Here is a 71743-nt window from a genome sequence, read left to right as displayed (position 1 = left end):
TTAAATAATGTGATGGACAGTTATGTTTAATTATAGTCCGGTCAGGCACTCATAACAAATGTTAATGTATCCAATTGAATGGTCAATTAAACAACACGAAAAAGTAAATTTAACAACAATTAACTTTAATCAATAAAATGACTATTCATAGAGACATACTGTGCCCACTATACTGTATATACCGGTATAACAAAGTTATGATAAGACTAAGCTATTGACTACAATGTCTTTTATTGATAGTATAGTAGTTAAGGGTTAAATAAACTAAACAAAAATAGGTTTTAGTGGCAAAAATAAATGTGTAATTTAATAGTTTGAGGGCATTATTATATAATATACCACATTTATCTAATTTAATATCCTAATATACACTTTTTTGGGGATTAGTATAAAAGTTAAAGTGATTTTTATGTTTCAATTGGCAATTAAAATATTTATTGGTTTCAATTTATTTAAATTTTATTTTAATATATACCAATATAATGTATTTTACTATATTAAATATTATCTAATTATTATTATTATTTAAATGCAAAATTTCTTAATAAAAAAAACATTACCTATACTTGACTGTTAAAGTTTGCAAAAACACAAAACTTTGAAAGAAAAACATACTTAAAATATTTAATAAAAACCATACTTACAAAGTATAAAGTAAAGCATATGCGTTACATATATATTACCTAACATACATAAGTAATGTCGTTATTATTATACATAACGTAACGTTATTTTTGGATGGCACAAAGCATTGAAAAAAATTATTTTCATTTAAAAGTTTAAAAATAGATAGTTAAATTTTAATTATGTTGTTTTAAATTATTATTTTTCTTTATCAATAATAAATTATAAACAATTGTTTACGAGATATCAGATCAATATTTGAAAATGAAACTTTTTTATTCAATAAAATCATTGATATCGCCCGCTGAAAATTGCAATGATGCTTATCATGAAGCTATTGTATAGTAAAATTTTTAAAAATTGATTAAAATTTTCAAAAGTGCTAATTATTACTTAGAATACAAGTTATATTCAAAGGTCTTAAAACAAAATTCTGACATATTTAGTTTTTAAAATCCAAAACTACTTAGTCAACCTAATATTGATAATTTTATGTTATTTTAATACACTAAAATAAATGTCATTCTATTTGCCGTTTAAAAATAATACTAGTTTTTGTACTTTTGAAACGACATTACTTATGTATGTTAGGTAATATATAATATTTATTAAAATATTTGAAATTTTTTTATTAATATTTTGTCTCAATTTAAATATCAAAATCTAACTAATTAGAAAAAAATTATAATAAAATTACTAATTATAAAAGTAATGCTAAATTATTATATATCTTAATGAAAACTATTTTATACTTTATTTCAAGAGAAATGCATTAGAAGATAATCTTTATAAAAATAAAGTAACAATTAATAACACTTTTATAATAAAAACATTTCAGATTTTATCTTAAAAATTAGCCGGATACGATAATACATAAATAAATAAAAACATTTAATCATTTTAAATATTTACTTAGTTTAGTTAATGTATATAAAATTATTAATAATAATAATAATATTAAATAGTATACTAATTTAGTAGAATATTTATTGACGACATTTTTAGTGTTTTATATTAATAATATTTGCATAAATATTTATAATACATGAATAAGATATACTGTATTATATAAAATTTATGTTCAAATATAGTGTACATTATTTGTTTAAGTTTAAAAATAATTTAGATTTTTATTATCTTAATCACGACATACTATAAAACACTGATTTCAAATTTTTATTTAATTTATAATTCAATGTATCTTTAATTATCACTGAAATAGTGTTTGCACTATAATATTAATTGTCAAAATATTTCACTTAAACTGTAAATTATTTTATTGATAGATTAAATTTCTATTACTATAGTATTTTCTTTATTAGTAATAAATTATTACTACTAATAATTTTTATGTTATTTAAGACATATTTCTTGATAAATCTTTTTTTTTATATGAATTAGTAACTTATAAATGAGTTAAAGTTATCTTATTTTTTCTTGTAAATTATAAATCATAATCTATAACATTACGATATTTATTTGATAAAAATATTTTGTAAAAATGATTTTTTTAAAAAAAGTGTAATTAGGAAAATTGGAAAATTTTTATAGTTAATGGGGTTTAATAATAATCATTTGTAAAAGTTTGAATCAATTTTGAATATATTTTTTATTTTGTTGATATCATTACATAAACAACAAGCATGTAGTGGTTGGCAGCACTTGGATATCATCATAAAACTTGTTATGAATGACTGATTTATTATTTTTACAATGTATTGTATATTATACTGTATTATTCAACTTTATTTGTTTTGCAACAGGCATTTATAAACTATGTATTTTTTTGGTTGTATTATTATTATTATTATTATCATTATTCTATCATTATTATTGTATTATAAATATTATGAATGATGTTTTTGAAGACATGTTATTCATTTAACTCGAATCCATACTTCATTCATATATATATATAATATTGTATTTATAATTTATATTTATATACAAATATAAATATATTAAATATAATGTATATATTGATTATATTTTTACTATTATATATTATAAATATAAATTCTAATAATGATTCTCATTCAATGTCTCATTACTTTATATCAGAATAATAATAATTATTATTATTATATTATTTGTAGGAAAATAACATAATAAGAATATTCTGTATGCAAACAAACTAATTTTGCTCTAATTTATAATTTAATATAAATTGAAAAAATAATAATTTATATTTAATTTTGTTTATCTTTTTTTCTTAGATATTAATGGGATTAAAATGTAATTCAATCATCAATGAAACATTGTTAGCTTTTCCAATACAATTGTTTGCCACAAATTATTAATAATAAAAAAATTGTTTTAAAAAATGGTGATAAACTTAAATAAATGTGATTCAAGTATTTAACCAAAAAAAAGTAAATAATATATAAATAAATATATGAAGCAAAACATATACTACTACTACTACTTATACTATACTACTATAATAATTGCTTATTGCAATAATAATTGTGTAATATTTACAACCATAAAAAAGATATAGTGTAAGTATATATGTTTTTTTGAAAAAGACATTTTCACACATTGTTTTTATATATCTATAGTATTTGATATTTTATAATATTGTATTTTACAAATATAAACTTGAGAGAACAACAACAATAATACTACAGTAATAATAATAATAATAATAATAATAATAATAATAATAATAATAATAATAATAATAATAATGTTTGTATGAATGCGTACAGCATTTATAAAGTATGAATTTTTATAACAATACTAAAGTAGATAACAATTGAAAAATATATTGTAATAACTGTCAAATTCAATGGATAGGTTTAGTTGAAGAAATTTTTATGTATATTTATGTTGTGTCGAAAAGTTCAGAAAAATTTATAATTTTCAAAAAAATATTTTTTATTTAAAGAGTTTGTTTATACTCTAGAATCTAGATTTATTATAAGTAAACAAACAATGTTTGATAAATGGATATTATTAAACCAAAAAAGACTACAAAATTTTTTAAATAAATATAATTATTTATAAAATATATAATTAATAGAAATTAAAAATTACATTAAAAACAAACAAAATAAATATAGAAATATTTAATTTTATTAGAATTTAAGTTATTGTAAAACTTGATATTTATGAATACAATATTTTATTTTTAGTCAAATATAAATTTTTATTTAATTGACTCAATTTAATATTTACTGTTTTATATTATTTAGGGTTATTATTATTATGTATATTTAGGTTTAATAATCAATATTTTCCATTACCTCGAGTTTTAAAAATAGCATTTAAAGTTTTATATATCAAACAATAAAATAATTATCTTTAAGGTAGAGTAGTATGAAACCCACTTTTATATTATTATCTTATATATCATTTATTTATTATAATATAATTTAAATATTAATTATAAATTTTAGTTGTTTTCTAATTATATAATTTTATTTTCAGAGTGTAACTACTATATAGTAAAATAATTTAATATCAAATATGCAATTAAACTACAAATTAACTCTACAGAAATTATTTTGTTATTATTATTATTTTAGAAAATATTCTATAGCTATTTTAACAATAAGATATATTTTATTTTTTTAGTATTTATTTTTTACTATTTCAGATAATATCAATATTTGTGTTCAAAATATTTAAAATTTAATGTGTAATGCATTTTTCAAATGGTGTCTTCAAAACGTAAAGTATGTAACACATAAAAGATACTTTAGATATTATTTTATAAATTGTTAATAAATAATTTTTTAGATTTATACTGTAGTATATACAGTATATAATATAAATAATTTACTTTATCTTTAAATTGGTTTGAATTTTTAAAAGCTCTTTTAATTTTCAGATATATATATATTTTAAAGTCGGTTTAATTTTATATTTTATGACTTATAACATGAAATTTTAATAAACATTAGATGAATTTTATTTAGTTTATGTTTATCATATATGATTTTATTGGTTTTATGTTTTGTTTTATTATATATAAATATATATATGAAATCTATTACTTTATATCAAATATAAATATAAAAAATATATTGTGTGTACTTAAAGCTATGTAACATAAGTACTTTCTTATAATATTGAATTCATATAAATTTTATGCATTTATTTATACAAGTTGTATCATATATAGTTACATTTGCATAAATTATTATTTATATATATTATAAACTATATAAAATTTATATACATTTATTTTTATTTAATACAGAATTGGCATCAATAACACGTATACATAAAAAAATATATATTTTACGACATTAAGTCATCTATGGTTTAGTGAATATAACACACATATAATTTATATAAACTAAAACTAAATATTATATTATTATACTGAACGGCAAATAATAATAATAATAATACTGAAAAACAAACTATTTATGCCATACATTGTCCTAATGAAAGCAAATGGAGTCGGCATTGGATTCATTGGTTAATAATAGCAAAAACCAATCGCTGAATCCGACTCCAGTCGGTGGTGGTGTCGGTGCCGCCAATGTTGGTGACGATTGCGGCAGTATATCGTCAAAGTTTAACGACGCCACTGTCATAGTGTCGGTAGTCATACTCGGACTCATCAATGTTATCGTTATTGCCGGCAATATACTAGTCATTGTCAGTGTGTTTGTGTCGGCAAAACTTCGAACAGTTACCAACTTTTTTATCGGTATTTATAAGTGATATATATATATATATAATTGATTTTTCTATATTGCCATTCAATTTAAATAATATAATATAAATTCTTATATATTCTTTAAAAACTCATTTTTCAATTTATAGTATCACTAGCAGTGGCCGATCTTTTAGTAGGCATTGCTGTTATACCGTACTCACTATCCTTAGAGGTTAGTAATAGTAGTTTTCATATTATAGATCTATTACGATAAATATCAATATACTGTATATTATACATACATATATATAAAGAATATATATATATATGTCAAGTAAATCATTTTAAATTAATAGTATTGACAGTATTCTTATTACGGGAAGTTATAAAAAATATATATATATAATTTAATATATTTGCCTATATATAGAGTATATTTATATTATATTTATTTATTTATATTTATGTCAATTGTATGTATACATTATGTATAATATATAATATAATAAACTATTGACAGTATATGAAAATAATTACTGTAATACATACTTAATTTATAGGTCATTCATTTGGATAATTAGAAAATAAGATCTAATTTAATTGATATAACAATAGAGTGTATACAAATATAATGTATATATAATAGTACTGTAGTAGTATTAGTTGTGTGTATGTATGTATGTGTGTGTGTGTGTGTGTGTGTAATGCACAGTAAATATTGTGGTATTGATTTTAAGGCAAACATCTATTTTTTCATTGTTAAACTATTGTCAAATAAAATGCAATAATGATAGGACTGAAAATAATAATAATAGACAAATAAATAAATATATATATATATAAATTCAATTGAAACAAATAAAATTAAATGAGTATATTATTAATTCAATAGATATACTGTATATGTAATGTTATACACAAAAAAAGTTATAAAAATAATTTATTATTAATCTTACTGAAGCTTTGATTGAATTTAATATTTACTTAAAATATTAGACAAATATCTTACTTGAGATTGTTTTCTTTATATATATGTATAAATTATAGATTAAATATATCTGTATATAACTTTAATATGAAAGTACTAGACATTATAGAGTATATTATATAAATATAAATATATATTATATTTATATAAGTATAATATTATCTAATACAACACTATAATAGATAAGTTTTAATTTAATTAATTAAACGTCATATCTATAATTTATTTATAATATGTAAATATTTATCATATACAAAATTTTATCATAGATTAAAATATATTAGATTTTAAAAATCTGTAGACACTGTATAAATCAAATCTCAAAATAAATTATTTACTGAAATCTTACCAAAAAAAAACTAACATATTGTTCATTAATGTCTAATGTTTTTTTTTGTAATTTAAGTAATTGGGAAAAATATGAAAAAAACTAATTTGCATATACTAATAATATAGATATTATTTACTATTTGTATGTTTGTTATTATTTATGTAAATCTTTATTTAATAATTTGTATGTATATATAAATTTATATCAAACATTTTTTTTATCATACAAAATAATTTAATGTTTTTATCTTTTATTGAAAATTGTTTTATAATTTTGTGTAAAAGCTTTTTTATACATTAATATGATATTACAAAATAGATTTGTTTGAAACTTCAAGCATTATATGAAATATATATATTTATATAAATTTATATTATTTTTTAAAAATGTGTTCAAATATATATTATATTTTGTTTGATGCCATTATATTTGCATATTTTATTTTTCTTTACAAATAATAAATTTCCCATTTATTTCAAATAATATATACTACTACTATAAAATAAAATATATGACAATAAACTATATCACAACCTATCATAAAAAAGTGGTCAACATTTTTGGTGTTGTTGTATACAATAATAACTATACAATTGCATCTCTAAACGCATACACCAATAATTTTCAAAGCAATTGATTGTAAGTTTTCTTTTGGTTTATCAATTTTTCAGTTAAATAAAAAACAATTTATATATATATATATATATATATATATATATATATATATATATATGCTGTATATAGAAAAGAGTTATATTTTTAGTTTCTTTATATTTCAAATACTAATATTTTTTTGTTGTTGAATTAAATTTACTGCAAACACATAGACACACTAGAGTTGATAATAAAAAAACATAAATTTCTAGAATGTTTCTAAAAGAAATTTTTATATCAATGGGATCCCCATATTATTTTCGTTTTTTTGTATATTTGTTATACTAAAAAATATATTACTATTTTAATTAATATTTAATATAAAAAATAATTCATTTAGTTAAATTTAACTAATAATATAATTAAATTATTTAAAAAAATTATACAGAAATTATAAGTATAATTTTATAAGTATATTAATAATATATATATATATATATATATATATATATATATATATATATATATGGATCCAATTTGTTTAGCAGTGTAGAGTATAATTAATGTTTTATTGTATATTATTTATGATTAATACAATATTACAATAGATATAGATATGTGGATCCCATAGTACTGTATAATAATAAAGAAAAGTTTTTATAGAAATTTATTTCTGAGAAACTTTCTAGAAATTTTCTATGGGGAATATTTATTAGAAATTTCTATTTGCCCATCTCTAAGACACACATATATACAGTATATATATATATAAAATGATGTTCACAACAATTGAAAATTATGGCCGTATGAGCAAAATATAGATAACTTATTATATAGTTTTACTTATTTTTTCTCCTTTTTTTTTGCTGAAATTTTGTCAATCGATTTATTGGTTCTCATTTTTGTATTTTATTTTTCTCTATACTCTCTCTCTCTCTCTCTCTCTCTCTCTCTCTCTCTCTCTCTCTCTCTCTCTCTCTCTCTCTCTCTTTCTCTCCACTCTTTACTTTTAGGATTAAAGAGATTGTGATATTCAGCAGTTTTTATTTGTGTATGCATTTACTGTATATTGTTGTTGTTGTATATGATATGAAAACAATTGAATTGATATCCATTTAGTTTATTATTTTTTATGGGCATACATAATACTGTACATAACAGACAATTTATACAAAGTTTATATAAATACTGTTTGTATTTTAAGCATACGAAAGCATATATAATTTATTATATTATTTATAATTGAATTGAATTGATTGCTGTAGACATATTTCTGTATTATTATTTGCTTATTAATCTCATTTATCTTTAGTATTATTATTTTTGTTATAACAAAAACAAGAATAACAATATCAATAAAAAAAATTATAAAAAAACTTATTTTAAATACATTAATATTTATATGCAATACAACAATTATATTGAAAAACTTTTAATTAGTTTTTATATTGCATTATAACTATTATAGTATAATAAATAATATTACAAATAGAAATTAAAATTACATTAAGCAAATTGTGTTGTTATTATAATAAGATAATACTATAAAATATATAATTAAACAAAACAAAAACAAAATCCTATATTAATATAAATGTATTTAAATTTATATACGTTAACTGTAAAATATAATATTAAATTTTGATATATTTTTAATAAAATTTACTGATAATTTATAAAATCAAAATTCTAGTAAAGTAAAGTTATTTATTATTTAATCACTATATTAGCTGAAAATATTTGTTCATATTTTATTTTTTAAAACAAATATTTATTTTATTTGCTATTAAGTTATATAAGCTTTTTAAATTATATCTCATGATATTAATATATTCATTAAATTTCATTGTTACAAAGTTTTCATAAAATACAAATATTTTAAACTTTTATTAGTATTTTGCAACAAATTTTATTTTATTTTTTTAGAAAACGTATCACGTTTTTATGGATTTATTTTTTTCACATTTTGCTTTATAAGTCAAATAGCATTTTCCTTTTTTAAATATTAAACAATATATATATATATAGTATATTGTTGTTATAAAAAACTAGTATATATATAGATAGATATATAATTTTGTTGAATAATAATCATAACAATAGATTTTGTTTGCGTTGATAAAAGTATGCATAAAATATTTTGACAACAAAATCAAATTCTTTAATACATTTTAAGAGATGAAAAAAATAAATAAATATAAGATTTCTTATTTTAAAATTCTGTGTCTAATAATATTAATACCAAAAAGTTTTTTTTCAATATTTACAATGAAACTGACATAAATATGAAATAAATTTGAATGGATATAATATGTCTATTAAATCAAATAAAAAATATATAATAAAAGTAATAATACTTGAATGACAAAATAACCATAATAAACAAAATATAATATTCAAATTTGATAAGTATATTGAAATAATTTTCAATAGATAATAGAGTATTTAAATAACAAAAAAAAATAAATTGTTTTAAATAATATGTCGCTAATTGTTTAGCTGTATAATAGTTGTCATTTTAAAACAATTTATTTTTTGCTTAAATATTTTGGATTTAGACATAAGATCAGCTGTTAAATGGTTAGTCTAACTCTCAAAAAAGTAATTATATAAACGGATAAATATATAACAAAAAAAAAAATCAAAGACACAGTATATACTTTATAAATACAGTAATGTATAGCACAGTTAGCATAAAGATCTCCTGTGGATATCAACTATTTTTTGTACCCAAAAAAACTTTTGTGTGTATGTTATATATGTTGTCTTTGATTTCATTGTTAATATTTTGTTTTTGTTTGCCATCACACACTTGACATTACATGAAAATATACAGATGATATTCAATACTTACTCTATTGACACGATTGTACTGTACTACTACTGTATAAAGTATTTAATCGCACTGGTAGTTTTCTATTTAATAATAATAACTATGGTTTATATATATATAAAGAATATACATGTATGATACTTATATACAGTATGTTTTTATATGATGTCCAATACCAATGAGATATCAAGTGTTTTAAGGGTCTCATTAAATGAGTAACAACACACTGGTCTACTAAATATAATAGCTATGTGTGTGTGTGTGTGTGTGTGTGTGTGTATGTGTGGGTTAGTGTGTAAGTGTATGTTTCTAATATTATTGTATGGACATAAACTTATTGCTATACTACCACTAACTTACTTTATTGCTGCCTATAAATGCTATACTATTATATCATATTATAGTTGTTTGACAATCAGTTCATAATATCAACTATTTTTCTCCCCTTTATTTTCGATGTCTTTCCTCTCTCTCTCTCTCTCTCTCTTTCTGTTTTTTATCTACTGTTCCCCTCCACTCTTCCACATCTTCCACACATCCATTCATAGCCATTATGAATGAAACCAACCATTAATTATATAGACTTAAATGAATGTTACGGTTTTCTCTCTTTCTCTCTATACTAACGATTTTGACAAAACTTTTTTTGTTATCATTTTGTTTTCAGATTCTTGATGTTTGGATTTTCGGTGAACTCTGGTGTCAGGGCTGGTATGATATTGATTTTGTTTGTGTGTTGTGTATGTGTGTGTGAACACACACTTTACATGTTGTTGTCTAATGATATCTATTTTATATATATATATATATATATATATATATATATATATATATTATCATCCAACAGGTTAGTAACTGACGTATGGTTGTGCACAGCCAGCAGTAAGTGTTTTGATTCTCATTAGCGAAAAAAACTATACATTTATTTAAACATTTTTCTAACTCCCACTTAAACATATATACAATGTATATACTATGCATACAACTAACTAACCGATTACAGTATGTTTTTTAAAAAAAATAATACTAACCAATGATTTGGTTTTAAATTTCAGTCCTAAATTTATGTGCCATTTCTATTGACCGATATTTGGCGGTCACCCGACCAGTTCGGTACCGAAGTATGATGACAAGCAAAAGAGCTAAGATAGTGATAGCCTGTGTATGGGTCGTGTCTTTTATTATTTGCTTTCCTCCGGTAAGTCTCCTATATTTCATCGATTTTATTATTAGATGATAATAATAATAATAATAATTAAATATAAATTAAATTATAAACATTTATTTTTTTTTGTTAATCATTTGGGAACAACCTATAGCTGGTCGGTTGGAATGATAGTAATACATCATTCCTTCAGCTAAGTAAACCCGACAACACCAACAATAATAATAATAATAATAATCCCGGTATTCATTTACCAACTGTTGTAACCCAAACATATGTAAACACATTTGACAAACCACTGTTAACAACGACAACCACCGCCACCGTCACCGCTGCCGCCATCACAACCTATTCATCAGATTTTGTGTCCAACAGTTTTCATCAGCATTTAGATCTAATGAACACGTCTTCCATTATCACAACAACACCAACAACAACAACAACAACATCCACTTCAACAATCACTTCTCGGTCAATGTCCAACATTACAAACAATCATGACATCAATGCCAACACAAATCACATCAACAGTTTAGCAGACATTTTAAACTATACGTCCCAACAGACGCCTCACAGTTCACGGGACTGTTCGCCTTCACGAATAAAGTGCGAAATTTTCCAAAACAAGGGTTATGTCATATACTCGGCTTTGGGATCATTTTATATACCAATGTTTGTGATGGCATTCTTCTATTGGCGCATATATTTAGTGGCCAGTAGGACGTCCCGTGCGCTCAGCAGAGGCTATAAGACGACCAAATGTAACGGTTCTCATGACGAACGACTCACACTTCGGATACATAGGGGTTACGGTGAAGACGTCCAAAGTGGCGGCCAAAACACTTATTTGTCGACACAAAACGAGACCAATACATTAAACACATCATTTTCGGGATCCAGATCCCGATCATCTAATCTTCGGCTAAGTAGTCATAATAATGATAACACCGACCAATCGGTGATGACAGCCATGAGAAGTGGCAAAAAAGGTGCTCAAAGTAAAGACTTTGGTCCAGTGATTACAGTGACCAGCAATGCCAACATCAACAACAATACTGGTGCCGGTGGTAGCGGCGGTGGAGGCAAAAAACATATGCCAATAACATTGTATCGGTCGTCCAAATTAACGGCCAGCCTTTCGCCAAATAATTATGAACAAAACGGCCAAAACAGGCGAATGTCTCCAAGCAATCAGTCGACTCTATCGCTTCCGTCGTCAAGCAGTCCGTGCTCTTCACGTGAGGGCAGTGCCCGAAGCGGCAAATTAGTGATTAATAGGTTTAGCAAAAGGACGTCCAAATATCAGGCCAAACGATTTCACGCCGAAACAAAAGCGGCCAAAACTGTCGGCATAATTGTCGGCGGATTTATACTCTGTTGGTATGTATTTGTGAATATATTTCCAAAATGAATATATCATTACATTAATGATTCTGTAACTAACATATCGTTACAGTATTAGTACTTTACTTATAATATACTGTATATACTGTACATCTCTATTGTTAACTTGAATACTAACACACATTATTATCATTATTATAATAATAATTGCTATCATTATTTTTACTAATATATTGTTTGATCTCTCTTTTTATTTTTGTATATTTATATATATATATATAGGTTACCATTTTTTACTGTATATTTAGCAAGGGCATTTTGTATGGATGAAGATTGTATACCCAATCTATTGTTATCCATATTTATTTGGTTGGGTTATTGTAATTCAATGATCAATCCATGTAAGTCATTATTACAATTTAATATTAATAATAATAATATCATAAATATTGTATATATTATATAATTTATTGTGAATTTTACTATCGTTTCTTTGCGTTACTATTATTAAATTTGTTTGTTGTAAAAAATATTTATAAATTTTTCTCTTATTTAATTTAAGTTCAATGATTTGTAAGATTTTGTTTGCCATGTTTTCCAATATATGGTAATATGTTTTGTTTATGTGGTTTAGTACTTAAATAAAATACAAAATATATTTATACATTTATTTAAATTTGAAAATTTATAAAATATAAGATTGTAATGTAATTTTTTTAAATTTGAATTAATTTACATAGCGTTTAATATAAGGAAATTATAGGAAATTCAATTTTTAATAATAGTATTAATTTATATATATATATATTAATGATATAGACATCTTAAAAATTCATAGCAAATAATATTTTGTCAAAATTAATATTTCATTTTTTAAAATTTAATTTTATTAAATATATATATCACATATAAATTTAATTTATATTTTCTATAAAGACAGTAGTTTAAAATAGGGGGTGGGTTTAGAGGGGGGAGAAATGACAATTTTTAACCTAACAATTCAGATTGAATTGTATGTTAATATCAATTGATTTTTGTTTTGTTTTGTTTTTTATGTTCACAATTTTATTTTATTTATTTATTTTCTGTATATTTTTGTAGGCATTTATGGATTGTTTAGTAAAGATTTTCGACGAGCCTTTAGGAACATTATATGCAGATGTAAATTCAGGGAAGAAACTGTTAGTTCATTGATACGACAGATCCATATGCCAACCTTTTTTGAGGACATGCCTGAAGACATGGTTAAACCTGATTCACAGGAAGACTAGGACTGTGAGGAATATATTGAGATATATATATATATAAAACATTTGGTGTCAGACACTCATTGACTTAAAGACAATTACTTAACAAATAAACAAAAAACAACCATAACTTCTAATATGATGTGGTTTTTTCAAAAAGCTCTGTCATATTAATAACACACAATCTCTCTCTCTCTCTCTCTCTCTCTCTCTCTCTCTCTCTCTCTCTCTCTCTCTCTCTCTCTCTCTCTCTCTCTCTCTCTCTCTCTGTTCAGTTCAGTAACTGCTGCTTGTAATGCCAATTGTGTAACCAATGATATAGATGATGACTTGCCATTCAATAAGGGCTGTATTATACGATAAATTTATAGTATTTTTATATATATATATATAACTTATTATATGATATATTTAGACAACTGTGCGTTTTGGTCATTGCATTAGCCTCTAAGTTATAGCCGATATGGGGAAAGAGTGAGTGAGTGAAGAGCGACTGATAGCCCAAGTTTTCCCCAGTAATGATCACTTGGTTTGAATGCAAAATAAAACTAAAATACATTACAAAAGATTGAGAGATTTTTTTTTCATTATATATACTATATATATAAAAGACATGGCTTTAAATTTGATCTCAAGATTTATTTCAACAACAAAAATAAGAGAAGAGAAGATCTAATTTATAATTGAGAAGAAAAAGAAAAAAATACTTGAAATTTATATACTATTTATTTATTTTTTTTGTTAAAATAAAAATCTTTAAAAAGAGTATATTGTATTGAGAGTGAGTGAGTGATGAGAGAGAGAGAGAGAGAGAGAGAGAGAGAGAGAGAGAGAGAGAGACCAGTGACCAATAATGCACAGAAACCATCATTTGGATGGCTAGACAACAATAACATAACACACATCTAACGGTAACTGTTCAACATTTTAGGACTGTGTTGGAGAAAAACCGTATGATATGTCACACAATAGACTTGTATGTCGTGACAAAAATACCGATTTTATAAATTTGCCCGATAATAATAATAATAATAATAATAATATATTATTATATATATATATGTAATGCCCGCACCAAAGCCGTCTCAATCTCATATATTAAAATATATATATATATACACAACTGTCCCCTCAGTCATCACTGTTATTATATACTGTATATATAAATATTTATTTATATCTATTCAATAAAATCCATCTCTAATTGTTGTTTAAAACGACGGGTATTACTATTGATAGTTATAATAAATTTAATATAATTAAGAATATAATATTCTGACCAAAGTTGCCTCACTGTGTGATTGAACATAGATGTCATATACTGTATGTACAGTATGTATGTATATATGTCTGTTAAATATTGGACTATCTGTCCACTATTACGACTACTACTGCTACACAACAACAACTACTACTACTACTACTACTGTATGATACAAATAAAAATTAATTTAAATCATACTTATATTGTTTAAATAGCGTTTAAACTACCATTACTTACCCCACCACACGAACTCAACTTATCAGCTCAATTCACAATACAAACAAAAACACAACCATACCATACCATACCATACCATACCATACCATACCATACCATACCATACCATACCATACCATACCATACCATACCATACCATACTAAACAGTCCATACCATACCAAACCATACCATTTGACTTTAACTCCCTTTTTTCCAAATGATCTTTTGCTCTGTCATTATATTTCATATTAATCACTATTTATAGCACAATCATCGCAATTTCACTCTCGATTAAATGTAATAAATATATAACTGTTGACCATTTAGTTGACTATAATTTGTAACGATATTGTAAAGTATTGTAAAAATAAATAATTTTAAGCTGTAAAAAATAAATAAATAAAAGTAATTTTTATAAATTATTAATATGCGTTCAATTATTTTTTTGTATCTATTATTTTTTTGCAATTGTTTGATAATCTTGAACTATAATTACTGAAAATTGTATTTGACGTGTATATTGTCAGGAAAACTATTTGTTATTTACAAATAAAAATATCAATAGTTTATTATTTAGGGAAAAACCTTGACTTTGCTTTACTAATGTAATTAATTTAATAAATTATATTACATTTGATAAAACAAAGATCTATATATTGTGTTAACAAAATAAACTAATTTTGAATTCACAAAACACTATGAATACATACACATAATTATATATTTATATATCATATACTGTATATATATATATGTTTGTTTGTGTGTGTGTGTGTGTGTGTGTGTGTGTGTGTGTGTGTGTGTGTGTGTGTGTGTGTGTTTGTTTGTTTGTCTAATATACTGTAGAATAATCAATAAAAATAATTTTCTTTTATTTATTTGCCATTTGATTTAACCAACAAAATTTAGTGAATCTTAGTTTTGCAGCTAATTATATCAATAAATTCAATTTATATCAATATTTATTGTTTATGATTTTTTCAAATTTGGTTTTATTATTTATATAAATAAAAGATATTTAATTTAATCGTAATAAATAAATAATTTAAGTAAATAATATTTATTTATAGTATATACAGATATATTTATATAATATATTGTAAAATTAGATGATAAAAATATTTTTGTTATAAATATATAACTAATGTGTCAAATTGTAAGTAATAATAATAATAAAAAAATTTAAAATCGTTTTTTAAATTTACAAACGAACTGAAGAGATAAGAGATGAGGTAAACATATATTATTTTGACAAATAATATATAAAGAAAATAATATATTGATCTCAAAGTATATACAATATATCAGTATATATTTGTGGATTGAATGTATTTTTTATATATTGATTTATATTGTATTCGTATAACATATAACTTATATACTGTATATATATTTTATGTTTATAATAGACAAAAATGTTTTGCTTTTTTTTTGGAAATTATATTCGCGTTTTTTAATATATTGTAGTTTTCATATACACTATAATAAGATTTTGACTTTCAAGTCAAATATCAAGTTGTTGTTATTGTTGGTGATGTTGGTTATTAGTTAGTGTATGTGTGTATGTGTTTGCCATCAATAGCTAATCACTTCAAAATATTGTTAAACTTTGTGTATACAATATACAGTGTATACAATATATTGCAGTGTAATAATTTATATTTTATTTTTTTTAAAGTTAATAAAAATATTTATATAAAATTATTTATTTATTTTTTTTACTTTATACTATAGTATTTTAAACAATAAATTTTCTTTGTTAAAATTTTATACTTTAGAATATTCTAACATTGTGTTTATTTATAAATAAGATATTGTATTTATATATTTATATATAGATATTTGTTATTAAATAACTACTGTTAGAATCAATTCAATTTGTATTTTTCTATATTGACTTTACTGTATATTTGATATTACTGTAGATGTATTCAGTTTGCCATTGCATTTATAGTTTAATACATTGAATAGTTTAATATTAAAATTCCTATCATTCCTCTACAAAAAAAATCAGTCAATTTTATCAATAAAAGGTATGTCCACTATTTGGATATATTGTATATACTGGTGTATATATACCACAGACTATTTTTACAATATTGATATTAATAATATAAAAGTAATTTTTCTATATATAATATATATATACTGTAGTACTGTAAACATTGATTTGTTTAGCTATTTTTTTTTTATTATTTTTTGTAAGGTTGAAAAAAACAGTACAAACTATTTTAACTTTTATAAAACTTGTGTATTGTATTGTACAGTGTATTAATTTGATGTGCTTTTTAGACTTAAAATGATAAAAATATAAATAAAAGTTTCAATTTTTCTTTAAATTTTATTTTTTTAAATTTATATTGTATTGTACATGTATATTTTATATACAATAAATTATATATACTATATATTGTTTAGAAATATACCCAATTTAACTAACAAAATAAACGGTAAAATAACTCTACTGTACTATCATATTGTATGTATGTCTGTATAACTGTCTTTCTATCTGTAAGTCCTCTAACTTCATATATTTACTCATAAATCAATTTACAAATCTTTTAGTCTCTCTCTCTCTCTCTCTCTCTCTCTCTCTCTCATTCAAAATAGCAAAGTTTATCCTTATTTTTCAATGGGATTTATAGCACATGTAGTATAACATATATTATACCGTACATCTAAAAAAATACTATACTGTATATACCGGTATACTGTATAAGCATTTAAGTAATGCTGTAATATAATTTTTATCCTAGACTAAACAACATTAGTTTTCAACGACACACACACACAAATAAATAATAAATTTATGAGAAATATTTGTTAGATCAACAACAAAAAATGTTGCTTTAAATTTAGTATACAATCATATATGTTATACTTGTATAATAAATTTAAATTATTTATACAGAATTTTATATCAAACATAAAGTAAATATTGTTTTTTAAAAAAAAGAAAAATAGTAATGAGTATTATGATAATCTTATTTAATTAAAAAAATATATTGTATATTTAAACTAATTTTTATATTTTTGTATTACCAATACTTTACTTTAAAGTAAAATATACAGTAATTTTTGTATTTGTTGATTAAATATTTTTGATTGATGTAAAATTTTATTAGATATAATTTTATTTATTATTAAATTACAAAGTTTAAAATCCAATATAATAAAATTGTTATTCAATTTCGTCAATAAATAATTATAATGCAATAAATTAATATTATACTAATATAATATAATCGAGTTATGAGTTTTCAAAAAAAAATATTTTAATAAATTGATACAATTTTTAAATATAGCCTGTTTCATCAATTTTTATTATAACATATATTTACTGTATTATATGTAAGCATAATAATAAATTTTATAGAATTAATAATTAATAATATCATAATATTCATTTACACAATTCTGTTAAAATATTAATAAATGTTAGCAACAAAAATAAAAGATAAATGCAGTAAAAATTGTCAAATTATTTTTACATATCTATCTTATTTATACAAGTTTTTTTAAATAATATATACTAATAATAATAGCCTCTAGGCGTCAAAACTAACATAAATATACTATAGTTACGCATCATTAATCAAGTGTTAACATTATATTTTTTTGTTATTGTTATGTACAGAATATTCTTAATAATATATAACAAAATAGTAACAATATATATATATTATATATATATAACTTTTTATTGGATATATATATACAATATATTTCTAGCTATAAAGAATTAAAACATTGAATTTATTATTTGTTTCATAAACTTTTATATATATCGTTGTGTGTGTGTGTGTTTGTGTGTCCGTAAAATAATACCATAAATGTAGTCCAGAAAAAATGATAATCTTGAAATATATATATAATGAGGAAAAAATATAAGATTATTACAAGAGAAGCAAAAATATAAGTTATTTATCATAACTACATATAAATTTATATATATCATAGTATTGTATAGTTTATATAATAGTATTGTACAGTTACATACAGTGTATACTATTTATATAACTGAGTATATGACACACAAGTAGAGTGAATATACTGTATATACTAGTATATATATATATATATAGAGAGAGAGAGAGAGAGAGAGAGAGAGAGAGTATATACTATAGTAATACGTTTGTATGATATCTTGTTTTTCATTAATTTCATTTACTAAACTATAGAAATGCTTTCAATGAAATTGCGAAAAACAGATATCCAATTTTATGTCACTTTATTTTGTGCACAAAAATAGATAATTTTCATTTTGATTAAAGTTTTCCTCTTCTTTTTCAAAGCGATTAATATTTATTTTTATTTTTTTCATTTATATCTTTTTATATTTATTTGACAATTAGTATTATATAACGTTTTTATACTCAAATTTATATTTATATATATATTGTATATATTTTTGGTAGTATTTCATCAACAACAAAAAAAATTGCTGTTAATAAATCTATAAATTTAAATGTATTTTTTACTCACATTTTTTTAGTTTTTAAAATTTTTGTGTAATGCTAAATCGATTTCATTTATTATAAATATTTATATTTTTTTTGTTACTCAAAAAATCCATATTACTATATAAATAATACAGTACTTGATATTACTCTGTATATTCAATTTATTTATTTTTATAAGTGCAATGTTTATACTGTAATTTTATAAATCTTAATATTATAACTAAATATTAATAAAATATTTTATTACTATTTCATATAAAAATATATGTAACCGTCAACTAACAGATATTTACATTAAATTAAATATCTTATAATTTTTATGTTTTCGTTATGATAAGAGTAAATTAATCTTTATATACATTACTACTATTTTTCTTTTTCTTTGAATTATATGTCTGCCTATAATATGATAACATTTTATAAGCATAAATCAAAAATTGTCATTTAATATATATATATATATATTATTATATGAATATTGCGTAATTGAAATAATAATATTTAATATACAGTACATACAGTAGTATATACTGTATATAGTACTGAACAAACAATATTTTGCTGTGATTTTATTGTTGGTATTCAATCTAAATATTGTTTATATACAGTCATGTATTAATATTAAGTCGTCAAATAATATACAATCTGTATGTATTGATATTTATTATAAATGCCATATAAATACAATGTATATATATATTGTCAATGTATTGTACAAAAGCAGATTTGCTCTAAATTTAGTCTCTTTTTATCAATATATTCAATATATATAATAATGAATTGTCTTTCTTGTGGTCCGAGATATCATCTTTGAATGCCATTCATACTAAACCCTATATACTGTACAGTAAATACATTCATATTATTATTATTATTGTCTTTCTCGAAAAAGCTACTTTCAATTGACTCTCTCTCTCTCTCTCTCTCTCTCTCTCTCTCTCTCTCTCTCTCTGTTCAATAATCTATTTCTTATTGAACCAAAAAAAAGATTATATAAGATATTATAAGAAATGCTACAAACATAATATAAGACAACGACTATTGAATTGCATTGAACGCATAAAAACACATTAAGTTATATATCTATGTGTTGTATATGTGTTATATGCCATTTACTGACGTTTTGCCATCCGATGACACATTGAATATATACATATACTATATATATATATGGATATAGATGTATATACCATTATATTGATCTCCAATCCATATCACACATCATATGCCTAACCGATTCATTCATACCAGTGCTTATAGTTTTAATATTGTTGGACAGATTGGTTGCATAACAAAATTGATAACAACGAGTCAATACATATTTATTATTATATAAGAAGATTTAGTCTTAGAAATAAACCCAATACTTATGGCAAATATTGTAGTGAACGCAATGAATCGGTAACTTAACATAAAAGATAATATATATATATATAACAATATTTAATAGTAATATAGAAAATCGTTTTTTTGACAGACAAACAAAATTTTAGTTTAAATCTTTAAGAGAGAGAGAGAGAGAGAGAGAGAAAGAGAGAGAGAGAGAGAGAGAGAGAGAGAGAGAGAGAGAGAGAGAGCTGACAGTGATATAAATGAAAGGTTTTGTCTAATTTGTAATTAAGTTTATAATTATAAAGAGCTTTCAATGTATCCAATAAACAAACAATCAATCAATTTAATTAATTAGTAATTAAAAAAATATTTTTAATTGCTAAACATTGTTTAATTTGACTTTCATTATTATTATAAAATGTAAAAGTCATTTATGCAAAAAGGATATATTGACTATATATATATATATATATAACTATTTATTGCATTTAACAAATGTATATCAAATACTTTCAAATTAAAAAAATGTTTTAAACAAAATTTGTTATTTAATGATTGACATTCAACTACAACAATAGTCGTGTATTTGTTGTGTCCAAACAAATGGCATTTCATAGTCATTGATAGTTGTCTGAGGACAGAGACTACCGACAGATTTATTTATATATTATTATTATTATAAATCAATAGCTAAAGACATAAGTGTTGTATTGTTTTGTGTGTTTGTCTGTACTTCTAATTTAACATCACTTCTCTAACACATTAATCAAAGATCAAAAGCTGATGGACAGTACTATTAGACTGTATTCACTGACTCTCTCTCTCTCTCTCTCTCTCTCTCTCTCTCTCTCTCTCTCTCTCTCTCTCTCTCTCTCTCTCTCTCTTTCATTCATTCATTCACTCATTTCCTTTACACTTCATCTGTACTCTCTATTTGATGCAATGTCTCAGACATTTGTATTGATTTTGTTTATTATGTGATTTGGATTTAACCCGTTTGGCTAACGATTCAATCTGTGGTATAATCCAAACTCATTTATCTTTTCTAATCAAAGACATTATATAATTTTTAATTTATTAAATTTTTTATTTAGTTTTTTAATACAATTAATATTATATAATATATAAATAAATTAATTAATTATTGGAAAGCTAAAGTTAGTTTAAATTAAATTAATTTTGGATAAAATTTCTTTTTTTACTTAATAAGGTTTTTATTTAAAAACTAAAAGCACATTTATAGTTTTGTATTATTAATATGATTATACAGTATTTATTATACTGTATATTTAGTAAGTAATTTGTATATAGAGTATTATTATTATTATTATTATAGATAGTTTATTGTATATTATTATTATTATTATCTAATATTATATTATTTTATATTTTTCATTTACAATATATGTGATTAATATTTTTTAAATTATTAATTTTAAAAAATATTTTTTGTTTGTTTTTATGCTTTACTAATGTTTAACAAGAAACTCAATTTTTCTTATATTTGTCTCAAATTATATTATAACTTTAGGCTATTAGTTTAAAAATACAAATAAAAGCATAGATTTCATAAACATTTTGTTTACATTTAAATAAAAAATTATATTATATTTTTCAGTATATTTCCATACATTGTCTTTAAATATGTTTTAGTTAATAATTTATTAGTTTATAAGTCATGTCTAAAAAAAATTTTATGTTTCGTATGTGAAGATTCATTATTTAATAAACTTGTATTTTTATCATTAATATTTGTTAAAGTCATAACATAAACTTAATTATCTATTATTTTATTTTTTTCTATTTTGTGACAAATTGCTTGTTAAGTGTTTTGTTTTATTTTATATATATATTTTGGTACAAAAATATTTTTTTTTAATTTGTTTTGAGTTTATATGTGTATTAACTTTATTGAGAAAATAATGAAATTGAATGTTAAAAATTATATTATCAGTTATAAATGATGAGCAAAATAATACTAAATATAAAATTAAAAAATGAAACAAAATGAAAATTACAATTCATTTAATATATTGTAAAAAATTATCTAAATTATTTATTTAAATTTGTATTATAAAACTTATTAATATTTATTTATTTAAATAACATACATTGAAACATTTTACAGTAGTTGAGATAAAAAAACTATAAATATTTAATATAATGCAACAGTATTTTTACTGTTACTTACATTTTATTAAAGTGTAAATATATGAATAAATGAGAAATTTTGTATAATAGTGTGCTAAACACATATACAGTAAAGACACACACAATTGAATAGACAAAATAAAAACGAGTTCAACAAAATATATAAAAAAAATTGAGTTTTACAAGAAAAAAATATTGTTAAAGTGTTGTCATTTGTAACAATGCTATAATAGGTTAAACGATAGATAAAATAATATATATAAAGATAAAAGATGAACGGAGAGAGAGAGAGAGAGATAGATAGATAGATAGATAGATAGAGAGAGAGAGAGAGAGAGAGAGAGAGAGAATAGCAGAATATTCTGTATTTTATATAATTTTGTCTTTTATTTTTGGTTGAATAATCAATTTTGTGAGGAATTACTCTTATTTTTGGTACAATTGTCTGGTATTAGTATTGCACTCACGATTATCTTACATGAAAAACCAATTTTATATATGACTCTCTCTCTCTTTCCCTCTCTTTCTCTCTCTCTCTCTCTCTCTCTCTATTTTTTCATGTATGTGTTTTAACAACAACTGCCGCTCCCTTTCATCAATACTTTACGAAAAATAAAACAAATTATTTGCAATTATTGTATGTCTTAATATCAATTGTATTGGCATTGTTTTGTCAATCATAGAAATACAGTATTATTATAAATACAGTACAATAACACTAGTAATAGTTGTTATTTCTGGTTTTGTTGTTGTTGTCTACATATATATATAATTTATATAAATGAATGACTGTTTGATTTTAATGGGTATTATATTTGTGATGTAATGCCAATACTTGTCAGTCAGTCAGTCAGTAATCTTTGAATCAACCATTTAATCGAGTGATCAGTTAGACATCAATGAGATAATTGTGTCTTATATTTAGTGACACAAATCTCTTGAAGAATAATATAAATGAATGAAACGTACAGTTAGTGACACTTCCCTTGAAATACAAGTCGCGCGAAGTCTTCATTTCCAATGCTTTTAATATTTTTTGGATTAAATTTACTATTTTTCGACATTTAGTTACACTTATTAGACATCAATATCACAGTTAATAAAATTTACATTTTTTTTATTTAAAAAAAAACAAAAATTATTATATATTTATTATTTTTAAAAAAACAAATCAACCTAACAATAATTGTTGTGAACCCCCCCCCCTATTGGGGAGACGATACTACATTACGACTAATGTTTATTTTGTTTGTTTAGAAACTTTCTACTGTAGCTGTACAGTCATTTAGTTTTACATATATACTAATTAATATACTATATATACAGTATATATATACACACACAAGTATATGATATATATATATATATATATATGTATATTTATTAATTTGATATATGATATTAGAATATTGCAAAAACAATTAGATGTTTATAACTAATATAATTTTATAATTAAATAAAAATTAATTTATTAGCCATTTTTTTATTTAGTTAAAATAATCTAAATATGAAGAATAAACAATTTTCAATTGTATTATTGAGTTTGATTGTATTGATTTTAATAGGTTTGTTCAATTATAAATTTTATCATATGTATATATATATATATATATATTATTTTTAATACTTTATTATAATAATATAAAATTTATATTATTTTTTTCGTAAACAAAAATTTATATCTCAACAAAAACTAAAAATAATTAATTAATTAAAGATCAAAGTCGAGTGATTGAGTCTAAGCCAAAGCCATTGATTGAAATAGCTGTAGTGGCCGGTGGTGTGGTTGCTTATAAACATTATGAAAATGTTAAAAAATTTAATAAAGATTTGAAAATATTGAAACGTATTTATGGAGATCACTTCAATGGCACACAAGACACTGGCAAAGTCATCATAAAAGATCCGACTTTCTTTAAAAAAACTAATAAAAAATCTAAATCATTGACCACTACTACTACTACTACTCCAACTACTACTACTACTAGCAAATAATTCAACTGACGATTAATTTACTAATATATTTTTTTTTTTAAATATAATTTCATTATTATTTATAGCATTTAATTGTAATTTATTGAATAAATATATGAATAAATAGATTAGCCAGGAAACATAGTGTTTACATAAGTTTAAAAACAAGTTTACATTTTTTTTAAATAATAATATATATAATAAAGTATATTAATTTACATTATTTTTATTAATTTCACTTATTAATAAGTTTAAATATTTTTATTAATTTTTTTTTGATTAGTTACAATATTACATTAAGTAAAAGTGAAAAATTTGAATTTAATAAATTTAGTGATACAGTTTAGTATAAAATTTATTTTTAAATTTTATAATAAAATTTGTTGTTTACGGTTCAATAGGTTGTAACTCAAAGAAAATAGATATCCTGAGAATTGCCAGTGAATGGGGAAATATATAAACAATTTTTGGAAAATAAAACGAGTCAGGGATTTGATACAACCCTAAGTATATATTAGATTATTGCAAATAGAAACAGATGTTTATAACTAATATAATTTTTTATAATTATAAAAAAGTGAAGTTAAAATAAATTATTAAAAATTTATGTATTTATTAGCCATTTTTATTAATATAATAATTTAAATAGCAAATATGAAGAATAAACAATTTTCAATTGTATTATTCACTTTGATTGCATTGATTTTAATAGGTTTGTTATATATTTAATATAGAGTATACAGTTTATGCCAATTAAAAGTTATCAAATCAGAGTAATATTATGTAATGATGCTTTTAGCAAGGTACTTACTGTGTATAGCTTAAATAATCTATATATATATGGTAACTGTATATTAAGTTACCTTGCTTAGCGTAAAGTTAACTGTATTAACGATATTACTTGAAAATTTAAACATTTAAATGGCATTATCTGTATTATTGTTAATACTATAATAATATTAATTAATCATATTTTATACAAACAAAATTTTTTTATATACATTAAAGATAAAACTCAAGTGATTGTGTCGAAGCCAAAGCCATTTATGCCATCATTAGCTGCGGCCGCCGGTATGGCTGCCGTTGGTGCCGGTAGTGTGGCTGCTTATAAACATATAACAAATGTTAAACAATATAAGCAACAATTGACAAAATTGCAACTAATATATGGACAACAATTCAATGGCACACTTGCCAATGGCACAGTCATCCTAAAAAATCCGGCATTGTTTAAGTTACCCAATAAAAAACTTAAAGTTTTGACTACAACTACTAAAACAACAGTTAAAACAACAGTTAAAACAACAGATAAAACAACAGTTAAAACAACAGTTAAAACAACAATTAAACCAAAGTCTACCACTACTACTACCAGAATATCTTCAACTAAACGAAAGTAATATATTTTACAACAACAAAAAAAATACAATTTCATAATTATTATAGCATTTAATTGTAATTTATTATATATATATATATATATAGATAAACAGTAATCTAGTGTTTACATAAGTTTAAAAACTTAAACGACTTATTATTATTTTTAATAACATTTTAATAAAGTATATTAATTTACATTTTTTCCATTTGACTTATTTATAAGTTTAAATATTTTTTTTGCTAAATATTCTTTAATTACATTTAACTTTTATATTAAATTTTAAAAAATTGAATTTTTTTAGGATAAAAATTAAATAACTCATTATTATTTTTTTTAACTTGATTTTGTGAACAACAATTTTTTTCCTAATATGATTTTTTTTGTAAAAAAAATTTTGCACTACATTAGTTATTTAATTTTAAAATAATTTTTACATTGCACGTACGTATAGCACATACAGTATATATTTACACAATTATTATTATGATAGCAAGTAGTTTAAAAATAAATTTTCATAGTAATTCAAGCAAACTATTTTTTAATGAATATATGATTATTAAATTAGTATATAATATAATATACAGATACAGTACACATAAATGATTTTTAAAATATATACTTAAATTATTGCAACAACAATAACAACAGTATATACTGTATAAACAAACTTTAAATTTATATTATTAGATACAAGTGTTGTTAACGTTTATCACATTTATTGTTAAATCATCCAAAATATCTCTCTTAACAACAAATCGTCTAACTATGTAAACACTTATCTGTTTATTATTATTATTATTTTTGATTTTTATAGAAAATCGTTATAAAACTAATTTTAAAATCAAATATCCTTTTTTTAGAAAAGTTTATTTTTCAAATATTACACTGATTTTTATACAAAATATTTGTTTTGAAAAACAATGTTAATTAATAGATTTAACAAATTAATTAAAACGAACTAATTAATTAAGTTAATATTATTTTATGTCTTTATAAATATTTTTAAACACTAATAAACTATTTGTTAAAATTCTTGATTTAATAGATATATAAAATAGGTAAGCATTAGTTTTATAAAAACATAACTTTTATTTTAGTTATAATATATGCCAATAAAAATATAAATAAATAAATATTATTTAATATATTTATTAAATATATTGAAATATTTCTATTAAATATATATATATATATATTTATAATTGCTATTATTTTTATTTTAGTTTATTGTTTGTATGTCGCAAACAACCATTTAAATTTTTTAAAAAATAAATTGAAAAATTGTTTAAATTTTAGTTGACTCAAATATATGTTGCTGTATTAATATTGATTATTTAGCTTTACACCAATTTTTATCAATTTAACAATAAATATTAAAATATTTTTTTATAATTAATTATGGTTAATCATATTTTTTACATATAAAAAGTATAAAGTTTTTCAAAACAACAATAATTATCGTTAAAGTCTAATCACAAGAAAAATAATAATTAGTTTTATATACTATTGTATTGAATATTATGAATAGTGCTATCATTTACCTACTGGTCTAACAAATAGTATAATTTATAGCATACATAATAACCTGTATTTTATTTAACACAAAAAATTAATATTTTTAGACACAGGAATGACATACAAATTTTTATTGAAATTTTTTGTTATTGTTGTTGACATTCAACAAAAAAGTTAGTACTTTATGAAACAAATATCATAAGATATTTAAATGCCTGTATATGTATGTGGGATGATATCATTATATACCGGTGCTTAACAGTGTACTTCCCATTTGAATTACTCGGTAAAAACATACAGTAGATAATAATAATAATAATAATAATAATAATAATAATAATAATAATAATAATAATAATAATAATAATAATAATAATAATAATAATAATAATAATAATAATAATAATAATAATAATAATAATAATAATAATAATAATAATAATAATAATAATAATAATAATAATAATAATAATAATAATAATAATAATAATAATAATAATAATAATAATAATAATAATAATAATAATAATAATAATAATAATAATAATAATAATAATAATAATAATAATAATAATAATAATAATAATAATAATAATAATAATAATAATAATATACATTGTATACTAGTTTTGATATTTATTTTTCAATAGAGAAACAGAGTATTTAATTGTATTTTCTATCTATTGTTGCGACAATAAATGATATTCATATGACATTTAAATATCAATGTAATTTAATATTAGAAAAATTAGATTATTATTAATATTATTTTGATTATATAATGAAAACATTGTATGCATTATTTATTTTTTTGAAAAACTAATTAAACTAATTAAAAATTTTTGACCACAAACAATACCAGTACTTTAAACAAATTATGTAAAATACTGTACATTTGTTAATATAATAGTAAACTTTAATTGTTTATGATTTTCAACAAAATTTATATTCATCAACATTGTTCATGTAATTTATCACATATCTATTATTATTATTATCAAAATTAACAGTGTATTATATCAATTTTTGCCACTAAATACATTTTAATTTAATTATAATTAAGTTGTAAGCTTTTTTTATTTTGGTAAGTTTTACAGTAAAGTTATATTTTGAGTAATTTGATAACCTATTGTATTTAAATATTTAAAAAATTTGATGAAACAAATTAAGTATAAACCGATTCAATTGGTCATAATATCTTAATTTTCAATAATTAATTTCTATTTAATAAAATTTAAAAACAAATTTAATGTTTTTTGTAAAGTTTATAACTAATGTTTACATAAAATTTTAAAATTTCATTTTGAATCGTTGAAAATGAATATCATATATGAAAAAATAGAAATTTCAAGAAAGTTTTAAAAATAAATTTTTATTTTTTGTAATAATAAATCTTCTTTTTATTTTAAGTTTCCTGTAATACATTAATTTTTATTACCAATAAAAAAGTCGATAAAATCAATAGTTTTTTTTCTCAACATAAAAATCAATACGACTTTAGTTTAACAATTATTTGGACATCAGTTAAAACAATTGATGTCAATGATATCATCAGTGATAATAATTTTCAACTAATGATTAATAAATTGAATGATATTTTATATAAAAATTTCTAAGAATCTATCGCTAAAAATCTATTAGTAATTAGTTTATGTCATTTAATTTATTATGGAGTAATCATAGCATAATAATCATAATATGATTTCATTTATATAATACACTAATTGATTTACAAAATTATATAATTATATCAAGATCTAGTTATATAAATAATATATATGATAATTATTACAGTATATTATTAAATTACAATTATACTAAACTATTTATTTAAATAATAAATAGTTTATAGTTTATAGGTTTACTTTTACAATAACTTGTACATGAAAACAATGAATTCAGTATATAATTAGTTGAAATTATTTTTATTTATTTTTTTCAGGAAAAAATACAAAAAGAAATAAAACCATTTGATTTTTTTATTCAAAAATTTCTTTTAATGTTATTTTTTTGTAACTCAAATACATACATAAATCTCTTTTTTCCAGTTAAGTAAATGTTTTACTATAAATAATATACATATTAACTGAATAATCAATCAAATTGTGAGTCAAACGCAAAGACATTTAATGGAAATTTCATTTAATGTAAATGCAGTGGAGATTCTTATATACAGAATATTCAGTTATTATATTTAACATTTCCCAGAATATTCTGTGTGTTTATGTATCTATATGTGTGTGTTATTGTTTAAATTATTTTATTCATGTAAATATATAAATATATACTTATGTCTAAATTTAGTTTTATTTTTCATGTGAATATTATTTGAATCATTTTTAAAAAACATTACTTGTTATAGATTAAATTATTTATATATATATATATATATATATATATATATATATATATATATATATATATATATATATATATATGAGATCTCAATTTTATAGGTTTGTATTCATTGATGATATCAGTTTGGAAAAAAAGAGTTATGTTTTGATATACATTGAGTGAGTGAGTGAGTGAGTGAGTGAGTGAGTGAGTGAGTGAGTGAGTGAGTGAGTGAGTGAGTGAGTGAGTGAGTGAGTGAGTGAGTCCATTAAGTGATCACTTGAGGGATCAATTTTAATCATTAGCTCTGTGTTTGTATTGGTTGTTGTGTTCACAGAGTAAGCGAAAAATTGTTTTGAATGAATCCCTCAAAAAGCCATTTCGCGGATCTAATCGATTGTAGACTTCTTTTGAATACTTTGATGACTTAACTAAAACTTTTCAACACTACATACCATATGTTTACCATCAAAGCTCTCTCTCTCTCTCTCTCTCTCTCTCTCTCTCTCTCTCTCTCTCTCTCTCTCTTTCTCTCTCTTTAGACTTACTTTGATATTCAATGTGTTCCTGATATTGATTTTTGAGTACATGTTATATATATTTCCTATTTTTTATTGAATACAATTGATGGCTAAAGTCATCGGATAAATTTTTTTATCAACATTACTACTAACCTGTAATAGAGTATACAATATAATACTTTATTTATATATAGAAATGTTTATTTGTGAGATACTATTGATATTACAGTATAATGAATATTTTACTTATATTGTTGCATGTTATTGGCTATTAAGTACAGCCCACATATAGTATATACTGTATACCCTACCAGCCTATATAAAAGCCTACTGTTCCCAACTCAGGGACTGACACTCACAGATCAGAGATATAAGAGTCTGACTCTGAGAGTACTGGGACTCTCTCAGTATTTTGTGTTAGTTTTTAGTTGAGTCTCAGACTCTACACATATATTCACTAATGTATTATTAGACTAGTTTTAGATAACCACTTGAATAAAACTTATAAATAGTTAATTCACTTTAAATTGTGTCAACTTAATCAACAACTACAACCGTACGCGTGCTAGCGGTAGGGTAGCGCCCGAGCCCTGAAGGGCTCAATTTCGGACCAAAAGGTGTCCGAAAACCAACTGGTCATCGGCGGTCGTCCCGCGAGTTGCTCTACGTTAATGATTGGTTGGACAGCCCGGACGGACTCAAGAGCCGCTCACCCGAGTCGATTCACGCGCGCGTATTATATTGTATATGGTGGAGGTCGCAAAGGTAACGATTTCAAAAGTACTTAACTCATAAGTCTAAATAAGGTATGTCCCAAAATTTTAATGAATATTTTGATAATTTTGTTTAATTAAATTGATGTTTTGTGTTATATTTCCTTTATATTAATTTTTGCTCTAACTATACTTAATTTAATTAATGAATGCTATTGTCTTAAAAGTAAAAAATAACAGTATCCTTACAAGTAATGAAATCAATTTTTTTAAAGAATAATTTGGGCCTAAAAATTAGAAACAAATAATAATTTAATCTCTATAAGTTGAATATTACAAAACTATATTAAACCTTTTTTATGCTATATTCTATTTAATACTATATTTAGATTTTTAAAAAAAATATTTCTATAATAGTATCACAATTGAATAAGTATTACAAATTTTAGTCCCTAATAGTTAATCCCACATATGGTACAGTTGAGTTAAATAAGCATGTAAAAAAGCAATAAAATATTTCTTAATTCACAAAAAGCAATTAAATCTATATATTACTGTACTTCAAACCCATTTCAACAAAACTCTTTCAAAAGCAATAAAAATGCAAAAGCGTAAAAACAGATCCCGAAATACTTCAAAAGCCCGTAACTTAACTATTACAGACCTAAGTGTTGTAAATGACACTCAAACTGAAAATAACTTAGATTATACTAATGTAACAAATTTAACACTTGTTAATGACCCAATGCTTACAAATACTAATGTAATATCATTAGAACAAGTAATAAATAATACCCAAAATATTTCAAATGACATTTGCACTTTAACTAATATAACTGCTAATCCCATTTTGCAAGCAAATTCCAAAACTAATGCTCTAAATAATTGCACTAATAATGTCCCAAATAACTCATTGCATGGAAGTAACACTCAAAATAACCCAAAAATTATTTCAAATATTACATGTGATTGTGTAACTAACGCAGCTAATACCCTTACTAACAATAACCAGATGTTTGAAAGTAACGGCAAACATGAATTTAAGTCTATAATCACAGTCGGCTCAGTAACTCCTCAAAATTTTGATGGGAGTGGTGATATAGATGATTGGATTGATCATTACACTTACATTGCTAAATGTAATAAATGGAGCAATAATATGAAAAAGTTGAGACTCCCAGTACACTTAAAAGGCATGGCTGAGATGTGGTATAGGAATTTTGTTAAACTTAAAACAGATGCCACATATGAAAATAAATTGTCATTAGATGACATTTATGAGGGTCTTAAAAGCGCTTTTAGTCCAAAAAATTACAGATCATTTCAGCAATTAAAATTAATTACCAGATACCAACAGCTCAATGAGTCAGTCAGTAACTATTATTATGATATAATTAGATTATGTGAGAAACTTAATCCCCTTATGGATGAACAAGAAAAACTGACACATATTATGCGAGGGCTGAGATCTGGAATGTTAGAAAAAGTAGTTATATTTGAGCCCAAAGATTGTATTGATTTATTAAGTAAACTTAAGTCAATAGAAGAGTCCGAATTCTTATCTCAGATAAGACAATCTCATAATTACCTATTTATAAATAGTGTTGAGCATAATGAACAGTCTCTAAATAAGTTTCAAAAACAAAATGAGTCCCAAATTAATAGCACTGAGTCCCAAAATGATATTTCTAAATTATGTTCAATGTTTGAACAGTTTATGAATAAATACCGTAATTATGATAGTTACAGATATCAATATAGACAAACTGTTGAAGGTAGACCTGTTTGTGATTTTTGTCACAAACCTGGTCATCTTGCCCGTTCGTGCTATCACAAACGAAGCACTACGATAAAATCAGCTACAAGAGCTATTCTTCAGTCACCTGGATCTGCATCAGCAGATCAGGTAAATTAGTAAGAGTTAGTCTCTACATATGCCGTTGTCTATGTTCCCTTTTTATTTATTGACAAAAATAATAATTTTATTGACGGCTTAACTTCTTTTTCAGCAATAATCTCTGCTTAATTTATAGTTAATGAAAATAGTGTGTCTGAAAATAATGTGTCTAATAATAGTGTCTCTGAAAATAGTCTGTATGAAAATAGTGTCTGAAAATAGTATGTATGAAAATAGTGTGTCTGAATATAGTGTCTGAAAATAGTGAGAATGAAATAATTATTGTCTGAATATACAGGAAACTAAAATAAATAAAATGTTAATAACAAGTACATTTTATGACCTATTAATTATGTATTTAAGTAAAATTATATAAACTTTAAATTGTAAGATTTAAAAAAGTAAAGTTCGATATTTGTTAAAATTTTGATTTGATAATTGATTAATTAAGTATGAAATAAATTTATAAAAATATTTTAAATAATTGTAGATTTACATTAAAGTACCTATTGTATGAAATTAAGCCCTAGAAGTAAATATTTAAGTTTTTGTTTAAAATAAATTTTAATGGCCTGAAAAAATGGTCGGTCTCAATTAGTGATTAGTATGTAAATTAATAAGGTACCTATTACTTACATATAATATATGAAATATAAACAGTTGCGCATAAAATGTTTAAAATTAGACTTAAATTAGAAAATAATTTAAGGAATGAAATAATTGAAGATTAAATTAGACTCAAAATATAATTTGAGGTTTGAAATAAATGTTAAATATAATAGACTTAAATTAAGAAATTAATTTAAGGAATGAGAAAATTTGAATAAAATTGAGACTTGTTTTGAATAATTAAATATAAAATAAATAAATGTTTATAATGGGTTAAATAATTAGTTGATTCAAAATAATTAAGTATGATTATTAAATTTATGTCCTCATTAATGGCCAAAATGATTTACACTGAATTTAGTGATCCTTTTTTTCGTTTTGAATTGATAATTATTAGGATACATTTAAAATAAAATTAATAAAAAAATGGTATAAATAAATAAATTAAATTTATTGAATTAAAGAAATTAATTACAGTAAAACAAAAAGTGTATAAATTAAGTGTAAACAAAAATAGTAAAAAAAAATTGAAAAAAATAAGAATAAATAATATAAAAAACAAAAATTAAATTAAATATCTAATATAACCATTATTTTATCTTTATTAAGTATATTTAAATTATGTACACACTACATACAAATACATAAGAAAAAGATGCAATAATTATAAATGTAATGTAATTTAATATAAATAATTATTTTTTACTATTTTTTGGACATTTTCTTCAATCCGAAGGAAAAAATATTATAATTTAATATTTTTGAACTAATGTTTGAAAATTATTTGAATAATTTAAAAATAAGGTTATAAAATAATAATTAATTTTATCTAATTTAGTTTAATTAAAAAATGTTTTTTATCTTAAATATTTATATATACTTTTGTCTGAAATTTTAGACAGTAAATCGAGACATAACTATCAGTATTTAAGACTAATGTCTCAAATATTCATAATTATTTTATAACTATATATAATAAATATTTATTTAAAGTATAGAAAATTGTCTTAAATATTATTATATAATGTTATCTAAAATTAAATTGAGACAAATCTATTCTATAATATTAATAATTATATACTTTTTAATATATTCTAAAATATTTTTACTTTAACATTTATATTAAATATTGTTTTTTACTGAACAATTGTTTTATAAAATATTATAATCCTTTATTATTATAAAAATTATTTAATCACAAAAATGTAATAATAATTTTAATTGTAAAAAAGTTTATTTAAAACATCTAACTCAATCATAACAACAACAAAATGTATTATCATTGACATATTTTGGTACTACAATACAATATTGGTGGTATCATAGTATCAATTGCAACAACACAATATCACTTTAAGAAGCACAGTAACTACTGCCGGTATTGATAACATTGACCTAATCGACGACACTTTAAATAGTTATCATCGGTATCAACAATTGGATCTGTTAATTCAACTATACTGTCAATACTACGCGTCTCAAGAGATAAACCAATGATCAACATTTTATTGGATTTAATGTCAATGTTATGTACATTAACGATAAACTGAAATATACTTAGTATACTTAAATACAATTTAATTAAATTATATATAATATATTTCATATTTTAATTATTTTAAAACCTTTTAATATTTTAATACGAATAATTATTTAAACAATAATTTTATATTATAATTAATTTTAAACTTTATGTAACTATATATTTTTATGGGACAACAATAGCACTTGTATTGTATAAACAAGTGTTTGCATTAATATATAATTTGTCCGAAAATTAGAATAGGTTTTAATTTAACTAAGTTAGTGTCCCAAATTTGGGACAATAGAAGTTTTTATACCAATTATACATTATTGCAATCTGAGACCGCTTCAGCTATTGTTGTCAATAGGTTTTCTCCTGGATCTCGGGTTTCCCCTATTAATTAAAAGCGGAAATTTATTGTTAATATTTAATCTTATATAATTTTATCTTTTGTTAAACGGGGGGCTTTTATTAAGGTGTGGTGGGGTACAGTATAATGAATATTTTACTTATATTGTTGCATGTTATTGGCTATTAAGTACAGCCCACATATAGTATATACTGTATACCCTACCAGCCTATATAAAAGCCTACTGTTCCCAACTCAGGGACTGACACTCACAGATCAGAGATATAAGAGTCTGACTCTGAGAGTACTGGGACTCTCTCAGTATTTTGTGTTAGTTTTTAGTTGAGTCTCAGACTCTACACATATATTCACTAATGTATTATTAGACTAGTTTTAGATAACCACTTGAATAAAACTTATAAATAGTTAATTCACTTTAAATTGTGTCAACTTAATCAACAACTACAACCGTACGCGTGCTAGCGGTAGGGTAGCGCCCGAGCCCTGAAGGGCTCAATTTCGGACCAAAAGGTGTCCGAAAACCAACTGGTCATCGGCGGTCGTCCCGCGAGTTGCTCTACGTTAATGATTGGTTGGACAGCCCGGACGGACTCAAGAGCCGCTCACCCGAGTCGATTCACGCGCGCGTATTATATTGTAATATTAAAGTGTACCATAGAGTGTAAATTATTTTTATACGCTATGGTAATCGTCAAACATTAAACTATCAAGTTTATTAAATATTTATCCATTTAAAATTGATAAATAAATAAATTTTCAATATAAATTTAATAAAAAAAATATTTGACGTATAAATATAATGTACTATAAAATTAATAAATTAAATAAATCAATAGAAAACTTTTTATTTAGTTATATTTTTATTTATATTTAACTTTCCAAGTTTAATTTTAATTTTATGATTAATTATCAATAGATATATAAATTATTAAATAGTGATTTCTTATAATATATCAGAAAATGAAAAAAAACATTAAATAATACTGTAATAATATTACCGAAACTGTATTATATATATATATATATATGATATATTACATATAGGATTTATAAAGTTAATTGAATTAATTAAATATCTTAAATCAAATAAAAGTAGAACAAAATGTTAAATTTTTTAGATGATTTCAATTTAAATATACTGTATGTCATAATTTATATATAATGACTAAAAATGGGGATTAAATTTTTAAATTTATATACAGTATAATGTTATTATATATGTAACGCGTGGATCTGCTACACGTGCGTGTGCTAGCATGCGTGTCCACGCGTAGGTAAGTGCTCCGACTATACCTGCTATCGACTGGTCCACCAACTGCCGGGTGACCACTGCGCTCAGGGGTGTGCGCAACGCTTATATACGGCTAAATGGGAAGCGAGGGCTGACGCCACGTGTCCTGACTTACAGCTCTATTCACGGCTCTGATCTCGGCTTTACTATCTTCTGAGGCTTCCGTCTATGGCTTCCGTCGGTGTCTTCGCGATCTTTACTTTCCTCTCATGACTCAGACAGCAATCAAACGATTAAATAGTTTATTAATAATATGTGAATAAATGTATTACAAAAATATAAAAGTTATTAAATGATAAAATAGTATTAAATATAAAAGACTGCTTCCGGTGCTGTCCTCACGAGTCACGGCTTACTGATCGCTGACCTGATCTTAAGGTCTATTAAACAACCGCTCACTTCAACGACTAACACACGACTGACTCTTCATGGAGTCTCACTTCAACACTACGCTTCAATCACGTGACCCCTGGTGTCAGCTCCTGTAGCTTAAGGTTAACATATAAAACGTAACTATAATAGTATTGCTTTTCGGGACGGGACGTTTCATACTCCAACACTTCGACTTACGCCCTCGTAAGTTTCGGTTAACTTCTCTCCTGTGTTGCTGTCCATATTGACTTCGGGTGGCTTCTGTGCTGCCAAATGCTTCCGAAAACTTGAGCGACACTCCAGTTTGAGCCGCGATCGCGCAGCTGATCCCAACCGCATGTCCTCCAAAGTTATCCTGGATCTCACCAATTCCTCCGTGAGTATCCACTTATGCGCGTCTCCGATATCGGCTCCTGAATGGCGTCGGATACCTCCACGACTGCCACGCCATCGGTCTCGCTATTGTCGGATTGAACACCAACAATGCCCTCGAAACGATTGCGATTGCTTCGTGAGATTTAGAGGGACCACATCAGGACGCGGTCGATGACGTTACTGAGGTCAACATCGGAGGACCGGCGGGCGCTGATGGTGGACAATCCGACGGAAATGACGTCAACCATGAGTCCGATGGCGTGGCAGACGAGAAGGCACCCGATGCCATACTAGAGCCGATATCTGAAACCCAAATAATAATAACACTTACGGAGCAGTTGGCGGTTATAAACGAAGACAACGCGCAATGGCAGGGTCTTAACAGATATCTGACCCGACAAAATGATGTCCTGAAGGCCGAAGTCGCCGAAATACGGGGACGCGCAGGAGACCTCGCGGCAAATCGTTGGTCCCCACATGGAGCCGAAAACGATGCCAAAGAGAGGTCTATCGCTTGGAATCGCAGGTCAAAAGACTCAACGAAAAGATCGCGCAATTGGAGGCCAAAAAGGCCGTTGGATTTAATAACGCCGAATGGGCCGAAAAGGAGAGGTGGATAAACACGTGCTCGACTTGGCGTACAAAGAGCGTCGAAAGCCGCGCAGCGTTAGATGAGGCCCGCAATACTATCAGTGAGCTAAGCAAAGCTCTCGCCGATATGAAGGACGTGGCTATGGAGCTGTTCAAAGAGCTGAAAGAGGGACAGCCGGCCAACGTAGCCATAGCATCGAGTCGAGGACCGGACGCGGAGTTCGACCGATATGTCCAGCGATTCGCGGGAGCGTCGGAAGGAGTGCGCCCACCGTATACAGCACCAGTATATGCAATGCCGGCCTATTATGACAACAAACAGGCACCGTTTGATACCTACGGTCATCGATTCAGTTACCATGGAGGAACCCGTGCTGATTGGCGAGGACACAATGCGAAGTAGTGGGAGATATAAATATATTATTATTTTCCGGGACGGGTGTGTGGATCGGTTGTTTCATCTCCCACTACTTCGCATTGTGTCCCCGTTAATCAGCACAGGTTCCTCCACGGTAACTGAATCGATGACAATAGGTTTCAAACGGTGCCTGCTTGTTGTCATAATAGGCCGGCATTGCATATACTGGTGCCGTATACAGTGGGCGCACTCCTTCCGACGCTCCCGCGAATCGCTGGACATATCGGTCGAACTCCGCGTCCGGTCCTCGACTCGATGCTATGGCTACGTTGGCCGGCTGTCCCTCTTTCAGCTCTTTGAACAGCTCCATAGCCACGTCCTTCATATCGGCGAGAGCTTTGCTTAGCTCACTGATAGTATTGCAGGCGTCATCTAACGCTGCGCGGCTTTCGACGCTCTTTGTACGCCAAGTCGAGCACGTGTTTATCCACCTCTCCTTTTCGGCCCATTCGGCGTTATTAAATCCAACGGCCTTTTCGGCCTCCAATTGCGCGATCTTTTCGTTGAGTCTTTTGACCTGCGATTCCAAGCGATAGACCTCTCTTTGACATCGTTTTCGGCTCCCTGTGCGGACCAACGATTTGCCGCGAGGTCTCCTGCGCGTCCCCGTATTTCGGCGACTTCGGCCTTCAGGACATCATTTTGTCGGGCCAGATATCTGTTAAGACCCTGCCATTGCGCGTTGTCTTCGTTTATAACCGCCAACTGCTCCGTAAGTGTTATTATTATTTGGGTTTCCGATATCGGCTCTAGTATGGCATCGGGTGCCTTCTCGACTGCCACGCCATCGGACTCATGGTTGACGTCATTTCCGTCAGATTGTCCACCATCAGCGCCCGCCGGTCCTCCGATGTTGACCTCAGTCACGCCATTGACCGCGTCCTGATGTGGTCCCTCTAAATCTCACGAAGCAATCGCAATCGTTTCGATGGCCATACTTTGCAGACTATTAGCGACTTCCGCGTCGACTAATAACTTATTTTGATTTGCGGCTATGACTGCCGATCTCATCGATTCGATATCTCCTTACCAACCGATTGCCGATTCGCTGTCTTTGGTGGCCATCCTGTCCTGATTGCTTCCGGTCTTACTGTTTAATAGCTGTTCACACGGCTTACAGATAACACTAACACATCTGTCGTTTAGCACACTAAACGATCGCCTGATTTTTTGAATTAACGCTTACATTGCGTTAGGCTTTAATATACCTAAAAATATGCCGCCCTCTCGTGGTTTGTCCTATTTTTCCCGCCAAACTGTGATCTCCTTCGGTTGCGGTTTCGGTGAGACGTCTTTAACTTTCGCCACTGCTTTGGTGCTGTTTTGACCTCCCGGTAAGCGTGATGTATACTCTGGTCAACACTCAACCTGATCGTAGGCCGCTCTGTTGTATAGCTTTTCCTCTTCTAGTTTGGCGACTCGTAATTGATACGGTGTTCTGGCTTTTATTCTTCGGTTTATCTCCCGATCTGTTAGTACATCTTCTCTGAAGGCTATCGTCATCGAAAGTGTATCGATGTTCAGATGGAATGAACGCATCACATCTGTTCCTAAAAGCATCGGTGTTTGACTATTACCCAATATTGCGGCATTACAAATGACTAATCGGTCTGTGATGACTATCCTTATGCCTACAGCTTCTCCTTTTGGTCGAACCAGCTCGGTTCCGCTTCCGGTCCAGCTTCCGTCGGTGTCTTCGCGATCGTTACTTTCCTCTCATGACTCAGACAGCAATCAAACGATTAAATAGTTTATTAATAATATGTGAATAAATGTATTACAAAAATATAAAAGTTATTAAATGATAAAATAGTATTAAATATAAAAGACTGCTTCCGGTGCTGTCCTCACGAGTCACGGCTTACTGATCGCTGACCTGATCTTAAGGTCTATTAAACAACCGCTCACTTCAACGGCTAACACACGACTGACTCTTAATGGAGTCTCACTTCAACACTACGCTTCAATCACGTGACCCCTGGTGTCAGCTCCTGTAGCTTAAGGTTAACATATAAAACGTAACTATAATAGTATTGCTTTTCGGGACGGGTATGTCTACGGGACGTTTCATATACACAAAATGTATTGATATAATCTAAATTTGAGACACTTTATTATCGAAATGGTTGTCAACTGTACGGTTAATATCCAGGCAATGAAAAGTACAGTTTCTAACCATACATTCGGTAACAATACAGCCGATGAGTGCACAGTTGGTTATCGTGCAGTCGGTTAGCGTACAGTTAGTTAGAGTACAGTCGGTTAGTGTGGAATCGTTGAACGTACAGCCGGTCATTGTCTGTTTGGGAACAGTTCGATAAGTTTCGGTACCAAAGCTTATAGTTTGGGAATTGCTGTTTGAAATTTGACTCCCGGTTCTCGACATTGCTATATATATTAATATAATTGTGTAAAATAATTATTGGATTATAATTAAGTTAATTATATAGTAATTACCTGTATTTTGACTAAAAAAGAAAAATTAATTAACAATTTATTTTAATACTATGAAAATACAAATGTATTTTATTATATCTAATAATAAATTAGCGACAAATTTGTATTTTAAACTATGACTACTCAATGATAAACAAATTGATTAATTTGTACTAGGTTATTTGTATGACAAATTTTTAAAAAAATTCATATATATATATATAGATTTTATAAATTATTATAAAAAAGTATATATTTTTAAAGTGTAAATCAATGATCTAAACACTAATTTTATGCATTTTTTATCTACAATTAGTTAATATTAAATTATTTTTTATAAATAAATATTTAACTAATTATAAAAATAAAGTTTATTACTATTTAAAATATTGTAAATATATATATATATACAGACATAATAAGTGTTGTAAATATTTTTTTAAAAATTATATCTATATATTAAATTTATTTTTAAAAATTAAAACTAATATTTATTTTTTTTTTAATAATAATATGTACTATAATTATATAATTTAAAATAATTTATTAGAAAACTTATAAAAAATATTTCGTAAAAATATTAAGTTTTGTGTTGAAAGAGTTGGACGTAATTTATGTACGACTTATACAACCATATAAAGTGTGGTTTTCAATGCAGGCGTGTATTCAATGCATTCATATATTAAACACACAATAAAAGCCATACATTATTACCAGTAGTTGTCTATCAATAGAGTCATTGAAAATAATTATTGTCTCATAAAAAAAAAGTTATTATTATTTAGACATCGATTAAGATAATAAAGACATTATCACTTGATTGGATCAATTGATTTAATAAGTGACTCATAAAGAGATAGACAATTTCACAATGAAAATGATGGTAAGTTTTTGTTTGTTTGTCGACGCCTTTGATGCCGACTATAAACACGTGTTTTTTGTGTTAATTATCAATTAGTCTTCAGATCTAATGGTTTTTGTTTTGTTTGTGATTTGTCTTTCATTATCTACAGAACGCACCGATAATACTGCTGAAGGATGGTTCAGAGTCATCGCAGGGCAAGAGTCAGGTGATCCAGAATATAACTGCGTGTCAGAGCGTTGCCGAAGCTGTTCGCACCACTCTTGGACCGAGAGGTATGGATAAACTGATTGTCGACTCGAGCGGAAAGGTCACGATCAGCAACGACGGCGCTACTATTCTTAAGCGACTGGATATTATCCATCCGGCGGCTAAAACACTGGTCGATATCGCTAAATCACAGGACGATGAGGTCAGTGATTGTTTTTAAGCTCTTTGTTGTTTCCGCGATAGTCGGCAACTAATGATTGATTGATTAACATGTTTTGTTGGTCTGTGTGCGCACAGGTAGGCGACGGTACGACCTCTACGGCATTGTTTGCCGCCGAGTTTCTCAAACAGGCCAAACCGTTTATCGAGGATGGCGTTCATCCGCAGATTATCATTAAAAGTTATCGTAAGGCTCGACAACTGTGTATCGATAAGATTAATGAGATATCAAACAAGTTATCGAAAGACGACCTCAAAGGTAAGCGATCACTTCTTGTGAAGTGTGCGCTCACGACTTTGAGCTCGAAACTGGTGTCACAGCAGAAGGAGTTCTTTGCCAATATGGTGGTCGAAGCTGTCCTCCAATTGGACGAACACACAATGCCGCTCAATATGATCGGCATCAAGAAGGTTACCGGCGGTGGACTCGAGGAGTCGATGCTAGTGTCGGGCGTGGCTTTCAAAAAGACCTTTTCCTATGCTGGCTTCGAGATGCAACCGAAACAATACAAGAATCCGAAGATTGCTTTACTTAATGTAGAGCTCGAGTTGAAGGCAGAGAAAGATAATGCCGAGATTCGAGTGGACAATGTCGAAGAGTATCAAAAGGTGGTGGACGCAGAATGGGAAATACTGTACGAAAAGCTTAAGAAGATTCACGATAGCGGAGCCAAAGTGGTTCTCTCAAAGTTGCCGATCGGAGATGTGGCCACTCAGTACTTTGCCGATCGAGATCTGTTCTGTGCCGGCCGCGTACCTGAAGAGGATCTCAAGCGTACAATGCGTGCGTGCGGCGGATCTATACTGACCACGTGTTACGATCTAAGCGATGGTAATTTAGGCACGTGTGAAGACTTTGAAGAATTACAAATAGGAGGCGAAAGGTATGATTAAACTTGTTTTTTAAGTACAGTAGTAGTTATTCCACAAAGAAGTCAGTTGATATCGGATTTATAATAAGATATTGGCGTTACTCTTGTGGTATATTAATTGAATTTCAAACTGAAATTTTATCGGTTTGAGAGTTGGCTTAAAATTAGTTAATAATTTATGCCTTAGTTTTATGACCGTAACAAATGATTTTTACAAAAATGTCATTAAATTTTTCAGATTCAATATATTAAAAGGATGTCCAAACTCTAAGACAGTGACAATTATCTTGAGAGGTGGTGCCGAACAGTTTATCGAAGAGACCGAGAGGTCACTGCACGACGCCATTATGATTGTGAGGAGAGCCCTGAAAAATGATGCCATAGTTGCCGGCGGCGGTGCCATCGAAATGGAACTGTCGAAGTATTTGCGCGATTATTCGCGAACCATTGTCGGCAAAGAACAACTGTTGATCGCCGCGATGGCCAAAGCTTTCGAAGTGATTCCCCGACAGTTGTGCGATAACGCCGGCTTCGATGCGACCAACATATTGAACAAATTGCGTCAAAAACACTCGCAAACCGGTAACGAATGGTTCGGTGTCGACATACTTAACGAAGATATTGCAAACAATTTCGATGCTTGTGTTTGGGAACCGGCAGTCGTGAAGGCGAACGCCATTATTGCCGCAACAGAGGCCGCGTGTTTGATATTATCTGTTGACGAAACTATTAAGAGTCCGAAGTCACAGACTGAACAATCACAGGCCGCCCAACGTATGGGAATGTAATGTGATTTACAACTAATAATATTTATATAAACTTATCATTTGCTGACCATTTTGTGTGGTATCTAATTATGTGTTATCAATGGAGAGACCATTTAAGGAGTTATTTCTTCTGCTTTTTTTTAAATCAAAGATATGTTTGTTTTTACATAATTTTTGTTACACTATATATATATTAACAAATTGTCATTTAATTAAGCAATTAATTATTTTTAACTATACTCTATGTTAATAAAGCAATTAATTTAAACTATATTTATATGCGTAATTAATATTTCTGGAAATGTATACCGGTAATTTTCAAATCTATAAAAAAATTTAATTGAATGTATTTTTTTTTGCTTTTGTTACTTATTAATAATATGCTTAAAATTAAGGAAATTTTCCGAATAAATGTGATATCATTTTTTCCAGTTTTGTCAAACATTTGCCAAAATTATAACTCATTGATTGTTTGTGTGATTTGTATGAAAACTACAATCAATTAATTTGTCGCAAATTTATTACTCGGTTTTTGTCAACATTTTTTTATTCAAATTATTCAATCGATACGATGGATGATATAAAAGATTGTAATTCAAATGGTTTGGGTAATGATACGGATAGAGATCGAGATAGCGGTCCTGACCGGCACTCGAGTCGTCGTCGGAGATCTCAATCTCCAGTTAGCCGGCGATGCGGTGGTCGTTCAGGTCGTGTATATCGGGAATATGTGGCTAATCTTCGGTGTAAAGTGTGATTGTCTGATCTGGTAGACCTGTTCAGCAATAAGATTCAAAACGTTAAGTATAAACTACATATAAATTTTATATACAGTATATTTATATAAATTATGTTTAATTATGTTATTTTATAAATTGTTTTTTATGACATTTTTATTAAATTTTTATAAAGTTTGTAAAACTGTTTGAACAGTGCTTTGATACACTGTTACCGGTATTTAATAATGATTTAAATCAGTTCAATAGGACTGTAGTAATGATAATGCAAAGCTTGAATTGTTTAACACTATACCAATTATATAACTAATATTTAAATGTTTAATTGAAACAAAATTTGTTTTATTATTGTCTCAATTAAATTAATTTTATATTAATAAAAAGTTGTTATTAAATTATATATTGTATACTATATGTAGTTTTAGGTAAATTAATAATTAAATAATATTTGTTTCATACATAATACAGTAGTTTTTTAATGTATTTTTGATAATTTATGTATATGTGATGCAAATATCTAATTTATATACCAATCTCTTATTTTATTACATACTGTATTACTATAGATATAATTTTACTTTTTTTTAACAATTATTATAAAAATGTTTTTTGGTTTCAATAATATGTGGTTAAATATGATTAAGTAATCACTGGTAAAATTTTGCTTCATTTTTTTCTAGCATTATAACTGTCTATAGATTATCTAATAGATTAATATATATTCAATCATTAAAAAAATATATAAATGTAAGTTACATATGTAGTAAATAAATGCTTCAGTGATCATTAATAATAAATTTATAATCATATTTAATGTGATAAATAATTGATATAAATGTTAATGATATGAAAAAAAGTTTTCATTTAATAAAATCATTTTACGGTAAATGTATTATTAGACACGCGATAACTTGTAATTATTATTATTATTATTATTACAGTAAGAAAACTAATTTAAATTTGAATATTTGTAACATTTTTTTTTGTAATTTCTTTCTAACTTTTTTTTTGTTCATCACATCTCAATGATCTTATAATTATAATAATAATTATTATTATAATCGATAGGATAAATGACATTTGAAATATACTTTTATATTATAGTACTGATAGAGTTTATACACATATTGTATAGTTTATTGGTTATCATTGCAATTGAAAGACAGGAAAACAACGACAACGACTTCTCTCAATCGAAAAAACTATGACAACTCCGCCGACAGCGACCAGTCAGCCGACGGCGGCGACAACGACCAGATCATCGGCAACCTATGAAAAGCTGAAGAAGTCGGTCAATGAGTTCGGCTTTGAACTGTTCAAAGTGTTTATGTCTCGACACAAACAACAGCACCGAAACCTTTGCTTCAGTCCACTGGCGGTCTACGATTCGTTGCTAATGTCAAGAATCGGTTCCAAAAATATTACCGAAAAACAGTTGTCCAAAATGTTACACATCAATGATATCGCTGGCGCTGTCATCGATGAGTCGGTACTCAATGAATGGCAAGATTTGCGTCAGACTATGATTAAGAACAATCACGATATACTGATGTTCAGCAACTTCTTGTACGTCGACGACAGTGTCCAACTCAAAGACAAATATCTGAATCAATTGAAAAAATATTTCAATACTAAACCAAAAAAAGTTACATTCAGTAATGTTAAGGAAACGGTCAAAACGATTAACGCCGACAGTCAGGAAAACACTGACGGTGTCATCGATGGTCTGATAATTGCCAAAGACATTAGCGAAGACAACAAAAATGTTCGGCTAATTCTGGCCACTTCTTTGTTTTTTCGCGGCTTTTGGGCCCAATGTTTCGATCAAATCGAGAAAAAAGAGTTTGTTATTCCCAATAATGGCCAATCTATTAAAATAAATCTGCAAATGATTGGACAGTTGGGTCAGTTTCGGTATATGCATAGTAGACAATTGGATGCCGACATTGTGTCCATACCGTACGTAACGAGTGACCTGCGAATGGTTGTCATTTTGCCGCGTGATGTCAACAGTGACGGACATTCAATCATTGAGTATCTGAATCGCGATATATTCGCGACAATTATGGACACATTGCAGACACGGGAGAAAACTGAAGTCAACGTCTGGATACCGAGGTTTGCATTGAACGCCCAGAAAGTATCACTTCAGAGAACCATCAAACAGATGGGAGCCATTGATTTGTTTGAGGAGTCGTTGGCTGATTTGGGCGATATGTGCGACCAGAAGAAGATTCATTTGACTAAATTGGTTCACAAGACGTTTATTCTGGTGGACGAAAGGGGTGCCACTCATTCAACATTCAAAGTTAATCACAACAATAATCATAACAACAATCATAAATCCAAGACATCATCAACTAATAAGACAGACCCAAACAATATTATCAAAAAATCTATAGAAGATCCCAATTGTGTCTTATTTAAGGCCAATCATCCGTTTGTTTTTATCATAACCGATAAGACAACAAAAGTGGCACTTCTTATGGTATACTTTGGTGACGCCCGCGAAATGTTGGAAGTGATCCTCGAGAGTGAACTAACTGAGGATCAGATCACTAAATTGTTAAGCGAAGTGTCTAACAATCATTAATTGTTATTTTTATTGAATAATTAATATTTATTTATTTGTATAATATTTTTTTTTAAATATTTATTAATACATGTATTTTATATTTCATATCTAAATTTATTTAATGATAACAAATATAAATTTAAATCTTTTAATTAAATACTGCATTTGATAGATAATAACAATACATACTGTATTTTGATAGTTTTATATATCATTATAAACATTTACAAATAAAATATTCAACAACAAAAAAAAAACATTTATATTATTTAGATATAATGTTGAATTCAACAAAACTAAAGCAATTATTTATTATTAAGTGATAATTAAAACTTTGAACACATAATATGAGATGAAATTAAATACACAATTGATTTTAATTTGTTTTTTTCCTCAAATTATTTTTCATTAGAATTTTTATTATCAAATATATACAGTAAATGATGAATTTATTTTGCATACACTGTACAAGTGATAAATATTGTGATAATTATTATTAAAATTAACAAACTTTGAAACTATTGATTGTTATATACTGTATTTGCTTTAAATAATCGCAAAATTTCTATTTTTAAACTTCTTTAAAATCAATTTGCAGTCAAACAAAAGTTTTACTAAAAATACAGAATCCAGTAATAAAAAGAGTTGTTTTTAATATTATTATTAACTTTCATATAATGTGAACAATTATGTCAGCTTTGGTGATATCGTTTGTCTTAGTTTTTGGGATTAATGTCAGTTTGCTGTCTGTCCATTGTAGTACCATCGATGACAATGTGGGCTCAATTAATGGCAATATTATTATTAAACAAAACGGAACACTCATTAGCGATGGTATGACTATCAGCACAGATAGTCAAATGACAGCATCAGTTGAAATCATTAAAGATGAGAAAAATTTGACACAACTGTCCTATTCATGGTTTTTCGATGACATAGAATTCAAAACTAATACCATTCCTCAGCTGACATACAGTTTTTCCCGTCCAAAACAATGCACTCTAATGGTTATTGTATTGGGCACTGACTGTCAAACGCCAAACGTTTGTATCGCAAAGTTCGGTATAATTACACGTAAAATAACTGTAGTCTATGGCCATAGTAATCGGCTACCAGTTCCCAATTTAACTGCCGATGATATCCTATCGGAGACCAGTGTCAAGAAACGTCGTTATTCGTCGACACACTTGTATACACTTCATATGTCATTGATTATCGGCGGCGCTATACTCATGGCTTTGCTGTTTGTGTCGATAGTTACCCATTCAGTCATTATTTGCCGTAAAAACAACAACAATGAAGGAAACAAACGATCACTAATGGAAAGTCAGAAACATATTAATTATCGTTATTATACTATTGATAATTAAAATTAATTTTTATCTCAAAAATATGTAGTTTAAAAAAAATAAAATGATTTTCATTTGATTTATTATATAAAAAAATATTAACTATTCATTTGTTTATATTATACTATATATGTATATATATATATACTGTATATATATATATATATATATACTGTATATATATATATATCACTTTCGACAACAATTAACTTAATTGAAATATATTTGAAATTATTATTGTTTTTATTTTATAATAAAAAAGGCCGTTTAAAAATCATTAGCCCAATAGGCAACAGGCGATAGACAGACATAAACGGCGACGAGCGGTGTGTCCATCATCAGTGAACAATCAATCGGGTGATCAGTTTCTTTTCGGTGACGACAATCAATCATTTTGGTCCACAATTTCTTTCATTTTTTGTCACAGTAGTAGAGTAAATGGCACTCAAAAGGATACAAAAAGAGTTGCAAGAGTTGCAAAAAGATCCGCCGCCCAGATGTTCGGCACAGCCAGTCGGTGACGACCTATTTTCATGGCAGGGCGTTATAGAAGGTCCGCCCGACACGCCATACGAAGGCGGTGCCTTCAAAATCAAGATACAGTTTCCGAAAGACTATCCGTTTCATGCGCCGCACATTAAATTCACGACAAAAATATATCACCCGAACATTACACCCGACGGTTCCATATGTCTGGACACACTCAAGAAGAACTGGAGCTGCGCTTTCACTATCACTCAAGTAATGCTATCAATACAACAGCTCCTATCGGATCCCAATCCGGCCGATCCATTGGTTCCACAAATTGCCCGACAATATCAAACTAATCGACAAGAATACAATAGAGTAGCCAAACGCTGGACTACTATATATGCCAAACAAAATGATAATCAAACCAATGAAAAAAAATAATAGCAATTCCTATGAAATGATTATTTTAATGATTACAAGTTTTATGTTTTAATCCAAAATAAATAAATAAATCGCATATTTATATTATGAAATATTTATGTCGTAAAACTTTTTTTTTATTGAACTTATTTTCTAAACTTTTATTCAAAAATGATGATATTCAAGGTTTTTTTGTGGTGATCACCCAAACCTATATATATTAATATTTATATATATACCACAAAATACATGTCCATTTAATTTGTTATCAAATAATACCGGTATAAACAAGGTGTCATTAAAATTTAAATATCCTGTTATATTAAAAATATGTAAAAAAAACAGTCACAAAAAACAGTTTATTAAATGTGTGTATGTTTTTATATGTTTTAAAATATTTCCTATAATTTGTTGTTGTTTAGTTTATGCAGTGTATGTTTTGAATTTATATTTTTAAAAAATCATTTTATTTATATCATATATATTTGTAAAACTTTAAATTGAAACACTTGTTGTTGTTGTAAAATCACACACCATATTATTAGGCAATTAATTTTTGTTTGTGTTGGTGTTATACTGTATAACTTATACATTAGTGCTAATATACAGTAGTTATAGTAATTTATAGACACAAAAAAAATTTAGTAATGATTGAGTGAGTGATTTGAAGTTTATCCATTGAAAATATGCATTTATAATATACAGTACAGTATATATACCCTGGTATATGCTCCAGAAATATGTGGCGATGTGGTGTTGGTGGTAGTGATGATGATCCCATAGTTTTATTAAGATAGACAAACAAATGCTGGGGAACGGTATGCTATTTATTTAGCGCAGTCTCACAGTCTGTTTTTTGGTAGAAATATATATATAGAGAGAGAGTGAGAGTGAGAGAGATAGTGGTGTCGACGACTATTAATACGATAAAAGTGAATATAACAAGAATTGAGACCAAAATTGATAGCTTCTCTATCTATATCTCTCTTTCCTCTCTCTCTCTTTCTATCTCTATCTCACTTGTATTTTGCAAACTTATCTTTAAAAAACTATTTATTTATTTTTTTCTTAGCCAAACGTTAGTTAAAAACTTTTTGTTTGTTTGTTTGTTTATAATATTTATTAATTTAATATTTTAAAAATTATTATTTATATTGTATTCCCAAAATGATAATTATCAAGTGTTGTATAAAATATATGTTAGCAAACATCGAAAAATGTTTTGTTTTTTAATATATATATATATATATATATATATATATATATATATATATATATATATATATATATATATATATATATATATATATATAGTTAATATTATTTGATAACTTATAATTTAAATCAAATGATAATAATAAAATATTTTATAATAAATTTTTCTTAACTGTGAAAACTGTTTGTTATACTTGTTTCAAAATTTATTTCCCCACTTGTGGATCAATTGATTATTATTGTTGTTGTTGACAAAAGTACATCAGATACCAGTGGATAATAAAATCTTAAAAACAATTTAAGAAAATTAGTCTTTCAAGTGATCACATCAGTGATAATGAAGTGCACAATCAGTTAAATGTCTGTCAAATGTGATACACAATAAAATTGTCGACACAATGGATAATAATAATAATAACAACAAGACATTTATTAATTCATACAATTCTTCATCATGTCATCAATTACAGCAACACTTGATATCGCAAAACACAGTGATTAATGCCGACACCATTGAACTGACATCCCAGTCCTCATTGAACACTATACTAGATGTACTGACATGGGATGAGCGCAATTGTTCCGCACTGATGGACCAAATGCACGGTTCAATACCGGAGTTTCCCTATTATATACGTACGACTGCCACCATTGTCTGTACCATTGTGTTGATAATGGGTACCACAGGTAACCTACTGGTGCCCATCGTTGTCATTAAGACCAAAGAGCTACGAAACTCAACAAATTTGTTTCTCATAAATCTCAGTATAGCTGATCTGCTCGTATTAATTGGTAATTAATTATTATTAATTAAATATATATATATATAAATGACATCTAAATATTGATATTAAAAATTATATATGTAATAAAATTTATGTATTTATTTTTGTTGTTGATTTAATATATGATATTTATTTAATTTATCAGTTTGTATGCCTACGGTTCTCATTGAATTACATACTAAACCAGAGATCTGGCATTTGGGTGAATGGATGTGTGAGTAATCAAATATAATTGAATAAACTTTTTAAATGTTATTAATACTGTTTATATATACATATATATTATTAAATCTACCAACTAATATATAACATAATCAAATTCATATCATTTTTAATAACATTTTACTAATTGCTTACCGGTAACCAAAAAAAATCTTTAAACATATCATAGCTTGACTGTTAAAATATTTATTTATAATATTATTTATGATGTAGTATATATATAAAAAAAATGATAAATACTAGTTTTTTAATGGTTATTAGAAAAAAACCCGTTATACAGATTAAAAATAATTTCTGATAAAAATATAATAGTATTGATATTTATTTGCGATAATTAAACATTTAATGTTTAATTCATTACATTTTTGCTTTCTTTTTTTTATCAATTATATATTTAAAATTTTTTAGATAAACTATTTTTTTATAGCAAATAATTTTTGAAAACTTATTATTTACTAACGATTTCAGCATATATATAAATTATATACTGTTTATACATATAACCGTAAATTATATTCAGTAAATATTTTCATATTTATTTCATATAACTTATTATATTTTCATTTATATATATATATATATAAAATATGGAACAAGTTTTTATCTTATTTATTATTATCAAAAGAAAATATTTTAAATGCTAAATATATATTTGTAATGTTTATATGAAAGCAGGAAATTGAATCAAAAGTAAAAAACCATTTAATCCCTAGTATTTTCATCGATGATTACAAACCGATTTGACGACAACATTAAAAACAACAATATTTTTAAAAAGTTTTTTTTAGATCTATTAATACATATTCATTATATTATATATTATATCTTATTATATAATAATTTATAAATTTTATAAATGTTTTCTGTTTGTGTGTATGTTTTGTTTGAGAGAGAAAAACTTATATTTTTATAACTTATAATATTAGTTATATAATGTTTATGTCGAAGCGGTGATCTGTTAGGGCGTTGGTGTGGATATCACTTATGAATTGCTTTTTTATATAAATTTGTTACCATTTTTTTTAAGTCAAACCTAATACTTTAGTTGAGTCAATCATTAGTCAATATAAATTGCAAAAACACGACATTCCTGTGCATCAAATATATATATACTGTATATATGTTTTGTATATAAATTTATATACTCTATACTAATGTTGTACATAAAGATATATCTTTAAATGTCCATATATTGGATGCATTGCTCCGATAATATAGTCGTCCTCTCCTACTATATATCATAGACAGTAATATTGTAAATATTATATAATATACACAATATATACAGTACTGTATATTTTCAGACAAAACCATTTAGTCTTTATATATATATATATATAATTTTTTCTATAAATCAGATTATATATAAATACTTTCTGTCATTTTAGATATGTTTTCCGACTATATATTTATTTTTAAAATTATTTTTGCCCGATTTTTTTTCTCTCGTTGTTATTAGACTAATCAAAAATTATAAATATTTTATCAATAAAAACAATAATCATATATTAGAGATGTTAGACATAGTTTAGTCTTTAAAAAAATATAAATATATTTATAGACCATTAAATAAATTATACTGTATCTGAGCATTAAACGCTATTTAACGTTATCGACTCATTAATTAACTACTAAATTATATAATTTTTTTATCAAAAGAAAAACACTTTTTAATGTTATATAATTTTTTTGTAGGCATCGTTAACTGACTATTTTGTGTGTGATATTATCATTTAGATTATCAAATGAAAAAAAAATAAATAATTAGCGTTTAATGTCATCTAAAATGAGAGAAAAAATAGGAAATCCGAGAGTATGACTAAAATTTATAGCAATTTTCTCACTAAACTATTTAAAGTTTGGGCTAAAAATATTGTAATTATTTTTTTTATTTAAAAAAGATATATATTTATTTCTAATACTGACTTTGAGACACATTTATTATTTTATTTTATTTTTCTTAAAAATATACATTATATTTAATATATTACAATAAATATGTCATTTAGTTTAACTAAGCGTTTATTTATGTTATTTTAAAATTTGGATTTATTGATTATCAATTATGACATATTATATAACAAATGTATGTCTGGGAGAAAAAAATAATAAAATAAAATAAATTAATATCTCTCTCACACTTCAAATCTAGTGCTTACATACTTAAAAAAATTTTAAAAGTATGCTAAATATGTTAAAATTTTTAACGAGTATTATATAACTATTCAAAAAATTGTTGTAATTTTTTTCTCTAGTAATTTAAATACAGTATAAAGAAATAAACTATAATTTTTTTCTGTGTGTATGATAAGTCTTATATAAGCTATAAAACACACGCTATAAAAATGTGATAAAAATAAATACCTTTAAAAAAACAGTTGGCATCTATTAAAAGAAGTGACAATATATTTATATATAAAGTTATATATATATATATATGTAATATACAGTATATTTTTATACATTAGTTAAATGTACGGTAAAATGTATTTATAAATTTAAGGAAAAATATAAAATAAAATTAAACTAATAAATAAAAAAAATGTTAAACAAATTTAAGTATAGATATAACTTTTATAATTTATTTAAAATAGCCACCCATAGTAAAATTTTTTTATAGTCAACAATATTAAATAAAAAAATTGTTGTATAATACTATACTTGATTTTATTGATGTTTTATGAACAATATATATATATATATATATCATATACAGTAAGTTTTATAAAGAAATCTTTCTAACATAAAAAATATACTGTATTTTAATATCTATTTATAACTTTTTTTTCTTATATAATATATATGAAATATATACTGTACTTAGTTTTTTATATTAGTTTTTATAGATTGCATATATAAATAAAAATATATTGTGCTAATATTTTGTCATGTACATTATTTACATTTAAAATTTTTATTCAAACACAAAAGCACACACAAACATATACACAATAATGTTTATATAAAATATTTTAGAAATTAAAAATAAATTTTTTATTTGATTTGTATTTTATATCACCAATGATTTATATCCTGAATTTGAATGAGTAAACTTTTATGAAAATTTATATTTATATATATATATATAATATTACTACTTTTTAATATTATGATATGCATATTAATAAACTAAAGAAAATGGGTAATAATAATAACAATAATATTGTTGTTGCTATTACTGGAAAAAAGCATATAATAAGAGTACTGTATTTTTTATATAAAAAAAAGTTATTTTTATTTTTAGACAATCAGTATGTTGTTGTTGTTAGTAGTAGTAGTAGTAGTGGTAGTAGTAATAGTAGATCATCGAGAAGAAGAAAAAATCTAAGAGATAGGACTTTATATAATAATATATGTTTTTATGTGTTTATATGTGTGTTAGGTGTCGAGAGATGCCATAAAAATTGATAGATAGACCCTAAAAAAATGTGAACCCAATATCTTATGTCGACTATAGTATGTCTCTCTACTTGTGTTATATACAATGTGATGAATTGCATTAAATTTAATATCTTGATTAACTCTCTCTCTCTCTCTCTCTCTCTTTCTCTCTCTTTCTCTCTCTTTCTCTGTTTTCTTTCCTTTTTTCTAACCATCTATATATATGCTAACCATCTGTCTATTTGTCCGACGCCGTGGCCATCATAACGCCATCACAACAACAGGCAAAGCGGTTCCGTTTGTCGAACTAGTCGTAGCTCACGGTTCTATACTTACAATACTTGCCATCTCTTTTGAAAGAGTGAGTCCCTCTCTCTTTCTCTATTATTTCATACATTATTATCACATATAAGACACTTATCTAAGTAGACAGCTTTAGCAGCACTGTTAGGTTGTTTTTTTTCGATGTCTATCAAATTCCTATATATATACAATCAATTTTTAGACCATAAAATATATATCTATAAATATACAAGAATATAGTGGAGAATCTATCATAAAAAAATAATTGTTAGCTTTTAGCACAAAGAGACAAAACAATCGTTTATTATTAGTATTATATAAAACATTGTATTATTATTTAAGAATTAATATTTAGTGTAAACAATAGGAAAATACAATGAAAAATATAAATAGAATTTTGAGAATAAATTTTAAAAATCAAATAAATTATATAACTTTATTAAAAAAATCTTTTTTTGTGTAAGTATTACGCAATTTGTAAGCCACTGAAAGCTGGCTATAAGTGCACAATTCGTCGGGCGGTCATCATTATCGGTGTCCTATGGAGTGTGGCTTTTGTGGCCACTATTCCGGTGCTATTCGGCACAGAGCTATCACAGGCGCGCTATGTGGACAATAGTGTCGTATCGGTGTGTCTGACCAATGCCAACACCGATTGGCAAAAGATCTACTATTTTTTGACGATGACTGCATTTTTCTGGTTACCGTTATGTGTATTGCTTGTCATCTACTGTATTATAACCAAACGGCTGATCCTCGACGACCGTATCGACAGCACTTCCGGTCGAATCACATGCAATGCAGAGCACATCCAAATGCGAGCCCGACGTCAGGTTGTGCTTATGTTGGCCGCCGTAGTCATCTGTTTCTTCATATGTTTGCTACCATTCCGTGTGTTTACTCTATGGATGATATTCACTACCGAAGATCCGATTAGTCAGCTATCGATGGAATCGTTTTATAATATATTATACTTCTGTCGCGTCTTATTATATGTCAACTCAATGCTGAATCCGTGTCTGTATGCAGTTGTCAGCTCCAAGTTTAGGGAAGCCTTTATGATTGTGCTGTGCTGTCAACGCAAGAATCGCCAATTGATCCGACACTCGACGTTCAATACGACCAACAGCTCTGTAGTGTTGAGTTCATTGAAGAACAGTCTCAACAGCGGAACCAATGGTGGCAACCAATGTAGTGGCGTCGGTGGCGGCGCCATTTCCGCGACAAATATGAACAATAACGGTGGCACCAATAGCTGTGCAACCATTACCAATGCCACTGTCCATCAGCAGACGTCAAGTCAGGAAACACCTCTTATGGCGTACACATCCGTCAGGAATCCACTGTTTGAGCCGCGAATCGACGGCCCGACTATTAAACAACTTCTCGACGATTTAGCCGACGATAACATTGATATTCGCGTCAAATACCAGTCCATAGATATAGACAGTCAGTCACTTTTGAAAGGAACTCCAGCTGAGGAAAGTTGTGTATAATATATCAAAATAATAATTTTAAAAAAATGTTGACTACTTTTATATAAATTATTGAATATGATTTTAATGTAAATTAAATTATTTAAATATTGTCATAAATGTTTTTTAATTTATTTATAATATTTATTTATTATAATGTTTTTTTGTATGTATTAAGTATGACTATTACTGTATATAATATATTTTAAAATATCATTGTTTTTCATTTTACATAAATTATTGAAACAATAATATTATTATTATAAATGTAATGTTAATTATTGGACCAAATCATAATTAGTAATGCAAAGTATTGCAATAAAATAAAATGATTTTTTATTTTTAAAAAATATATAATTTATTTTTATTTAATACTAATACAATCAAAATCAATATATAATATCGGTAATATATTAATTTATATTAATAAAATAATTTGTTTATAAAAAATTAATTGGTAAATAATTTGACAAAGATTTTATTTTTAATTCATGTCTAAGTTTATTGACTTTTGTTTTTTATATTTTATATAAAATGTTTTTTTTTATTAATTGATACTAACGTTTTATTTGTTTTTTAAAACATTTAAATATTTTTTTTAAATTTAAAGTTAATATATAAATATATAAAAATCTATTAACAATTTTTTTGTTATTGTTATTTGTATTATCAAAACAAACTAAAAACAACTTCATCATATGTTTTGGTTGAATATTATATTATTATTTTAAGTGAAGTTAAGTAAAAAAATAGTTAAAATACTACAAATTATCTACAATAATAAGATTTTATCTTTTCTAAACATTTATTATGCACTTTTTTAAAAAAAATATACATTTAATTAATTAATAGCTAAATAATTAGTTAACAACTTATTTACACATAATATAACAATAACTATATAAATATTAAATTCAAAGAATTTAATGCCAAAATATTTGTTAAAATTTTTAAAAATATTTGGATATTATTATGCATTATAATATATATATACACTGTACACTATAATACTATTACATATTATACAGTATAAACTAAATAATTACATAAGACTAAGTTATTATACATTACTACATCCATACAATAAACAAAATCTCAAAATATAATAAATATAAATATGTTTTCTTAGAAATGTTTTTTTTATAAAAATAGCTTAAAATATATGCAAAAAGTCTATTTAAAAATTTTTATTAAATATATTCTCGACATTTGATATACAGTTTGTATAATAATATGTATTAATAATACTAATAAAATTAATATTTGATGCAATAATTTAATAGATATTTACAAAAAAAAACATTTTAAAATATTAGAGTTTTTAAAATTATATTCTATAAAAGCTATTTAATTTTTGTAAAAAAAATTAAGTCACTTATTTTAATGATTAAGTATTGGTATATTAATATAAAAATAGAAAACATAAATTGATAAATACATTTATTTTTTATATAAATATATACAATATATAAGAAACAATTAACTATAAAACATTTTCTTATGTTACAGTAAATACGTAAATAAAAATATAGTCATTTATATTAATGTATTTTTTTCTTATAGATACTACATTTTATTAATTTGTATTAAATGTCACAATAATGGTATAGTATTTATATTTAGAAACCATTTATTTATTATATCATTCAATTATATAATATATTTACTATAAAAAACAATTTAGCATGATAAAAATAATCAATTAAATTATATTGAATGCTATTTTTAATCACACAAATGTCAAACATATGTCCACAGTGTCTACACTATCAATATATTTATATAAGTCAATGCAAATAATTTAGTTACTATTAATATAAAATTTATACCGTATCTACAGTATATCAATATTATATTATTAAAATATATTGATATTTATAATTAACATAAATAAATAAATAATCTAGTTTATTTTTGATACTTTAGAATTTATCTATTTTATTTATATTATACAGAAAACTTTAGTCTAAATTATTATTTTTTATGTTATTTTCCAATAATAGTGAACATTGTTTAGAATAACTAATTTGAGATATTTAATTGTTTTTTTTTGTTTTTAATTGATGAATGATAGACACGAATTGCTAGTTTAATGTAATGTATACAACAATACTTATGTATAGAGTAAGTATGTGTTGTTGTAATTAATACAAGATATTAAGATAGAAGTCAATTGAAATAAAAACGAGTATTTCATTAAATTATTTAGTGGCCTATCATTTCATCTATTAATAGATATAATGCATTAACCGTTATTGACCACCACTTCCTATCCAAAAATCCAGATTACATTAACTAACTGTAAAACTCAAGTATCAATTGTTATATAGATTTGTATTGAATGTCACACATAGTAGTAGACGACTATAATTAAATGCTAATATAGTTAGGAGTGAGCCGTGAGTGTGATTGTAGTACTGTATTAAAAGTCATTGCATTTGATGATTATTTGTTAAGTAAAAGAGACACATAAATAATCTATTATTGTACATATAGTGTATAATCTGTTAGCACTGTTAGCTATCTATTGATATATACAGTACTTTCTCCATGCTCTCTCTCTCTCTCTCCCTATCTATCTATCTATATATCTATATATATATATATCTGTCCAACTGATGGACTAACAGTAATTGCAGTCAAACTTTCCCCAAAACATAATAATTATTGGTTCAGTCATTACAATCATTATATTATATAAGAGATGGCAAACATGTGATATTTATTGAGAGAGAGATAGAAAAACTTTAAGAGCACCGGCATTGTTGATGTGATAGTCAATAGAGTGACCAAAGTTAATATACTGGTAGACCAGTTGAGTGAGTGAGTGAGTGAGTGAGTGAGTGAGTGAGTGAGTGAGTGAGAGAGAGAGAGAGAGAAAAAGAGAGAGAGAGAGAGAGAGAGAGAGAGAGAGAGAATGGCTGATCTCATGTTACTTTACTATTAAACCCTGTATGACATGTTATGTAAGATAAGACATGCATTCACTCATATATCACTCGATATTATATTAAGTTTAGTAGCGGTAGTAGTAGTAGTAGTGGTGGTCATCCCTATATTTATTTATAATTTCGGTACAGTTTATTGAACTCCACGTCCCAATATTTGATTTAATCAATTCATTAAAATAAGTGTCGGTTTAATCATAACTTTCTCTCTCTCTCTCTCTCTCTCTCTCTCTCTCTCTCTCTCTCTCTCTCTCTATTTATCTATATATCTATACATACCGTCACCATTAAATCATTCAACATTTATTTACCTTTATTTATCATAACATTGTCTCTGTGATGGCAATATATTTTTATAGACTCCTTAAAATTTTTTTTGTTATCCCAACATAATTAACGGATAAATATGATTTTTAAAAATCTAACTTTTTGCCTAAAAATACCATTCAATCAGTGCATACCTTAAATGTTATTTTTTATTTATATATTTACAACCAAAAAAATAAATTGTGTCGACAAAAAAAAGATAATAATAATAATAACGTAATAAACTATATATACAAACACACACTTATTGCTTGATAATAAAATTAATGATCTAATGATTTATCGATAGCATAGATAAGCATTAATGAAATACATAGTCAAGGTGGCTATTATTTTTTTAATTTTTTTATTATAAAAATATTATTATTTTTAAAATTAAACATTTAACTTTATCTAATATCAAAAAATTTAACTGAAACTCAACATAATTTAAATAATTTTATGTACTGTAATATCAAAGTTAGATAACATTATTCAGATGCTTGACTATTCCTATCTAATAATAAGTATTACTATTACTTTAAGTTAATATTAATCCGATACCTATTTATTTAATATTTATTTATTTTTATTGACTAAATAGTTATTATTTTACTATTACTTTCAAAAATATACAATAATAATATTTATAAAAAAAAGTTTAATAGGCTAAAAAATTATTAGATATCACCTTATATCATATATATATATATTTATAAGTTATCTATACATTATTTTATTATTTTTAATATTATTAAATACAATATTAAATTAATAGTAAAATAATATCAATAATATTGATTCAGAAAAATAATAATATATACAGTACATTGATATTATATTTTATTTTTACAAATAAATAGCATTTCAATGTATTTTCGTTCAGATATATTGAAATATTCTTATTAATAGTCATTTATTCAAATGTATGTTTATTAATGTATTTTTATTTTTACATATGTATTACTTTTAGTATATACTATACTGTAGTTATTATACATATGTATTATAAGAAAATCAGTCAAATTATATAAATAACTTTATCATATAAATTAGTCAACTATTTATAGACTAATTGATAGACAATATACTGTATATACTTATATAATACTGAATAAGTAGCGGTATAACTATAATGTCATTTGTATTTACATATTATGTAACAATTTTACTGTATTTGCTTAATTATATACAATAGCGAACTATTAATAGCTTAAATACATATTATAAATTAGTTTATTATTTTTAAGAAATATAATTAAATCAATTTTATGGCTTACACACAATTACCTGTTCATTAATTTATTGATTAATAATAATAATGTGATAATTATAGAGTATAATTTATTTTATAAATTTTTTGATTTTGTAATTAATAGTATTTATTTATTTATTTTCTAAATAACTGATGAAAATACATTATTATAAATACAGTACAAACATAACAATAAAATTTATTACAAAATTTATACAAACATTAATATTAAAAATACTGTAAAATTTAAATACTGTAATTGTAATTTAGTATTGCATTTAAATATTATTCAATAAATTATCTACTATTTAGTAATATACTGGTATAACATTTACTATATGCTATATTAAGATAGTTATTTATAAAAATCCAATAATTCAAGTTAAATGTTAATTTTATTAAATAAATATTCAGTAAAAAATATTTATATATAGTTTTTTGTCTTATACTGTATATTTGTACAACAAATGTATGTTTTATTTTAATTTATTTATTCATGAAAAATCACATTTTAATTAACAGTACACTCTTTAATATTTATATATATATATACTGTATATATATAGATTATATATATAAATTTATAATAATATATGGTTGATAAAAATTAAATGATTTTCTAATACAAACAAACAATAGCATTAAATTTATTTATAGCATTTAATAAATAAAAAAACTATTACTTTTGATATTTAATTTTCAATAAGACTTTTTTAATAGACATTTTCAAGGCTGAGGTCATATGAAATGTCAACGATTTGTCTCATTTTAAATGTCATTCAAACCGTACGGGGATTTAATTGCTAAATATAGTCTTATTTTTTATATAAAAAAAGAAAAAATAGCATATATTATATAATATATATTTATTTATTTATATATATATATAATTTAAAATGAAATTTAAAATTATTATTTGACTGAAAAAAATCTCGTTAAATCTGATTACAAGAGATCTGTGAGTGTATTACATCATAGATGCTATGCCTGGAAATGTCTTGGATACGACTCCCGGAGCCTTATATTAAATATACTGTATAGTAGTTAGTACTGACTGTACTATAGTAAGTAAACTCATCGCATAGTTTTCATCCATAGCTTTGTTGGTGTGGTTGTTGTTGGCTGTGCTAAGTCGTCAGTAACGATAGATATATTGGATATATTGGCGCAAACACTATCACTAAACTATATCTAACAAAACCAGGCATATAATACTAATACAGTATATATAGCTTTTTATATACAGTTATATATGACTTGCAATTGCAAAATACATTTCTCTCTATCTCTCTCTCTCTCTATATATATACTGTATATATATATGTTAGTAATGTTTTCACTACTTATTATACATGCATTCAGTTGTAAAATTTTTTAAAAATCTAAATATAGAATAATCTGTTTGTTATATAAAACTTAAGAAAAACTGACTCTCTCTCTCTCTCTCTCTCTCTCTCTCTACATATATATATATATATAATATATATAAGACAAATGACTTAACAATTATGTGTTGAAGTCATTTGAGAAATGACTTCAAAAAATAAAATAAGTTTCAAATTTTCTACTCTTTAAAAAAACAAATATTCTTTTATATTGTTTCAAATTGTTATTAATAGATGTTTTTAATATTGAAATATATAATCAAAAACAAAATGTTTTCCAATTTTCAATCCATATAAAGCCAGAGAATGATTTAGTTTCAAATTGAAAATAAACCACAAAATAATGTATAAAGCTGTCAAATAGCGTGCAATTATAAAACAAAATTTGATATATCAATCAATTTGGTTGAATAGACAAATTTCAACTTCAATTTTATTTTTATTATCCAACTAATCAAATATAATTTACCCCAATATTGTTTGTTTTTTAAAATTTATAGTTAAAATAAATATAGTGTTAGTTAAATTTGTCAATCAATCAGTTTTAATTAGTTATTTAAATTTATTATACAAAAATTAGAGAGAAGAAAAAATTGTAACAAATATTTTATTTTTTATTAACATATGAATGAATGAATTTTAATATATCGTATATATATATAAAAATCATATAAAAACACGTTTATGTTGTTTTAATTTGTTTGTTATGTTATTATGTTATTGGTAACACAGTAGTCATTATACAGTTTTTACACTTCAATAAATCACTCAAAGTTTTCTAACTGTAAGGCCTCGTGTTTATAGTGGTTATCACCGGATGAAAACTCCGATACTGTATTTCCCGATCCATTAATAACCCATTTGGTAGTCAACAGGCCCTGCATTCCGACCGGTCCTACAAAATAAGTGATGAGTAAAATAATATAATAGATATAAAAACAATAGATATACAATCAATGAGATTATTGATACATAATTGTGTGTGTATTTATTTGTGTAAGTGTTGGGTTATAATTTTTTTTATATGTAGTAATGATTTACTAGAATAGACTAAATTAATAATCAATAGATGACATAATAATATACCTCTAGCATGTATACGGCCAGTGGAAATGCCTACTTCAGCGCCTGTATTAATTCAATAAATGTTTATAAATATATTTGTAAAATAAGTTATTAATTATTAGTTAACAAACTATGAAAATTATATACACTCTACAAATGCTTGTATTATACAATATCTAAAATTATTGTATTATTTATCTATATATATATATATGATATATCTATATCTATATACCTAATCCAAAACGATACCCATCAGCGAACCGAGTGCTGATGTTATGGAAAACACAGGCGCTGTCAACAGTTTTTTGGAAATAATGTGACGATATATCTGATAAAAAGTATTAAAAAAGACATATTCAATGGTTTAAAAAAAACCAATAGTAATATTATATAAAATTAAAAGACTGTGATGTAATACACAGTTATTAATAGATGTGTTTAAAAAAGGAAACTTACTGTCCTCTGTTACTATGGTATCGGTGTGTCCGCTACCATATGTATTGATGTGTTCAATGGCATCATTCACGTCGTCGACAATCTTATGATAACAAAAAAAAGTAATATTATATTATCGTATTATTATCTTTACTACTATTTATAGCCATCTACACAGTAGTTATATTAATATATACATGAGCTCTCAATTACAATACCTCAATAGTGCAGGCAAGCGATCCGTACTCTGTGCGCAACGATTTGGCCGGTTGTGGACCAAATGTCAACTTTTTGGACAGTCTGGGACCGGCGTATATGTCGACACCATTTTCTTTCAGTTCATTGCACAGTTGGGCAAAAAAATCGGTGTCCAATAACGACTTGTGCAACAATAGGGTTTCCATTGCATTACAAGCTGATGGATAGTTGCATTTGGAGTCCAAAACTGATAATAATATTTATATTTTTATAAAAGAAATTCAATTGTAAATCACATTATATAACATTTAAATAAATAAAATATATACCAATTTTAAGAGCTTTACTCCGATCAGCATTGATATCGACATAGACGTGACAAATGCCTTCACTGTGTCCTAAAACTGGTATCGATTTGCTCTGAGCCTGAATACTGCGGACCAATTCATTAGAGCCCCGGGGTATTACCAGATCAATATAATTGTCAAATTGAAGCAATTCGCTAACGTCCTCCCGGTTACTAACCTATTGGTTTAATTTTTTTATAAAAAATAGTCACAAAAAAATCAGTAACTAATTCAAATTTATAATTCAGATATAATATTGTTTTTTTTTGTTTTATGATATCTTAAATTGTAAATTAATCCACAAAAGTGCTAATATTGACAATTTCATGACATACCAGTCCAATAGCATTTTCAGCCGACTCGTAATTGGAAAGTGCCTCTTTAATTAAATTATAAAGATATGTATTGGTATGAGTGGCCTCTTTGCCACCTTTGGCCAGCAGTGCGTTTCCCGTAGCTATAGACAGTGCGGCAATTTGTGGCAAACAGTCAGGACGTGACTCGAAAATCACTAACAGTACGCCCAACGGTACCGTCACTTGTTTCAAGTGTATGCCGTCGGCAATCAAAGTGTGTCTCAGACATTGACCCAATGCGTCGTGCGATTGGTCGGCAATTTGAAGCAAACCTTCCGATAAGTCTTTGAGTTTCTCCGGTGTCAGAGTCAACCGCGAGATCATATGTTTGGAAAGACCTGATTATACATACAAAATAATTAGACATCAATTTTTTTGGGGCCAAAAAAAGAGGTTATGTTTGTTATCATTTTAAGCCACAATTACCCGAAGCTTCGGCCGCTCGCAGGTCTTGAGCATTGGCTAACATAATCTCATCTTTTTTTGTTTGCAACAGATTTGCCAGCCGTACGATCACATCGGACCTCTCAGCGGGTGTCAGTGCTTGTAGTACACGACTGCCCTTTCGTGCTGTTATGTAATCAACATAATAATGGATTTTTTAAAAAATATCCAAAAGATATATTATATATTTTATTATTTATGATATATGATTGACAAGTTTTTTGTGTTAAAAGTAGTGTCAGTTTATTATTAAAGCCAAACATAAATCACATCACAATATGTGAGAAAATTTCATAAAAATATATAATATATAACAAAGAATTTTTATGTGAAGAAAGATAGACAACGAGGACGACAACTGAAGAATTAGAAAAATGTTTATTCAATTCAGTCGACAATTGCTATCAATTTTTTGTTGTTTTGTTTTGTCTATGATTTTGATTTTTTTGATTTTTTTTAATAAAATGCTTTCATAAGCACTGGTGGGGTATAATGTTGGGGACCAAACAACACAAGTCAGTCAATTCCGACAATACTATTATATATATGTTTAATATTAAAAGATGATGTGTTTTAATAATAATAATAATAATAAAAAAAGTCAAAAACTGAGTCTTATATATAGTCTATTAATCGGAAGTATAGGAGTCATTGGACTTTGAGATTTCAAATATTTATGAACTCCTAAGTTATTTACAATAGTAGTAGTAATAAACTAATTCACATATATATTTGGGACTAACAATAATAGTAATATTGATAGTAGTAGTAGTAGTAGTAATAATAATAATAATAATCAAATAATATGATATATAAAAATCATAAAGAATTCAAACTATTTATCAAATCGTATATAAAAATTTAAGTTTTTCCGAGAAATACTACTATTTATTATATAAAAATGATGAATAAAAATAAATATATAAATTTGTTTTTTATTTTCTCCAGAAATTTACTATTCATTCAAATATTTTTAGCTCAAGTTGTGAAGTGAATGATTGATAAAAATGATTTTATTTATAAATTATAAATAAATTTTTTTTCTTTGAAAGCAATTTGTGTCACAAATATAATTTTGAAAATAACAAAAACAAACCAATGATTGTGTGTTTTGATTAAATTAATTTATTATTATTAGTATTACTATTAGTATTATTATTATTATATAGTATATGATATATTTATTGTCATTTTCTCTGAAGTTTTTAAAGGATACAAAACAAACAAATCACAAGAAAGAAAAGTAATTTAATCACAGTTTAAGATCACAGTTATATTGAACGACATAAATGTAAAATAATATGAAAATGTGCCAAAAAATTTAGTCTAAAAACAGTCAATAATGTAAATGATTGGATAAATGTCTCGGCAATAGTCAGGACTGTCTGTATGTCTAACAAAATAATTGGTAATATTCTACCGAAATAGTAATAATATACTATTTAAATAAAAATAAAGTGAAATTAATTATTTAATTAATTTAAATTATACTAATTAAATGTCGCATTATTGATAAAAATCGCTGATTTTAATCGCTAAATGTTTAGGCAATTAGGAGATATAGAGAGCACAAACACCTAAACTAAAACCAAACAAACAAAAAAATATTATATATTTAAATACTGTAAATATCCTAATAAATAATGATTTTACGGATTCTTGCAATTGAAGACAATTTAAAATAATTTTGTTTGTTTAACAGTCAAACTCATATAAAAAATGCTTAATTACACTAACACACAATAACATACCATTATATACAGTATATTTGTTATATTAAAATTAATTGCTTGATAATATAAGTGACAAATTGTTTTTCAATGCTTAAACAAACCATTAATTTGCTAAAAACACTTATGCGATAATATTATGCTAATAATAATAATAATAATATTACTTTTAATTATTGTAATTCTTGTCAACTGTTGAACACAGTTATTGGGCTATTAATAGACATATTGTGTTGTATTTTGATAGAGAAAGAAAGAAAGAGAGAGAGAGAGAGAGAGAGAGAGAGAGAGAGAGAGAGAGAGAGAGAGAGCTGTCAAAGTGTCTGTCTATACAATTTAGTAACAAAAAAATGTTAGACATAATCAATAACATGGATGAATTCATAGATTATAGATCCAGTATATATAATATACTGTATAACAATATATTATATATAAATTTTTGTGTTTTTTCATAGCATTTGATCAAAATCTGAGAGCTTATTATTATCTGAATGAGTTGATGATATAAAAGCCAGAAATAAATCAAATATATTGTTATATTTTGCTGTTTTTTATAACTATTATAGTAAGGGGTACTAACTATTATATGATGGACACACACAACAAATAACTATATAGTTTGCTCTGAATAAACAATTCAATGAAAAAAAAGTAAAGCAAAAAAAGTCATTAAATTGCTTTTGAAAAAATCAATTTAGAGTAAGATTTTGTGGATTCGATATCAATAACAAGTCAATGATTTTATTTATTTTTTGTATCGCAAAAGTAAAAATAAAAGTTTGCATTTGTGTTGGTATTTATCACTTTTGTTGTTGTTTTCACCAATGGGTGAGGAAAATAATAATAATAAATATATTGTAAATTAAGCTAAAACTTGTAATTTATAATAATAATAATTATTATTGTTATTATATCACTTAAATAAATTGCTATATTTTAGATAAATTGCTTTTTAATGTTGTTTTTAATAAATATTATATTTGTAATAAATATTGTATCACATAACTCATATTTTTAACAAAATTATATATATAACTGTTTTAAAGAGTTTAAAGCAACAAACATTTATTTAAATAATTTTTTTTATGTAAAATGTTTGGCAGTTTAGCAATATTTGAAATATTTTCAACAAAATAAAATAAAGTGTTATTAAACTCTTAGATGTTTAATAATATATCATTCATTGCTAACATTTGCTAACAACCGGAATGATTGATAACAAACTGTTGATTATTGTTATAAGTTATAAGCAACTGATAGATAACTTTTAAAAACTTTTTTTTTGTTTTTTTAAATCTATTTCCTTAGAGATCTTAATTTGTGATTATATTTCAGTGATGTTTAACACCATCGATACATATAATATTAATATCCAAAATGAATGATATGCTATGATATCATATGGGGATCGTTAGATAAAACATACAGATAATAGCTTATAATAGTTATAACAAATTTTTTTGGCAATAATCTCTGGGAGTCAAAGGAGTTGACAACATATGTAAATAATAGTTTTTTTTGTTGAAAATATTTTGAATATTCTAATTATTTTAAGACAACAATTTCCCTAAATATATAAATGGTTTTTAATAGAAACCAAATGTTGGAAACCAAAAAAAAACATTAATTGTAATTAATTTTAATTGATAAACATTTAACATTATTTAACAAATAGATTTATCAATTATTTAACCAAAAAAAATTGTGATTATAGTTAGATACAAGACTTATCAAAATTTGATTCAAAAAAGAGTTGATTCAAAAATATGACTTACCATTAGCTGCCAGTGTCTGAACAGAGACCACCTTTTCCTGATATTGCGTGAAAAAAGTGCCGACCCTTTTGCCAGACATTATTCTAGTGATCGCCTGATCTTCCATACCATTACATATGATCACCGAAACACCTCTTTCCAGTGCCCAAGTGGCCGATTTGACTTTGGATTCCATACCTCCCAAACCAACCCGTGACTTATTACCAAAAGTAATTGATTCTTGATTTGATGACACAAATGTATGCAATAGTCGCGCCCCCTCCTGATCGGGAGGTAATGTATAAATACCATTTACGTCAGACATCAGTATCAATGAGTCGGCATTGGCTTCGACCGCCAAATGTGCGGCTAAGCTGTCGTTGTCCTGAATGCTAATCACCTGATTATACAAACAAAACAATTGTACAAAAAAATAAAGATTAGAAATTTACGAAATATTTAAATTTAGATAAAAACAGATTATTGAAAAAAAAATAAATAAAACATTCAATCATTTATTTTTGTGGTAACGCCAACATTAAGATCACACAAACAGAGATGACAGATATCACACCAGAATCGTAACTCCCAAATAGGGAGTCATACCGACACTGGTGTCTACTGTACCCCATAATATGGATCAATTGCCGACGGATTAGATTGATTCAACCATTGCTGATATGATTGACCCACCCCGGCTAAGTCGCTGTCGGCCATCGCTGGCGACACCACTGCGTCGTTGGTATTTATGATGGGAATGATGTTGAGATTTAGCAGCTCGAGGACAGTTGACCTGAGATTGTGTCGACTGATGGGATTGTAGAAATCGGGTTTTGTTACCAATACCTACACACACACACACACACAGAGAGAAAAAACATTTTTTAAATAAATAAATATATATCATATAAAAAGCTTATTTTTTTTCTAGCAATACATTAGCCGATAAACCGATGAATAAACAAAAATACATTTACAAGAATAACAAGTGATAGTAAACGTATATAAAGTTTATATATCGATATACAGTATAATAAAGAGCTTCTGTACTATTACTTACTTGTGCGATATGGACACCGTATTGTGTGAACATAGCATCGTAAAGAGCCATAAGACCGCTCTGTCCAACGGCAGCGGCAGCTCTGGGCTCGGGATTAGCCAATTTGAACAGCTCTTTGGGTGACAGAGTCTCCCTCATCGACATAGACATCCGCATCTCTGCACCCAATCGTTGTTTACCAAAAGCCACGGCACCGCTGGTCACCATTAAGACGTCTTTACCTTCGTTGTGCAACTGAGACACCTGTTCGACGATTGAGGCTAATCGTCCCAATGCTAATCCGCATTCATCCTCTCTGGTAATAACAGCCGATCCCAACTTAACGACAATTCTTTGAGCATTTTTCAGGTCATCGCGTGTCTCAAAAGCTCTTCGCAAGACATTTCTGTGGGCGCTTTCGTCAAAAGGCTTTGAGTCAATCTCCCGGTGCAGATGGTCTTGAAGTGCTCTCAGTCCACGTTTGCCATTATGTATACCTCGGACACACTGCTGCTGTTGTTTTGATGAAACAATTGATGAACAATATAATAGTCGAGCTCTGGTATTATTAAACCTAATTACCAGACCTTTCGTAGCGTTATTTGATAAACCATACAATAGATTTGACATTTTTTTTAAATACAGATATAATACTTATTTAATGAATGAAACAAATAAAACACTAAACTTATTAAAACTAATTATACAATAAAAATATTATGAAAAATATTATTATAAAATTCTATACACTATACAGTAATATAAATATTTTTAATTATAATTATTATTTATTTTTTTTAAATGTTAGCTTAAACCACAATCAAAAATCATTATATAGTTGCAAACAATTGATTGTTTCAAATGTTTGAAAAACAAATGATTGCATTTAATTGTCAAATACAGTACTTCTTCTTATATATGTATGATTTTTTTCAATAAGTATTTTGTATTTCCAATGAAATCTTATTTTGCTCTCAAATAAACAGGTGATCCCAATAAATATATTTATACTAAAAAAGTCAAACACACAATACTTCTAGATATTTAAAAAACAAATAAAATAAAATAAGTTTTCAAATTAATATCGTTATATAAGTTATATCAGTAAATATAAAATC

The 71743-nt window shown here is 25.6% G+C and overlaps 9 protein-coding genes across 10 annotated transcripts; 8 read left to right on the top strand and 1 right to left on the bottom strand.

The window, feature by feature from the left end:
- The first annotated feature begins 5025 nt into the window (after nucleotides 1-5025).
- LOC128964696 (octopamine receptor Oamb-like) lies at nucleotides 5026-13765 on the top strand. Its single transcript, XM_054311331.1, has 8 exons — nucleotides 5026-5290; nucleotides 5407-5471; nucleotides 10653-10696; nucleotides 10833-10867; nucleotides 11041-11183; nucleotides 11305-12530; nucleotides 12777-12895; nucleotides 13596-13765. Exons 1-8 carry the CDS (start codon nucleotides 5032-5034, stop codon nucleotides 13763-13765), a joined length of 2061 nt encoding a protein of 686 aa, XP_054167306.1. The 5' UTR covers nucleotides 5026-5031.
- Nucleotides 13766-24626: 10861 nt separating this feature from the next.
- LOC128964642 (uncharacterized) lies at nucleotides 24627-25292 on the top strand. The gene is made up of 2 exons (XM_054311273.1): nucleotides 24627-24734; nucleotides 24887-25292. Exons 1-2 carry the CDS (start codon nucleotides 24677-24679, stop codon nucleotides 25162-25164), a joined length of 336 nt encoding a protein of 111 aa, XP_054167248.1. The 5' UTR covers nucleotides 24627-24676; the 3' UTR covers nucleotides 25165-25292.
- A 492-nt stretch (nucleotides 25293-25784) lies between these two features.
- On the top strand, nucleotides 25785-26616 carry LOC128964641 (uncharacterized). Its single transcript, XM_054311272.1, has 2 exons — nucleotides 25785-25855; nucleotides 26152-26616. Exons 1-2 carry the CDS (start codon nucleotides 25798-25800, stop codon nucleotides 26541-26543), a joined length of 450 nt encoding a protein of 149 aa, XP_054167247.1. The 5' UTR covers nucleotides 25785-25797; the 3' UTR covers nucleotides 26544-26616.
- Nucleotides 26617-32211: 5595 nt separating this feature from the next.
- On the top strand, nucleotides 32212-33525 carry LOC128964693 (putative uncharacterized protein DDB_G0282499). Its single transcript, XM_054311330.1, has one exon. The coding sequence runs from the start codon at nucleotides 32212-32214 to the stop codon at nucleotides 33523-33525; it is 1314 nt and encodes a 437-aa protein (XP_054167305.1).
- An 8613-nt stretch (nucleotides 33526-42138) lies between these two features.
- Nucleotides 42139-44713, top strand: LOC128964640 (T-complex protein 1 subunit eta-like). Its single transcript, XM_054311271.1, has 4 exons — nucleotides 42139-42377; nucleotides 42508-42768; nucleotides 42864-43669; nucleotides 43896-44713. The coding sequence occupies exons 1-4, from the start codon at nucleotides 42366-42368 to the stop codon at nucleotides 44443-44445; spliced, it is 1629 nt and encodes a 542-aa protein (XP_054167246.1). The 5' UTR covers nucleotides 42139-42365; the 3' UTR covers nucleotides 44446-44713.
- Nucleotides 44714-46275: 1562 nt separating this feature from the next.
- On the top strand, nucleotides 46276-47754 carry LOC128964692 (serpin B3-like). Its single transcript, XM_054311329.1, has one exon. The coding sequence runs from the start codon at nucleotides 46366-46368 to the stop codon at nucleotides 47752-47754; it is 1389 nt and encodes a 462-aa protein (XP_054167304.1). The 5' UTR covers nucleotides 46276-46365.
- Nucleotides 47755-49341: 1587 nt separating this feature from the next.
- LOC128964843 (ubiquitin-conjugating enzyme E2 2-like) lies at nucleotides 49342-50053 on the top strand. The gene has a single exon (XM_054311490.1). It carries the CDS (start codon nucleotides 49524-49526, stop codon nucleotides 49995-49997), a length of 474 nt encoding a protein of 157 aa, XP_054167465.1. The 5' UTR covers nucleotides 49342-49523; the 3' UTR covers nucleotides 49998-50053.
- Nucleotides 50054-50147: 94 nt separating this feature from the next.
- Nucleotides 50148-57378, top strand: LOC128964691 (growth hormone secretagogue receptor type 1-like). Its single transcript, XM_054311328.1, is given in 6 exon segments — nucleotides 50148-50162; nucleotides 50605-50648; nucleotides 51808-51983; nucleotides 52122-52190; nucleotides 55864-55940; nucleotides 56347-57378. Coding segments are annotated over 6 exon segments (1413 nt in total).
- Nucleotides 57379-63965: 6587 nt separating this feature from the next.
- Nucleotides 63966-71273, bottom strand: LOC128964656 (delta-1-pyrroline-5-carboxylate synthase-like). 2 transcript variants are annotated; one of them, XM_054311288.1, is made up of 11 exons: nucleotides 70647-71273; nucleotides 70214-70432; nucleotides 69608-69986; nucleotides 66082-66225; nucleotides 65635-65993; nucleotides 65282-65477; nucleotides 64973-65199; nucleotides 64776-64857; nucleotides 64552-64647; nucleotides 64338-64379; nucleotides 63966-64146 (listed from the first exon to the last, which is right to left on the bottom strand). In XM_054311288.1, exons 1-11 carry the CDS (start codon nucleotides 71253-71255, stop codon nucleotides 64016-64018), a joined length of 2484 nt encoding a protein of 827 aa, XP_054167263.1. In that variant the 5' UTR covers nucleotides 71256-71273; the 3' UTR covers nucleotides 63966-64015. The 2 variants fall into 2 exon arrangements, with proteins under 2 accessions (XP_054167263.1, XP_054167264.1); XM_054311289.1 differs by having other exon boundaries at nucleotides 70280-70432.
- Between the last annotated feature and the right edge of the window lie 470 nt (nucleotides 71274-71743).

This window comes from Oppia nitens, unplaced genomic scaffold, assembly GCF_028296485.1.
Source record: "Oppia nitens isolate AA-2021 unplaced genomic scaffold, nextdenovo-longstitch-racon4-pilon3 scaffold9_pilon_pilon_pilon, whole genome shotgun sequence".
Lineage (NCBI taxonomy): Eukaryota > Metazoa > Arthropoda > Arachnida > Sarcoptiformes > Oppiidae > Oppia > Oppia nitens.
The sequence above is the reverse complement of the archived record's forward strand: the minus strand, read 5'-3'. Positions and strand labels throughout refer to the sequence as shown.

What these genes read in the sequence shown, in the direction of transcription:
- LOC128964692 (XM_054311329.1), top strand. Translation starts at nt 46,366, where the DNA reads ATGACAACTCCGCCGACAGCGACCAGTCAGCCGACGGCGGCGACAACG.
- LOC128964640 (XM_054311271.1), top strand. An exon ending in CTAAATCACAGGACGATGAG is followed by an intron (nt 42,769 to 42,863) that starts GTCAGTGATTGT and finishes GTGTGCGCACAG; the next exon opens with GTAGGCGACGGTACGACCTC. An exon ending in TTACAAATAGGAGGCGAAAG is followed by an intron (nt 43,670 to 43,895) that starts GTATGATTAAAC and finishes TAAATTTTTCAG; the next exon opens with ATTCAATATATTAAAAGGAT.
- LOC128964656 (XM_054311288.1), bottom strand. Translation starts at nt 71,255, where the DNA reads ATGTCAAATCTATTGTATGGTTTATCAAATAACGCTACGAAAGGTCTG. An exon ending in CAATTGATCCATATTATGGG is followed by an intron (nt 69,987 to 70,213) that starts GTACAGTAGACA and finishes TTGTATAATCAG; the next exon opens with GTGATTAGCATTCAGGACAA. An exon ending in TGGCCGTATACATGCTAGAG is followed by an intron (nt 64,147 to 64,337) that starts GTATATTATTAT and finishes CTTATTTTGTAG; the next exon opens with GACCGGTCGGAATGCAGGGC.
- LOC128964693 (XM_054311330.1), top strand. Translation starts at nt 32,212, where the DNA reads ATGCAAAAGCGTAAAAACAGATCCCGAAATACTTCAAAAGCCCGTAAC.
- LOC128964696 (XM_054311331.1), top strand. Translation starts at nt 5,032, where the DNA reads ATGGAGTCGGCATTGGATTCATTGGTTAATAATAGCAAAAACCAATCG. An exon ending in CGTACTCACTATCCTTAGAG is followed by an intron (nt 5,472 to 10,652) that starts GTTAGTAATAGT and finishes TTTTGTTTTCAG; the next exon opens with ATTCTTGATGTTTGGATTTT. An exon ending in GGCGGATTTATACTCTGTTG is followed by an intron (nt 12,531 to 12,776) that starts GTATGTATTTGT and finishes ATATATATATAG; the next exon opens with GTTACCATTTTTTACTGTAT.
- LOC128964641 (XM_054311272.1), top strand. Translation starts at nt 25,798, where the DNA reads ATGAAGAATAAACAATTTTCAATTGTATTATTCACTTTGATTGCATTG. An exon ending in GATTGCATTGATTTTAATAG is followed by an intron (nt 25,856 to 26,151) that starts GTTTGTTATATA and finishes TATACATTAAAG; the next exon opens with ATAAAACTCAAGTGATTGTG.
- LOC128964642 (XM_054311273.1), top strand. Translation starts at nt 24,677, where the DNA reads ATGAAGAATAAACAATTTTCAATTGTATTATTGAGTTTGATTGTATTG. An exon ending in GATTGTATTGATTTTAATAG is followed by an intron (nt 24,735 to 24,886) that starts GTTTGTTCAATT and finishes AATTAATTAAAG; the next exon opens with ATCAAAGTCGAGTGATTGAG.
- LOC128964843 (XM_054311490.1), top strand. Translation starts at nt 49,524, where the DNA reads ATGGCACTCAAAAGGATACAAAAAGAGTTGCAAGAGTTGCAAAAAGAT.